Here is a 68,964-nt window from a genome sequence, read left to right as displayed (position 1 = left end):
GAGTGTGATTTGAGTTGGTGATGCATGTATAAATATAACATTTATTCATTGCCAATCCAATGAATTTACAACTCGTGACTTGGGAAATCTTTGACTTCCTTGTTATTATTTTTCGGTGATAAGGAAATCTTTTGGTTTACTGAAAGGATAGCAGCAGCCTTTGATTGCGGTTTGATTTTGTGGAAAACGTTAATCATACATACCAGCAGCATTTGAAGCCAATGTCATACAATTCTAATCACAACCCAAAACTGCCTCTGCAGATGACATGATGGGTTTAGACAGCAGAAAACGGGCCCCTTAAAACAAACCAAACTACACGGACCAGAAAACGGGCCTGAACACAAAACCAACTACTAGGAATGTGTGCAACCTCAGGCCTTACTCCGTGGCCTCAGGCCCAAATTGAAAATGGGCCAAGGCTTAGCTTTGGAAACTTTGTTGTTTGCTTTAATTGATTATTGGGGTCTGCCTTTCCAGTTTGAACGCCGCATGTAAACATTAGAGCCCATCTTCCACTTGCGTCTGGACTAGGCCTAATCCGTATTATCAAGTCCCGCAAATTGTCCACAGAAAAGCTCCTCCGACTACTACTTGTATTTGGTTTTGACTTATGAGAAACATTTATTCCATTTTATTTATTTATTTATTTTAAAAAAAGCAGAGTGTGATAGTATCTTTGAAATGTACACTAAAAATTACAAAAAAGAAATTTAATTCCATATATGATAGTATTATCATATCCCACATTTTGTATATATAATTCCAAGAAACATGCATGCATATAGAGTGTGGGGAGGCCAGTTTTATCACTTTTGCCCAACTTTTGTACCTAATTGTTGGACTATATCTATATCGAACTGTACACGCCCCCACGTTTTCTAATACTAACAAATAATGCCGTGGTGGATGCCATTTTCTAATTAATATCCCCGCATTCAAATAAGTAATCCAAGTCTAATTACAGAATTTACAGCAAGTGCTGTCCAAACATTTATCGGACGACAACAACACCATATCATATCACCAAATATATATTGTGTAATAAATACGTAATGGGAGTCTGGGACTGTACATTTTATACATATGAGAATATTCTTGCCAAGTTGATGATATTTTAGTGGAGAAGTTTTTTTTTTTTTTTGGAATGTATCTTAGTCGAGAAGTTGAATGAATGAAGGCTACATACTCATATATGTTTGCATGAGCTGGAATTGCGTGACACCGTGAAAATGTATACAAAATATTTGCCTTTAAGTATTATAAGGCTGTCTCTCTTAAAATATAAACAAAAATTGGCATCAACTAATAAGTATATGATATGGCTTGAACTTAAAGTAATTTCTCTCCTTTATACTAATACTTTCAACTTATTACAATATATATAACATACGGGAGTTACCTAACAAAAGTGGAATGAAGTAAGTGCTAAATTAATCCATATATAATACGAACACCAATATTTGCATGATTTAATTAATATTCTTCTTTTGGAATTTCTTTAACAGAAAGTGCAGTGTACGTCTCTCAAGTGAAGCTAGCGAGCTAACCCATACCCAAAGCTCAATTTTATGTATAGAATGGGCATCAACTAACAACCCACAAAGCTCCGACCAACAACCAAAACAAAAGACGAAGCTCTCGCCAACTGTGGCACACCAACGGGCCACAACAAGGAGGCACGACGACGGCAACCAAAACACAAGGCGACAAGATTGAGCCCAGCTGCAACCTACCACAAAGAAGGACTACTTAGAGTCAAGAATCTGACGTTAACAAGTATACGATGAAGAAGAGGAATGACGGCGATGAGTGACTTGATTTTGACAACGGTTGGGGTTCAAATGGTAACAAGACGCAATAGAACCTGTGTGATGACCCTGTGGGCGGGTGTGAAACACTAACAGACTACTACACTAGCAAGTTATGGGTGCACAATCCCACATCGCCTAGAAAAGGGAAAGGTGAAGTGCTTATATGTAGGTGTGTCACTCCAATTGGTATGAGACCTTTTGGGATGAAGCCCAAGAGCAAAACCGTGCGGACTCAGGCCCAAAGCGGACAATATCATACCATGCAGTGAAGTGGGTCGTTACAAATGATATCAGATCTTGACTCAGCCGGTGCACAATCCCACATCGCCTGGAAAAGGGAAAGGTGAAGTGCTTATATATAGGTGTGCCACTCCAATTGGTATGAGGCCTTTTGGGGTGAAGTCCAAGAGCAAAACCGTGTGAGTTCAGGCCCAAAATGGACAATATCATACCATATGGTGGAGCGGGCCGTTACAAATGGTATCAGAGCCTGACCTAGCTGGAACTGTGCCGACGGGGACATCGGGCCTCCAAAGGGGGTGGATTGCGATGACCCTATGGGTGGGTGCGAGACACTAATAGGCTACCACATTGGCGAGCTACCGGTATACAATCCCACACCGCCTGGAAAAGAGAAAGGTGAAGTGCTTATACGTAGGTGTGTCACTCTAATTGGTATGAGGCATTTTGGAGTAAAGCCTAAGAAAAAAAGCCCATAGGGTCATCACAATCCACCCCCCTTGCAGGCCCGATGTCTCCGTCGGCACATTTCCAGCTGGGTTAGGCTCTGATACCATTTGTAACGACCCACTCCACCACATGGTATGAAATTGTCCTCTTTGGGTCTGAACCCGCACTATTTTGCTCTTGAGTTTTACCCCAAAAGGCCTCATACCAATTGGAATGACACACCTACATATAAGCACCAGTGTGGTAGCCTATCAATATCTCACACCCGCCCAAGAGCAAAATCGTGAGGGCTCAGGCCCAAAACGGACAATATCATACCATGTGGTGGAGTAGGTCATTGCAAATGGTATCAGAGCCTGACCCAGCCGGAAGTGTGTCGACAGGGCCGTCGGGCCTCCAAGGGGGGTGCATTGTGATGACACTGTGGGAGAGTGCGATACACTGACAGGTTACCACACTAGCGAGTTACGGGTGTACAATCCCATATCACCTGGAAAAGAGAAAGGTGAAGTGTTTATATGTAGGTGTGCTACTCCAAAACCGCGCGGGTTCATGCCCAAAGTGGACAATATCATACCATGTGATGGAGTGGGTCGTTACAACCTGTTCGGCTCCTAAAAACCGTAGTCCTTTTCCAATTGTGGAAAGGATGGTGAATTTCGGACGTGCCAGGAATGCTGTCGTTCCAAAGTGGATATTCGAACAATTATCTAGTAAGAGATTGTAAAGATCAAGTGACTGTATGAAGGACTGGAATTACCACCTTCAGAGGTTCTTTTTGTCTTGAAAAATGACTCCTGGACTACTCTATGGCTAGTGGAAAGATGTGCGGTACTGAAAGTGCAGGACTTCAAAGTAAAGTGCTGGAAAGTAGGAATAATAAGTGCGGGACTTGAATAAAACACATTGAAGGTGTATTACATGAATTTAAAGATACATGAAATGTAATTGAAAGATAAGGTGTTGTTTGTTGTGTGTGTTGAGCATGATTTGTATATTAAGCCTAAGGCCCTTTTTGGATTGGCTTTTGAAACGCGGCTTTTGGCTTTTTGGATCTAGAAGCTATTTTGAGTAGTGTTTGGCTATTTTTTAAAAAGAGCTTTTGGTCTTTGGAAGAGCATTTGGAAGAAGCTGGTACCCCCGAGCTTCTTTAAAACGATCTTCTAAAAAGACACGGGAAGCTAAATTGTTATTTAAGTGAAACTTTTTAAATTTCAAGAGTACCTTTTTTATTATTCAGTAAAAAAATAGAATTCCAAACGTGTCCTAAGTGCTCTATTTATAGAGTTTCTTTGCAGCAGTTGAAAATGTGGTAGTTTCAGCAGCTTACACTTGGCCTTTCCTTAGACTGCTAAGTGTCCCATGATCTTTCAGCCTTTTCTCAATGTTGCCAAGTGTAAAACCATATTCTTCCATGATCTACAATTGATAAATAGTGGTCTTGGCAGTTGTATACATGTTTGTAAGCCTTTTCCCACATTTTGAAACTGCCCAGATGGAAAGACAGTAATTGAGAACTTCCATCTGGAAGGTCCGGATCGTGCCACGTGTCCCATGTCTTCTTTAGTCTTCTTATAATGTTGACACGTGTAAGAACATGTTCTCCCATGATCTACAACTGACAAATAATGGTCTTTGTTGGTTGAATGCATGTTTATAAGCTTTTATCCATGATCTGAAATTGTCCAGATGGAAAGGCAACGGTTTCCAGCAGCAATTGAGAACTTCTACCTAGAAGGTCCAGATTATGCCACGTGTCCCACGTTTTCTTTAACTTTCTTTGGTAAATGCATCATGTTTTCAACCCACTTGCTGATTTTTAGCAACCTCCTTACCTAAATAAGGCAAGTGGTTGCCTTATTCTTGTAGTGACTCCTACAAACTATGAGACATTATAGGAGCGGGGGAGTTGTCATTCTTGATAACTAGGTCAAAGGTAAACATGGCTTTTTTAGATGTTTGCCACGTGTCCACGTGGAAAGTCATGTTTTTCCAACTGCAAGTAACTGCCTTATTCTTTGGCTAACACATATCCTATCAGCAACAACTTTCCAACTGCAAGTAATTGACTCCCTCTTTAGTTGACACTTATCCACTTGGAAAGTCACGTCTTTCCAACTACAAGTAACTACTTTCTTCTTTGGCTGACACGTGTCCCTGTGTAGTTACTTGTACCAAATGGTTTCATTTGATGAAGCTACGTGTTTCTTCATGATTGCACCTTATTTGCATATCACATTTCCAATTGGAAACGTTCACCTTTCCATTGGGATTGGCCACGACAACCTTTCCAGCTAAAAAATATTTATGGTGTAAACAGAATTTATGCAACTTCCGACCAAAAGAACAAACAGTGACGGCGAACAAAACAGAAACCCTCTGTAACTTCTGGCAAAAAGTACGAAGAACCGATGAAGCCTTACATATGTAAACAACGACGGTAAAATCAATTTCTTACGTTAACGACACAACTTGGACAGCCACCGGCGACCCAACAACGAACAACGATGACAATTTGAAATTTCACGACCGAAAAAAAAAAAATCTTGATGATGAAGAAGCCAACACACCAGCAACAACACCGCGACCCTCTTGGTTGATTACCACTGATCAGTCCTTACTTTTGGTTGGCATCGACCTCGCGTGCTCCGGCCATCGTGAAATTAATAGATCATCTAATAGATATAGCTTTGGAAGAGAGATCTGCTGGGTGAAAATGATAGTGAGATTCAATTTTCATTCAACAAATTAGTGAGAGAGATGGTGGGGAAATGACCATACAAAAGTTCTCTTTCCACTATCTTCTTCACCAAATAGGAATGAAAAAAAAAATAATAAAGCCAAAAGATTATGATTTCGTTACCAAACAAGCTGTAATACCCCGATAATTTTAAAAGATTTATTAATTAGGATTAATTATTTTATGTTATTTTTCAATGATTTATTTTATTTTATTGAGTGCTAGATTAATTATCTTATTTTAATTAAGTTATATTTCGTGATTATGTATGATGATTGATTGTTTGTGTGGTTGATTATTGATTGAATTATTGGTGTGTTGATTTTATTGGTATTATATGACTTAGTTGTAAATTCTTGTTTGTTTATGTGCTTCATGTAATTAGTTATTTTAATTTCTGTATTTAATTAATTATCTTATTTATTTAAATTAATTGGATTGGGCTTAAGGAAAGTTGGACCAAAAGATGTGGTCTTGGGCTTGTATGAAACCTTATTGGGTTAATTAATGAAGGTCCGTGGTTATTTAATTATTTAAATGATCACTTTTGTATCAATTATATTTATATATATATATAATTATATATAAATATAATTAATTAATAATTATTATGGAAAGATATATATATAGATATATATTTATTGATATTTATAAGTATATATGATTTAATTAACTAATGAGTTAATTATGGAAGGAATATATATTTATATATAATATATGTTTATAGATATAAATTATTTAAAGGTTATTATTTTAATTCATAATACTAGTTGGAATAGGATTTGGAATTTAAGGTGTATAAAAATACACATAAAACTTTAGGGTTAAAGGTTTTACACGTTAGAAAAATAAAACAGACAGAGAGAGAGGAAGAAGAAGGGCTGACAAGGAGGAGGTCGGATCTGAAAAGGAGGACGTCGGAATTGGAAGAGATAATTAAAGCTTGAAGCGTCGGTTTCGTTTCGAAACCTTCAGGCGAGTTTTCTCTATTTTTCCTCTTAGAACCTATAAGGATTTCATCTTAAGTATTAAGGCTCTAATTAAATTATTAATTTGGATTAATTAAAAGCATCAAGTTAATTTATTTTATTAAATTGTGTTTAGATATGATTATTTAAAAGTATGAATTATTATATATTTTTAATTTTGGATTATTGGATTTTATTTGTATATGTAGATGTTGGATATATATATTAAAATCAATGTATAGGTGGAACTGTGACCTAAGGGGATTAATTTTGGTTTTTATATTTTCTGGAATTTTTCTGTACTTTTCAGAATATTTTTAGAATTTGTTTTGTAATTTTTTATATTCTGGAATTTATTTTAGAATTATTTTTATTAAATTTTAAATTTATTCTATGCACTCTGTGTGAATCGGCGCATAAATCAGGAGATGGGTGATTCGAGGTATGATCTAGTGTGGTAGAATGCATAGTAAAAGGTTACATCACTGATCTAGGCCATTGGAATAGTTTAAATATAAGTGAAATGATTCGGTGCATTACGGTGTACATAAAAGAGTGCGCATGTGAATCTGGACCATGGATTAAGTTTGGTCAACAGAAGATTTATCTGGTGTGGGTGCATACATGTGAGCTCAAGTGAGCTAATCTGGTGTGGGTGCGTTTGTGTGAGCTCAAGTGAGCTAATTAAGTGTGGGCGCGCTCACAGTAGTGTTTGAGCTTAGCCAATTATTTTGTCTGTTTGTGACATAAAATTAAAACGGTCATAACTTAGTCATCTTAAATCGAAATTGGGTCATTCTTGAGCTCAAATTCAAGGATTTTTCGTCCTCTTTCCAATGGTACCAATTTCATTATCAGATTCTTATCCTAATAAGAGATATTTACGTTTTAGTGAGACGGTGTCGGAAAACTATTTAAACCGGTATGGAGTATTTAAAGGAAACTATTTCTGACATATTTAGTTGCACTAATTTGGGTAAATATAATAAATTAATAATTTGTTATAGAAGGAAGTGTATATATATATATATATATATATATATATATATATATAATTATTTATATATATATATATATATATATATGTATGTATGTATGTATATTGATTTTAAATAATCAAGGATTATTAAAGAAGGTGTTAAACACATATATACATTAAATAACATATGTGTAGGTATATATATATATATATATAAATCATTTAAGATGATTAATATTATCATTCTTATTTGGCATATCTTAATAGGCTGGTTGTTAAATTAATGATATGCGTATAATATGCATGTGATGGCTATGTATGATTTAGCGTATTGTTAATTTTAAAGTTAATTCATGGTTAAAGTGTGGGCATGGATGAATTGTCAAATGATTAAATATATTACCTAAATATTTGTATGAATAGAATACATATATGGAAAGCATGGATGAATTGCTAATTAAATGTATGAATAAATATACCTGTGGAGGCATGGTTGAATTGCCAATGTATAAATATACATACACGGAGGCATGGTTGAATTGCCAATGTATAAATAAATATACTTATGGAGGCATGGTTGAATTGCCAATATATAAATAAAAATATTTACAATGGCATGGTTGATTTGCCAAAGCATAATTACGTTGTTATGTGTTAGATGATTAAAATATCATCTATGGTTGTTGTATGTATGGATTGGATTAGGGTTAGATATTCTTAAATGAGTATTTACTGGTTAGTGTATTATTTTCCATTAATAAAATAATATTGGGGAAGACGTGGATGATTTGTCAAAACTTGGATTTTGGATATGTGATTTAAACAATTAAAATCATTATCGGGTTGGGATTAAATAGAGTATTTCTTTTATTATAATTTGTTGTTTAAATGATTAGACAACTGACTAGGATGGGATTAAGGTCAAAGGAGTTTTTATAAAATGAAATGGTAGATTGGTCTAGGTATGAATATTATTTTAATAATTATTTAATAGATATGAAAATTTAATAAACCTATTAATGGATGTGATTAGTATAGTATATATAATTATATATAGACATGTATATCGTGCTTTATTAAAGTTAAAACTTTATTAGGTTTGGTTTTGATCAGAGATGATCTGCTTATTGGTTTTCAGAGGCCTGGTAGAGTGAACTTGCTCGTAGAGTTTAACCCACGATTTATTTTTCAGGTTATTAGAGGTTCCAGTCTCGAGGTTGAGGATCCGCAGCTGGGAGACTGTCATTCGTCTATTCATCTTGTGTACTTTTAAATAGTATTGGATTATTGGATAATGTTTTAAGGGGTCCTTGAGTTATGGGATTTCCGAATTGTAATTGTTGGAGAATCATTAAGTAATATTTATTTATTAGTTTTTTTCAGCGGTTTATTTATTCTTTATTATTCATCTTTGTATTCTGTGCTTGTTAAATACTTAAATTGTTTTGATATCCCTTGATTTTGTGCGCGGACTTGATCAATCCGTGTTCCAAAATTAGGGGGTATCACACAAGCCTATGGTGCTGACACCACAATAATTGATAGAGTTTCGTTGCCGACACTACCATCGATTGATCTTTAAAATCCCTAAACTCAAATCTGGCATTCCAGCCACCGTTGTTCGCACCAACATCACCCAATAATGGCCATCACCTACATTTGTCTGGCCTAATAGGTTAGAGAAAACGGGGAGAGACAGAAGATGATTGGATTGAACGAAAATTCTTTTTATTAGTTGGACTGCCGTCTGCCAAAATAATCGGCCAAATTGATCAATGTAAATATCATTTTTCCTTCGAGAATCAACCAACACCATAAACTTGGTAAATATCAATTAATATATAAATAAAAGGTCTTTGATTTATTTTTGTTGCGTGAATTGTCAACTAAAAATCACTGCATCAGTAGCCTTGAGGAAATTCAGCTAACACAGAAAACAATTTGAGGAAATTAGAAGTAATTGGAAGTTTAGTTGACCTAACAAATTGTTGAACGTGTTTTTTTTTTCGTGTGTACCGTGGAGGTTCAAATTTGACCCTATCATTGTGAACCGTGTATCTCACACTCTTGAGGGTTGGGTGAAAGTACATTCATGTAATAAAAAACAAAGATCATTGTACCGACACGATATTGGTGCAAAAAGTCTCTGATCATTAAGTCTTACTTGCTTGGCTAGTGGTAGTTACCACTTGGAATTTATAAACCAAGTAGTACGACAAAAGTCAAACTACAAGTGCAATAGGAGCTGAAATTTACTCTAGTTTAATTGGGCTTTTTTTAATTTTTATAAAATTTATATTTTTAAACCAAAATAATAAATACGAAAATTTGATTGATGAGATTATCCATGTCATCAGAGTCTGATCAGAAACATCAAGCTATTACTTTCTTAATCAAATTCGGGACTGGGCAACCCATTTTTAAGCTCGTCCCATAAATAATAATCTTTTAATAATAAAATTTATTTATATATTATTATTAAATTAGACAAGGTCAAAATTTTACGAATTTTAAACTCTTTTTTTCCAAACTTCTCAACTTTATTAGGATAATAATTCCAAATCCATTTCAATAAGGACATAACAGCCCAGCCCGAAAGGAGTAAAATTGACATCGCTATCGATTTAAATCATATTAATTCTTCCACCTAACTAGTGAGCCCAACTGTTCTAACTGTTGTGACTGTTTTAACAACTTTTATTGGTTTGAGAATTCAAAATCAAATGCCAGGGTTGTATGCATTACAATTAAAAATGAAAGGGCAGAGACAAATGGGTAGATTTTTCATCACATCCATTAAAAAGGAAAAAAAAAAAATGAAAAAGGAAGACAGACAGAGAAAATGATCAAATCATGTGAATTGATGAAACAACAATGAAAAACATTTTTTAATGAAATCTTACCCAACTTCATACATGAGACATAAATGCAAAATATAAAAAAGAGACATAAATGAAAAATAGATAAAAAGGAGAAATAAAGATCATTTCTGAAGAAAAGGAATATATAATGGGCTGTTTGGTAGCCTAGAAGATTCTTCAATTTACATATCACATGTTCTTTCTTTACTTTTCCATAGATCAATAATATGGAGTATATTGTAATTCATGACATATATATACACTGTAATTGAACATAAATTTACCACAAATAATATAATATCCCAAAATGGACTCCCACCTTGTACCAATTTGTCAAAGAGTTGAACAATGAAAATAGATGACGAGTGCCTGATCGAATTGACCAGGTCATGTAGGAACAAGGTTCAAGTCTACCGGTCTGTTAGGATGCCTCAGCTGCATACATCGCTGCACTTCTACTTGATACTTATCGTAATGATAAACGGCTCGTCTTGCCGTAACTTTCTCTTGAATTCTCAAAACTTCTGTCGCTCCATTCTCGCAGGGGCAGAGAAGCCGTTGCTGTCCCAGCTCTAGTACCGGAGGCTCTGGGGGGTGTAACCCAAACATGGCCAGATGCAATGCGACGCACAATATTGTAGTCCAAATACACACACTGGTCATGTTTGTTTACATCCACCACCACATCTCATCTCAATCTCTTTCACATCCACAATGTTTCCTTCCCTTGTAGTCCAAAAACACACACTTTCTCACCCTAATCTACCACGTTTGTTGTCCCAATAAAAGTCAGAAAGAGCCAGCTAGAGATTGAATTTTACCATTGCCAAACTAACCCCTTAACTTCATTTATTTCGTATAAATTAAATATGAAGTTCACTCTTGATGATGGCATTACTTATTATTCAGAGTGCTCGGTATGAAAATTTTCTTACATGTATTTAATTAGGAAGAAAACTTTATTATTGTTATTGATATTTTTAAGTTATTCATAGTGTTTTAGTGGAACTCATAAACCTAAACCTCCTCATAGTTTAATTCTCTCTCTCTTTTTACATTTTGGGTGTAATGGCTTGTTTCATTCACTTATGTGAAAATAATTTTTATAAATTCTTAAGACATGTGAAAAAATAGTTTTAAAAATATGAAATAGTTTTCAAATTTTAATATATAAAAATGTATTTCTCTAAATCAAAATATTTTGATTCAGTTTCTGGAATACCATTAATGAAACTAATTTTTTAAGTGATTCCCTTTTTCAGATTGAAAAATAGAAATTGTTTTGTGTAAAAACTAAACTAAAAAAAATCCCTTTTACCATTAAAACTCTTAAAAAACTGAAAATTTTCCACTTCATGCATTTTCAGTCTAACCATTTATTTTATTTTATTTTTGGGGTAAGGAAAAGTAACGAGGTTAAGCAAAACTAAGTTACCAAACACGAGGCGAATAAAGTGATGATGATGTATGATGCATCCAAACACCTTCCATGTCCACCTAAGCAACAGCCATTACATACACATTCACATGACCTTCCTAACAAGTCCAAACCCTCTCTCTATAAATACCTTTGACCCCTTTTAAAACTCAATTCCTTTTTCTTTCCTTCCTTCATCAAATCAGAGAGATTGGAGAAGGGGAAAAAACGAAAACCAGACCAAAGCTAAAAAAGAAAACACGAACAAACCCTCTCCGATCCTCTGAAACCAAACCCATCGTAATCTTCCCAACACAACCCCACTTGCAAGTATATTCTCTCACCGATCCCGGAGTTATCTTCCTTTTCCGGTCAGGGAATACCGCCATGGACGCGTACTGCTCGGACTGCAAGCGGAGCACGGAGGTGGTGTTCGATCACTCGGCCGGAGACACTGTCTGCTCCGAGTGTGGTCTCGTCCTCGAGTCGCACTCCATCGACGAGACCTCTGAATGGAGAACCTTCGCCAACGAGTCCGGCGACAACGACCCGGTCCGTGTCGGAGGACCCACAAACCCTCTTCTCACCGACGGTGGCCTATCCACCGTCATATCGAAGCCCAATGGTGTCACCAGCGATTTTCTCTCCTCGTCGTTGGGTCGCTGGCAGAATCGCGGCTCCAATCCGGATCGATCTCTTATTTTGGCATTCAAGACCATCGCCACCATGTCTGATAGGTGTGTATTTATACTCTCTCTATATATGTGTATCTTTCGTCTAGACCCTAGTAATGGGTCTGTTTGTTTGCTGGGAAAGTTGGACACGAAGTAGTAAGTCAATAATTTTGGTCTTGGATTAAATCTTGGAAACCGAAATATAGACGAGATTAGATTGAAATATTTTGTTTTTGTTTTTTTGTTTTATATATATATATATATATATGGTAATCGTGTGCCTCTTTGTTATTATACATCTGTAGGGATTTGAAATTCGTGAATATAAATGGACTTGTAGTCAGTAACAATTTTTTGATGTGAGATATTTAGAGGGAGAAATTGATTGATCGTTATGTAATAGTCAGATAATTAGTCGGAGTATTTATTTATTGTATTGGTAAAATTTATAGTTCAACAACCAAGTTCTTCACATCTGAGTATTCTCTGAGAGTTCTAATCACTTGTCATTAGATAAGTTCAGGTTCTAAACAATGTAAAAACCATAGTCCATGTATTTTTTTATGACTTTTTAAGCAACTCTAAGAGCTCAAGGTAGGTGCCAGCTATCTAATTGAGGTGCCTCTCCCTATAACTACCATGGACTCAGGCATGGATCTCAATTAATAGTAGGTAAATTGGTAAGAGTTTAATTAGTACCAGCTGTTAATAAGTGTTAGACACATTCCATTATAATTGGTTTATTGTGCAGTCCTTTGTAGTATGCTTGAAACTTGTATACATAGGCAGTAGATTTCTGTTAAGAGCAAGTACTTGATGTAATCATGAATATATCTAAAGCCTGAGACTCTGTGTCATTACAAACCCGATAAACAAATACCTTGAATTGTCAATGAATTTGGTATGAAGTAAGATTTGAAGTATGCAGATAGGAGTTTCAGTTTAATGAAAGTTGTTATTCTGTTTGGGCATCTAATCAGAGTACCTTGCGGTCATCATTGGGCCTTTTCTCGTTTTTCGGGATTGCTAAGATATGAGTGCAATGTTGATTGGTCGTGATCCCAAAGGAAGGGTATCATTGTTCAACCTGCATATTAGAAGTTTTTCAAAAAATATTCATAAATTTTTTGTATAATTAATGAATATATTAAGAAAACAAAAGATTTCATTATGTGGTATGGATATAATCTCATAAGTAGCTTTCTAGACATAATCATTATGTTCTGCTCACGTAGGGAGCTGGGAGTGAATGATGCTGGGCATACCTTTATTTTGGAACTCACACAAAGTAGATGCTTTCAGAGTGAAACAGTCAAACTGTAACTAGTTAGATCGAGCTTTTATTATCACAGTAGGCAATTACCCCTACTCAAATAGCTTTATAAACAGAAATTAGATTTTTTTTTTTCTTTTTCTAGGAAGGCTAGGTGTAGGAGTGAAAGATTGAAGGTATACCGTTATTTTGGAACTCTCACACAAAGTAGATGTTTCAGAGTGGAACAGTCAAACTGTAACTTGTTAGATCGAGCATTTATTATCACAGTAGGCAATTACCCCTACTCTAATAGCTTTATAAACAGAAATTAGAAAACATTTTTTTTTTCCTAGGAAGGCTAGGTGTAGGAGGAAGAGTTTTGGCATCCACCCACCCCTGGCATCACACTTCATAATTCATGAGTTCCTTGGCATTTTTTTAAGTCAACATCATAACTCGTCCAAAAAGGACAAAAATTGAGTGAAATTATCACAAATCGCCTTCCCTAAATATTTTTTATTTTTATTGTATTTTATTTTTATCCTACTTGACAAAGTATGTTGAATACTTGCATCTAAAATCAATGTCAATTTGATTAGAAACTTTGTTCAAATATGAATGATGTTGGAGATTAGCTTTTGGGGCTGATTATTCCTTCTTACTCCCTCCGTCCCAAAATACTTGTCCATCTTTCTATTTTGGGATGTCCCAAAATATATGTCTCATTCTGAAAATGGATGTATTATTTTTATAACATTCCTAGACTATCCTTTTAACTAAACAAGTGCACTAATTACGGAACATTATATTGTCTTTTAACAAGGGTATATTTTAAAATTCACTTGTATCAACACAATAAAAACTATTAAAACTCCACTACCATAAAAAAGTTGGATTTCCCGAGTAGATCAAGTATTTTGGGACAGAGGGAGTATCTTTTTTTTTTTTTTTTGCAAGAGGTCAGTGGAGATGTGTTGTTTTAGGGCATGTAGAGAGTAGAAACTTTTGAGGTTTTGCTAATCAGGAAAAGAAAAGAACTTTCTGGAGTTTTAATTTGGCAAGGAACTGTAAAATTTTGAGACTGTTCTGCAGATTTTAAAGGTACCTGTGACCGTGAATAGCAATAAAGTAATGAGAGACAAGAAGATAAATTGAAGTTCCTTTGTTCCGGAGTTGGACAATGGGAGGGGGGAAATATGAGGGCTTGTAAACTAGGATTTGCAATGTTAAAAGTTAAAACGGGGTTAATTAGTGTGGTGGATTTGAAAGATTAGTAGAGGGGAAATGTTCGGGATTTTCAATGTCTAAAACAGGTTAATAAAGTCTGGTTGTGTGTTTAAAGGCTTACAAGCAGTAGAAAATTAAAGAGAGACAAGAAGATAAGTAGAAGATGCTACGAACTGCTCCTAACATCTTCATTTTGTTGCATCAATGATTAGTCTGACTAGTTGGATCATCATCATCCTTGCCTTAGTCCCATATGAATGAGGTCCATGAATTCTCTTTTCCATTCTTTTTCTATTACAGACCATCATGCACTGATCTTGTATTTTTAGTGTTCTGTGATCTGTTTTCTTTGTTACACACACACATATCTGGTACATTATTTTCCTGTTCTTCTTCTTCGTCTTTTCTATATCCCTGTTGAATTCTACATTATCTTGCAATATGAATTTTTATAAAAATATAACTGATGCAACCAATTTTTTGTCCAGGTTGGGCCTTGTTGCGACCATAAAGGTATACTATCTACTCGCTGTTATGATATTTGGTTATCTGGCAATTGAGAATTTTAGCATGTGTAGACCTGTGCAAATGCAAGTTGAAGGCATTAATTTCAGTAATAGTTTTTATGATTGTGAACTGTATAGTTGCCATATATTTCCTTTTTCATATGGACAATGTTGCATAATGAAGATTGGTTTTTTTGAGTGGAGTGATTTTTTCCTGAATGTGGTTTTTGAGTGCAGTGATATTACCAAAACATTATCTTTTATTGTTGGCTCACTTTACTTCACTTACCCTTCAACTATAGAACTGAATAAAGAATAAAGAAATAAATATTGATTTTAATTAATTCTGTCTTTACTTGTTTTTAGGTAAATATAGGATTTGATTTTTGTCCCCTTTCTTTATAATGGGTTGCCAAACAGCTGTTTTAGTTGTTGGCGTGTATGCTAATGTTATAGAGAAAAATGTTTCTAGGCCAGACTTTGTCTCTGGTTTTAGGGACGTGATCTATGTTCACATTTCCATAGCAAGTGTCTTTGTGAATGCTACAATCATTTAGGCTATTGGATTGCAGGTTCAAGGGTACGAACAATGGATTAAGTTTGTAGCGTGATTCCTTTGGTATTTATTACCATTTCAACATGGATTTGTTGTTTATTCGGCTACCTTGCTTTGCCATTGAAGTAGATTTATCATATGGCATGGACCAGATATTGTATCGTAGTATTTATATATGTATTTTTGTTAATACCAAATTATTAATAATATCATATGGAAGATGGATGGAAGAAGTAAATTTTTTTATTTTTTTTCAATTTCTAGAGCACACCTCTGCGCTAAATTGCAATAACAATTAATTTCTCTTTGGAGTTTGGACGAGAGATAAAGTTGTAGCAATGACAATTAATGGTATGACACTTCATACAAAAGTCACATCTCAACATCAGTGGCTCTCGGTTCTCAACATCAGCAGCTCTCAAGTACCTAACATAACCATAGGGGTTTAGGCTACACTTTAGTGATCTGGGTTGAATAATTTTTGATGCATTCGTTCCTCACTGTTTCATATAATAGAATAGAGGTGGGACCTAATGGTGCATAATCTCACTTAGTAAATACATTGAAGTATATCATTTGTGTCACTATAAGCAGCGTGGTTATTTGTGTGCGCAACATCCAGAATCATTGGAATGAAATTGTATGTACAAGGTCATAAGGTTTGTAGTTTTTATTACTTATGACCTGCTGAAAAGGATTTTATTGGGTTAATCATTTTTGAATCACCAGTGTTGTCATGTCATATTAGAACATGAAGTGGGATCCAACAGTGCATAATCCTAGATAGTAGATAGATCAAACCCTAAGTCACATAAAGCGGGAGTGAGAGTGGGAGCATGAGAGCGGCAGAATTAAGTTGCAGTGAGAATTTGAGCTAGAGCACGCGGAGCGGGAGCGCGCTTGGAGCGTGAGAGCGATACCTGTTGAGAAGGATTGTGTGATTTAGTCCTACTTTTATGTATTTAAATCAACTTGTTTAAGTAATTGGATGGAGCATACTTAATTAATTTTACACTCTGAATAAGTTAAATTTAAATTGAATTGCTGTTGTAGTCAATTTTTAATAGATTTTTGTACCTGTGTTCACTTGAACTGTGTAGTGCAAGATGTATCATTATCATGTTGATAGCGGGTGGACTAGAACATAACATTAAGTTGGTTTCAGGAATTTAGTGTGCCGTAGCCACTGGCATTCAATTAAGAAGAATAGTAATTTGTTTTTTGGATTTTAACCTAATTCTATTAGGGAGGAGGTTTTACTTACATTTGCTCTTCCCCCTCCTTATTTTTAAAACTTTTGTTGGTATTAAGAGCAACATGGGCTCTATTAGGTAATTAAGGTGACTATGTTAGTAGGATGTTTTTTTTGAATGGTTTTATCTGTAACGAGGGCTTGTTTATAAAGCCTATAATTTTAGAAAATGGCAGCTATGCGTAGGAAGAGAGAAAGCAGGATGCCTGGGTCATTTAAAAGGTTATGTTAGAGAAGCAACCATGATTGTTTTTTCCTTCTTATTCCTTATCGTTTGAGAGTTTTGACTCTATTTTGGGATTTACGTAATGCTTTTCGCAAATTATAGTTTATACAAGAACTGTTGCCCGCCCCCCCGCCCCCCCGCCCCCCAAAAAAAAAAAAAAAAATCTAAGGCTCCGTTTGTTTGAATGTAAATTTGTATTTTTATTTTCTAGTGTTTGGTTGTCGTAAAATATTTACGAAGAAAAAGATACTAAAACTTAACAAAAATAGCTGATATTTTTGGCAAGTTATTGTAAACGTCCCGCCTGATGGACTTGCCTCGACCTAGACCTTTGGCAAAAACCGGGAAAAAAAAAAAGAAGAAAATATTTCTCTTGAAAAAGAAAAATCTTTTCCGAGGAAAATATTTTACGTCGAAACAAACGTAGCCTAAATAGAATTTGTTCTATTGCCTCGTTTGCAATTCAAAACATGAAGAAAAAAATTCCATGGAAAATTTGTAACCATCAAAAAGGGCTAGCAAGTGCACATGGCTCGGTCATTGAAAGGTCTAGAGAGGGTCAGACGTATGCATCCTTACCTCCTCCGTCATGGAGAGACTATTTCCAGTCTCGAACCCGTAACCCCTAGGTCACAATGGAGCAACCTTACTGTTGCGCCACACCCTCATTAAATGCAGTTCTTCTGGAGGGAACAAAATAGGATATCCTTCGATGGCGAGGAGACTCCTATTGCGGTGCTGTAGGTCTCTATTATTAGTTCTCTTTTTTGTGGGGGGATAGTTGATTTTGTTTTGGACATATTGAGAGTTTAGGGGGTCCTATCTGGTCCTTGTGTTGCTTTTGCAGGATGCGTTCCCCGTTTGAACGCTTTCTAATACAATCCAACTTATCAAAAAACGAAAAAGGTTACATTAAATAAATTAGCCAAAAAGGGAGAGTAGTTGTTACTTGAATTCGATGTGTAATGCATTCATGTAAAAATAGTTGTTCGACACATTTTATTAACGAGCAATTGATGTTTCTTGTTAGTCAAAAGCATATGGAGAAAATTTCACATAAAATCAAGTGTGTGTGTGTCTGAAATAATAATATGTGGAATAAATAGCTATACATTTCATACTACATTATCTTTGAACTTCAAGAAATCCAGATGTTATTACAAATTTTATAGTCCTTAAGAAAACAAGTTAAATTGAAATGCAAATTAACTAAGATGTAAATGAAAACTTAACAGAAAATTGTAAAAATAACCAAACTACGAAAAGGAAAAGGTCTTAAATTTTCCAATTGTAAAACATTCATTTCTAAGCACAGATATTCTCGACACTCGCAAGATAAAAAGTGGGATAGAGAAAGTTAGGAGGCAATATCGGTCCTTAATATAATCCCAAAATTTGAAAATCTCCTTTGTCTTGCTTCAATCTGAAGTTTTGATTTTGAACTACTTTTTGGTACCCAAGTCTAGTGTGCCCTTAGTTATTGATTACATTTTGAAGTCTTCAGTACTGTGATTAACCTCAAAATTGTTACTTCCTTATCGATTTAAGATAGAATTACAAAGAAGTCCTACTTTTCATTTTATAGGAACATCAAGGTTAATCCATGAACAAACCTCCTATATTCTTATTTCAGTGATAGGAAATACTTCTGAGATGTTGTGGCCCGAATTTGGTGTCAAGTCGCGTTGCAACCCATTTACGCCCTGTTTCATATTTTTTTCCCATTTTTGCTTGTTGGTCGTGGACCCTAATTAGTACTCTTTTGTGGCCCAATTTATAAGGGCGTTTGAGGTTTGGAGTGGGTGATAGAGAGACATCGAAAACCGTAGAGAAAGAGGGGGGCTGAAACTTGTAATCTCCTATTTTTTGCACATTGAAAACTTTTACCGGATCTCCACCGTGATGTAGGTTTTTCCGAACCTTTATGTTCTTTGTGTGGTGTGATTACTTTTCTATCGTGTATCTTGATTCATTCTTGGATTCACTGCGTTTGTCGTAACAACTTCTTTGTAATTTTCCCTTGATTTAATCAGTTGAATTGATTTGTTCCTTGTCTACATGTGGTCTTGTGATGTATTTTGCTTTATGCATGCAAGAGAAACGTGTCACGATACGTTGCAAGTTGTAATAACACTTCTTCTCAACTCTTGAGGCAAGAATTTGAAATGTTACTATTATCATATTGCAGTTTAGATGTGATGGCTTATAAATCTTGTTTACTGTCTGGCCTTTAATATTGTTACAAACGCTCAATACTACCCCACTGCACTTGTCCTGCAATTGTGCTTTTGAACTCTAGGATGGTTGCTTCTCTCTTTCCTGTATGTCTGAATCGAATCATGCATTTGTAAATGTTCATTGAAGAATTGACATAGGAATTCTCCATCAGGATGCATGTGCATTGGTTAATAATACATAGGGAAAAATGCCAAAATCCCCTCTGAACTATCTCAGTCGTAAATAACCAGTCTCAATTTATTTATTAGCAAAAAAAACCTATGAATTACCTCGAATTGTTGCAATTAGCCTATTATAATTAGTTTTCATAAAAAATTGAATGGAAATGTTGTTACATGCTATACACATGCCATATTCTGTTTTTTATGACCATTCCGTACTGCACATTTTAACCCCCAGAATTATCATGATTTTGTGAAGACCTCCTATAGTCACATTTCTGTCAAAAGGAAGATGGGAATGTGCACATAGCATATGTATATGATGCATTATTTGACAATTTTACTCTTTTAGAATATAATACCATTATCCTATACCCTTTTTTATTAATTATTTGGCTTACATGCGTTATTTGTCATCTAATTAATGGAAAAATTAGTAATTTGCCCTTGCAAGTAACATCAAACCTGTATCATGGCCTTATTTGCAAATATATGATAGATCAGTAGGTCTTTGTCTTATAAGGGGCTTTTCGCAAAGCGTGATTGTTCAGGGCTTTTGCAGTTTGCCCTTTTCATTTCGTAAGGGGAGTTTTGTAATTCTCTTACTCTTTTAACGGCTCAGTGGCAAATGTTTTATTTTGCATATCTTTTATAGTTAGGGGATCTTTTTGTAGTATGGGGGTTATCGGCAAATGTGTGACAGGTTAGATTTTTTTGCATTTTGCCCTAAGATATATTCATAACATGCTCAGTGGCAAATGTTTTATTTTGCATATCTTTTATAGTTAGGGGATGTTTTTGTAGTGTGGGGGTTATCGGCAAATGTGTGATAGGTTAGAATTTTTTGCATTTTGCGCTAAGATATATTCATAACATGCTAAGACAGTAAATAGATTTTTTCCCACATCAGTTTGTCATTTTCCTTGTTTCACATCTACCTCTTGCTGATGGTGCTTTTGTAATTTGTTCTGAAGGACCGGGCTAATGAGATATACAAGAAGGTTGAAGATCAAAAATCTAGTAGAGGAAGAAACCAGGATGCCTTACTGGCTGCATGCCTGTACATTGCTTGTCGACAAGAAGACAAGCCGCGTACTGTAAAGGGTACAATCTAAGAAATCTTTTTTATAACATCTGGATGCTTCCTGATTTATCTCACTGTGAATAAGTTTTCCCTGAACCTATTTCAATTAGAAATTTGCTCTGTTGCCAATGGAGCGACAAAGAAGGAAATTGGCCGAGCAAAAGAATATATAGTGAAACAGCTAGAGCTTGAGATGGGTCAATCGGTGGAGATGGGAACTATACATGCTGGGGATTTTATGGTGAGGTTTTGTGAAATTGAACATTTTGATTTTGATATGGATCTCTTGGGCAGCATATATATATATATATATATATATGTATGTATGTATGTGTATGTATGTATGTATGTATATGTATGTATGTATTTTTTTTTTTTCTTTACTATATCCGTTGTTTCTTGCTTTACTGCTGCTGATATGAATCTTAACTTGATCTTTAGAGGCGCTTTTGTTCGAATCTTGGTATGACCAACCAGGCAGTTAAAGCTGCCCAGGAAGCGGTCCAGAAGTCAGAAGAGTATGATATAAGGTACTCTTCCAGTTTTCTTTTCTGTCATGTCTTATGCAGATGTCAAGTTTATTATATGAATATTAATACATTCATAGAGAAGGCTCCAAATGCCCTTTGACGGCTTACAATGGTGTTTGTTCATTTTTATTTAACTGAGATCCCTGGTGTTGAATATGAATGTTTGGGTGACTGATAAGATATGAAAGAGTTGGGAAACTTCATGAGTAACTAATAATATATGAAAGAAAAGAGAGCTCACTGAGATCACTTTGTGTTTATAATTACACTTCCAATCAAGGCCTATGACAAGGCACCAATGATAAGAAGCCAGTTTGCATGAGCTGATGGTATTAAAAGGTTAATATCTGGTGTTACTTCTTCCCATGTTGCGTATTGGGAGGGTTAAAAGAGACAAACTTGGCCTTTTGCGTTACTTTTTCAGGATGTGGCTGCTTTGGATTCCAACTTGCGTCCTCATGCCTGTTAACTCATGTTCTCTCGTCATGACATTATTTTTATTTAAAAAAAGAAGAAGAAGAGCTGCAATTTATTGATTTTGTATTAATTTGTACGTAGAGGCTTCTTGAAGCTCGTTTTACATTATGATACTCTTAATTTGCAAGTGCTCAAGTAATCTCTTTATTTGATGTTGTTGGATGGGATATTGTAAAATGGTTGTTGACTGCTGCTTTTGTTGCAGGAGAAGTCCAATATCAATTGCAGCAGCTGTAATTTATATTATAACTCAGCTTTCAGATGAAAAGAAGCCCCTCAAAGGTAAATATACACCTGCTTCAGTCTTGTGATTACTATCACGAACCTCATGTTTTGGTTTGGAAAAAATCATAGCTGAACTCATTTTCCGGCACTGCTTTGATGCCATATCTTTTCATGCTACAATTAATTTGGAGAATTTGGTTTGGGAGCACCACGCATGTTTATATTACTGGTTGAGAACACATGATCGAAAATCAATTGATCATTGTAGTTCTCTACTAAAAGTAAACACCAGTTACTATAGCACTCATTCTAGGTGTTCAGTTGTTATCCTCCATGTCTATGCAATTTAATAAAATGGAGTGGATGCAGATGTTTCACTTGCAACTGGAGTTGCAGAAGGAACAATCAGAAATTCTTACAAGGATCTTTATCCCCATATTTCAAAGATAATTCCAAGCTGGTATGCGAAGGAGGAGGACCTCAAGAACCTCTGCAGCCCTTGAATTATTGAGCAAACAAAAGCGGAAAATTTCATTTTTAAATTGGTTTGGGAGCGTTTTGTTTTGGGTGTGGCAATGAAGGACATACAAACAAGTCACAGTTCTTTCCCCATACGGCTAAGTATAAATTGAATCATGGATTCTGCTTGCACTGGCAGCAAAGTTTTAACATCAATTTTTAATTTAAGAGCTGAAGTTGTAAAAATCTTCATGGCAATGTTGCATGTTATGCTTCTCTCTCTCTCCCTCTTAAGCTGACTAATTATCTTAATGGTTAGGGTGTCATATAATTGCAATCAAAATATTCTATTTTGTGGTAAATATTGAAAACTAACACGCGACAAGGATCTGAGGGGTAAGAGTTGGTGGTATTTCAACAGTTTATGTGAAGTACAAGATTTTTCTCTCTAAGTATGATTATGGTACCAAGATCTTGGAAGTTATCTTCAATAGTAGTTGAAATTAAGGCTTTTTAGGTCGAATTGAAAAGAGGATGGTTCAAGTGTAAGTCTCATCCTACTATTTTTGGGCTAAATCTTTGGTGGAATTTTATCCATTTTTATTTAGTGTCATCCTGTATTCTACAAAAGGGGAGGCAACTCTACCAAAGGTGTTTGCTGAAAATCGCTTATTCTAAATAGTCAAAACTAGGGCTTATTTGGTTTATAGCGAAAACTATAATAAATGCTCGCAATTTATCTCAGGCTTGAAGCACTTTCAATGATATACTTACGAATTGCAAAAATAATAAATGGTTAAAAGCTTTTGAGATCCAATTGTAAATTGCTCTAGATCGGGGCAAAAAGATTTTTTAAAAAAAAATTAGCCTATTTTCCGTTGCACATCTTTCTTGTGCAAGAATCATGTTAATCTTTTTGTACGTAAGCAGCTTGATCACGTGAATGATCTGCAACACACACGTGGAGAGTAAGATTTATATATAGTTGTCAAGTTTAATTTTCTCATTTGTCCAATTGCGGGAAGATAAGATAGGTAGGTCCAACCCTATCAACATATGTCCATTCGGACCTAATTTCACTTTACTTTATTGATGTAATATATATCTCATCAATACTACGTAGCATTTATAAACTATTTTTCATCTAATAATCTACAGTTTTAATACTAATTACTCGAATAGAATCGACTCTAATTCATACGTGAATCAGATTTGCACCCAAATTGAATTAAAATATAGTAAATTCCAGTGGGACATAGCGACATGTGATGATTGCCAAAGTTACAAAAACTGAAAGAGATATGGGTGTTAATTGATGCACGCCCCGCCCGCCAACATGTGCCTCAGAGTCCACGCGTCTATTCCCTGTAAAGACACGTGTCCACTAACATTTTCTTGACCCATGCTGTGATGTACATAGGTCATGTGCATGCACCAATAATTGAGGCATTTTGTTGACTGTTCATCCAAATGCTGACTGTTCGTCCACCCAATATTATATATATATAAATAAAGAGAGTGCTGTATATTATTTGTATGTTCTTAAAATACATATTACCATTAGTCCTCCCAGAATAAATGATGCATCAAATTATTGGTTTTTATTTATTTATTATTATTATTTTTAAGGTTTAGCATTTCTAAATTATTTTAGATTTAGGACTATCGAAGTTGTAGGGTTGGATTTATGCAATAGATGATTCGTGAATCTTGAAGGGTATTCTTGTAAAATACTAATATGGGTAAGTTACCGTATTAAATTAGCTTAATTAGAATCCCATGTGAAGAGCCAGCCTAGAGTCTGCCTGAATAATTTTTTAAAAAATCATTATAAAAGACAGTATAGGTGCATATATATATATATTTTTACAAAGATAGATTAAAAAAATATAAGCTCCTTCTCATAAATTAAAAATTCCCTCTGTTTTATTTTAAATATCAATTTCGGAAGGTGTGACTAACAATAAAATTGACATTGAAAATGAGAGGAAGGTCTGTTTGAAAAATCGTGTGACTCAGGATGACAGGAATGAGTAAACAAATTCATGTTCCATTTGGAATCTTCAGTCAATTATAAGTTCAATTATATGTTGCATTAAAGTGACAATTAATTGTCATTGAAATGCTGCATTTTTTTGGGTTGCGTTTCTTTGCAGTAATGAAGCAGTAAAAGTGATTTTTCCGTTACATAGAAAAAGAGGCTTTGTCTTTTTCGGATAAAAGGAAAAAGTGACTTCCTTTTTTTTGTGCAATTGTGAAAGTTAAGGACAAATCTTGCCGAAAAAAAAGAAAGTGAAGGACAACTTGGCATAGAGATAAGCACAACACTCATCTCCCACAAAACCCTAGTTTTTAAGTTTATAAAGCAACAAGCCCAAACCTCATAGAGCAATCCTCTAAATGGCCACCCACAACCACCACCACCACCACCACCACCACCACCAACAAAACCATGGCCTAGAAAACTCCCAAGTGGTTGTGGTCATGGTGCCCTTCCCGGCACAAGGCCATCTCAACCAACTACTCCACCTCTCCCGCCTCATTGCATCCTACAACATACCCGTCCATTATGTCAGCTCCGCCACTCACATCCTCCAAGCCAAGCTCCGCATCCACTCTGGGAACCACCTTTCTGACATCCCCAGTGTCCATTTCCATGACTTCCCAACCCCTTCATTTCTCTCTCCTCCTCCAAACCCTAATGCCTCCATCAAATTCCCCTCACACCTCCAACCATCATTCGAAGCATCATCACAACTTCGCGAGCCTGTGAGGAACCTTTTAAGAGAATTATCACCCAAAACTCGAAGAATTATCGTAATCCATGACTCTCTAATGGCTTCAGTGGTCCAAGATGTGGCTTCCATACCAAACGCGGAGTCCTACAATTTTCACAGTGTCTCCGCGTTTGCCCTCTTCTTCCACCGTTGGGAAACCATGGGAAGACCTTTCGAGATTGAAGCTAATATACTAAAAGACCTTCCCTCCAATGAAGGATGTTTCACTTCAGAGTTTATCAAATTCATCAGCACTCAATTTGATCACATCAAGATCAGCTCAGGCTGTCTTTACAACACATGCAGAGTGATAGAAAGTCCATATTTAGACTTGCTCGCGAATGAAGTAACCAACAAGAACAACAAGCAATGGGCACTTGGACCCTTCAATCCAGTCACTGCTGTATCTCATAACAAGAAATCATGCCATCCATGTTTGGACTGGCTCGACAAGCAACCTCAAAACTCTGTCATCTATGTTTCGTTTGGGACGACGACTTCATTGTCTGATGAACAAATCAAAGAGCTGGCGACGGGGTTGGAAAGAAGTGAACAAAAGTTCATTTGGGTGTTGAGAGAAGCCGACAGAGGAGATGTGTTTGAAGGAGCTGGAGAGAGAAAATTAGTTGAAGTACTGCCGAAAGGGTTTGAAGAGAGAGTGGAAGGGAAAGGAATTGTAGTGAGAGAATGGGCTCCACAATTGGAGATGTTGGGGCACACATCAACAGGTGGGTTCATGAGTCACTGTGGATGGAATTCGTGCATGGAGAGCATAACAATGGGAGTGGCAATAGGTGCCTGGCCTATGCATTCAGACCAGCCCAAGAACACAGTATTGATAACTAAGGTGTTAAAGGTTGGTGTAGTGGTTAAGGATTGGGCACGTAGAGATGAGTTGGTGGATTCATTGACCATAGAAACAGCTGTGAAGAGATTGATGGGGTCCAAAGAAGGAGATGAAATAAGAAACAGGGCGGTGGAGTTGGGCCAGGAGGTCCGTCAGGCGGTGGAGGAGGGTGGGGTTTCACGATTGGAGTTGGATTCTTTCATTTCCCATATCACCAGATAATAAGAATCACAAGATGATCATATATATCTTTTGAGAATTTTCCTTTCAATTAATGAGGTCTTGTGCAGACATATCTACCAATTAAAATGCAAGTCAATCTGTTGAGTTTTGTATAAGTTCTCCTAGCTTGATCCCCCGTGAGGTTGTTGAGTATTTGAGTCTTTTTAGTGTGTGTTTACTTAATCTTTCAAGAAAAAATTAATATATATATATATATATATATGTTGAGTTTTATTCATTATTATTGTTGTATTTTTGTAGCGAGATTACACAAGACAAATCACAGTTCTTTCCCCATACAGCTAAGTAAAAATTGAATCATGGATTCTGCTTGCACAAGTAGCAAAAGTTTTGAGATCAAATTATAATTTTAAGAGCTGAAATTGTACAAATGTTTCATGTTATGCTTCTCTCTCCCTCTTAAGCTGATTTTTTTGTTTTTCTTTCCCCAGTAAATAAACCATGTATTAAAAGAAACCCCGCTCAAGTTGGTATATCATCCTCGTGAAGCATAGGTATAAGTTTCACTCCAAACAATTTCTTAAAGAGGGTGTGTGAGAATTAATTAGAAAATAAAAATAAAAATAAAAAAGAAGTAAACAGAGTGAACAAACATAAAACAAACCAAGCCCTAATTAGAGGCCGAACAAGACTATCAAAGCCCCCATAGAGCGAGCAAACAAGTAACGGCCCAAAATAAGGATCCAATTAAGCTGGTACCACCACCAACAGCAGAAATAATAGCGGGAGATGAAAAAATGATGGCAAAGTTGCAGCTAGAGCAATCAAAATTGAAGACCCGACCATTGCTTTCCCTTCCGACGTGATACACAAAAGTGGCTAAGGTAAGAGCCGAGCATGAGTTATTAGACCAAAACTCGAAAATAGCTTATCCTTGAGTGGCATGCATGTAATTAATATGGGCAAATAATGGATCAACGTGGAGGACAATGTGAAGCATTGAAACAATAATAAAAGCCAAACACTACTGTCAAGTCATGTGCTTGGAGAATCTATGACTGGTATGCGTCTTTGTGGGATTAACAACCACCTCGTTCAAGTCTATCCAACCCAATCTGCCTCTGTTCGATTTAATAATTTGGATATATTATTTAGGATAGCACTCTCTTTGATTTGATTTGTTGTACTGATACCCAATACTAATTTATTTAATTTTTTATAAAAATTATTACGTATAAATGATACTAATGATCTATACTTATCATTTAATAGAATTAAAGTCTCATAATTTAAAAAAAATTAAAGTTGACCAAAATGCTGACGTGTATATAGAAAAACACAGTTTACCCTCACCGAGGTATCACTTTTTTTTTTTGAAAGTTGAGGTACCATTTTCGACACATAGTTACCACTTTTTGTGCAAGAAGGTACCACTTTTTGTGCATCAGCTTACAGGTACCACTTTTGTTTTAGGCATAGAGGTACTACTTTTATTACATAGGTATTACTTTTTGTGCATCAGGTACCATTTTTTTGTGCAACACAAAAAATGTTACTAATAACAAAAAGTGGTACCTGCATGTACAAAAACTGATACCGATGTGTCTAAAAATTGTACTTCAATGAGGATAAATTGTATTTTTTGATATATATTTTTTTTTAAATTATGAGACTTTGACTCCATCAAATGGTAAATACGAGTCATTAGTACCATTGATATGTTATAATCCCTATTTTTTAACCATTCATGATACCCCCTTTATACTAATTGGATCTAAACAGAAAAAAATCGTCTCCATTGCCCTTTCACTAGAAACTGTCCAATGATGGGTAAATTGCTGAGTTAACAAATGGGTTAAAACTTTGTCTCATACATGTAATTTATACATACTTCTGTATTTGAGTTTCAATTTTCAATTTTCCCCCAAAAGGAAAGTTGGCCTTCCCCCTAAAACTCTGCAATATATACTGAATCTGAAATATCAAATAGGAAATTCCTCTCTAAAATTTGAAATATCAAAACACAACCTCATCCAGGCAAAGCAACCAAGAGAGTTTTCTTACACATAAACATAAAGATTTTCAAGAAGAAGTAGAGCAAGATTATCCAGCGAAGAAGCAGAACAAGTCATATTATCGGGTGAAGAAGCAGAGCAAGTGAGATTATCCGGCGAAGAAGCTGAACTGAGGACGTACAAGTAAGCAAAAGGATTTCCTTGTTCAAAGAAGGTTCGTTCTGAAACAAACAAAATAAGATCTAGTCGGAAAAATCACCATACATTCTGGTGAGAAGTTAAAATTTTTGAGAAGGAGAGATTCCCCCCAAAAAAATTCCGACAGTTCGCGAGAAGCTGAAACTCCGATCATTATAAGCATTAGGTTGTTATTTTGAATTTCTTGTAACTTTATTCATAATGATATATCAAATTTATCTTATATGACAGCAATCCAGTGATGATTATTAGTAATCAAAAAATTTGAAAGCTGGATTTATGTGATACCCCATAATTTCGGAACACGGGTTGATTAAATCCGCGCACAAAATCAGGGAATATCAAAACAATTAAAGTATTTAAACAAGCATAGATTACAAAAATAATTAAAAAGAATAAATGACTCGCTAAAGAAAACTAATAAATAATAATTCCATTAAATAATAATTCTCCAAATGTTACAACTCGGGAATTCCATAATTGAAGGACCCCTTAACCAATATCCACTATCCAGAAATCCATAAATAAAATTTAAGTCAAAATAATAATATCCTACTTTGACATAAATAAGAGTAGATGGTAAATAAGCCTCTAAAGTTGCGGATCTTCAATCTTGAGACTTGAACCTCTAATACCTGAAAGATAAAAAATAAGTGGGTCAAACCCACGAGCAAGTTCTCTCTACCAGGCCTCTGAAAACCAATAAAAATATCATTTCTGACCAAAGTCAATCCTAATAAAGTCTTTTATCCTTAATATACAATCACACACACGCGCACACACACACACACACACACACAAATAATAATATATAATACAACAGTCACATCTATTACTAAGTTCATTAATTCCAAAACCATTAACAATGATTAAATAATAATCATTCCTAGACCAATCTACTGTTTCTTTTAAAGAAAAGTTCTTTAGCCTTAATACCGTCCTAGATAGTTAATTAAACATTTAAACAATATAATTAAAGAATATTATATTTAATTCAAAACCCAATAATGATTTAATTATTTAAATCACACAGCCAATTTCTAGGTTTTGACAAATCGTCCATGTGTCTACCAACATTATTTTATTAATATATATAAAATAATACACTTACTTAAATTATTCTAATTTAAGAATATTTAATCATAATCCAATCTACACCTACAATAACCATAGATGAAATTTTAATCATCTAACACATAACAATTTAATTATGCATTGGCAATTCTACTATACTATTATAAATATATTTATTTATATACTGGCAACTCAAACATACCTCCTTAAATATATTTGTTTGTATATTGACAATTCAACCATGCCTCCTCAAGTATAAATATTTATACTTTTAAACTAGCAATTCATCCATGCTTCCTATGTATGTATTTTATTCATACAAATAATAAGGCTGTATATTTAAGCCTTCGGCAACTCATCCATGTCTACGATTCAACCATGTACCAACCTTAAACTTAATCAATAAGTCAAATCATACATAGACATCTTATATATATAATAAGCATATCATTAATTAATAACCAGCCTAATCCAGATATACCAAATAAGAATAATGATTTAATTATCTTAAATAAATATACATATACACACATATTATTTAATATATATATATATATGTGTGTGTGTGTGTGTGTGTGTTTAACACATTCCTTAATAATCCTTAATTATTTAAAATCATATATACATATATATATATATACATCATTCTATACAACTCATAAATGAATTAAACTATATATATACATAAATAAATAATTATATATATATATATATATACACTTCCTTCCATAAAAATTATTAATTTATTATATTTACACAAATTAAATGATGCTAAATATGTCAGAAATAGTTTTCCCTAAATAATCCATCTCGCTTTAAATAGTTTTCCGACACCATCTCATTAAAACATAAATATCTCATAGTAGGATGGGAATCTGATAATGAAATTGGTACCATCGGAAAGAGGACGAAAAATCCTTGAATTTGAGCAAAAGATGACCCAATTTTGATTTAAAATGACTTAGTTGTGATCGTTTCAATTTCATGTCACAAAATAGGCAAACATGGATCAACACGCGCGCCCATGCGCTTTCCACGCACTTGCACGCACCGGATCCAAGTCTCCATATGTATTGCGCGTTTTGATTGGCTGGAGCCTTTCAGTTGCTGTGAGCTCGCCCACACCAAATTATTTCTATGTTGATTAGACCACATCTACGGTCCAGATGCACATGCGTACCCTTTTCCATACGCCGCAATGCACCGAATCATTCTACTTATATTAAATTAATCCAATAGCCTATATTAGCGTGTGTAACATCTTATCATGTGCCGCAATGCATCGGATTATTCCACTTAAGATCAAATAATCTACTGGTCCAGATCAGCATGTGTACCATCATTCCATGTGCCGCAATGCATCGTATCAATCCACATAAGTTCAACTAATCCAATGGCCCTGATTGGCGGGTACACCATCTTCCCATGTACACGCCCACACCGAATAAATTCCGAAAAATACCAGAAGAATATGAGAAATTCCGAAAATCATAAATCAACCTATAAATTGATTTAAAATATACACAACACCTATATATTACAATTAAACCTTAAAACTCATAAATATTAAATAATAATAATTCATGCTTTTAACTATTCCAATTAAATCCTGATTTAATCAAGGTGAAACACTTATGGGTTCTAAGAGGAAAAATAGAGAAAACTCGCCTAAAGGTTTCGAAACAAAACCAATTATTCAAGCATTGATCGTTTCTTCCAAATCCGATGTCCTCTTTCTCTGATCTGGCCTCTTCTTTGTCAGCCTTCTCATTTTCTCTCTCTGCCTCTTTTATTTTTCTAACGGATAAACTTTTAATAATAAAACCTTATGTGTATATTTATACACATTACCTTAATCCTATTCCTAGTATGACTACCAATTAAAAAAAATAAATAATAATCTTTAAATAATATATATATATATATATATATATATAAATATATATCCATATATATCTCTTTCCATAACAATTATTAATTAATTATATTTATATATATTTATAATTAATACAAAAATGATCATTTAAATAATTAAATAACCATGTGCCTTTATTAATTAACCCAATAATGCTTCATACAAGCCCAATACCACATCTTTTAGTCCAATTTCTCTTAAGCCCAAATCTAATTAATTTAAATAAACTAAATAATTAAATAAACACTTAAATTAAAATAACTAATTACATAAAGAACATAAACAAAACAAGAAATTACAATCAAGTTATACCATATCAATAAAATCAACACATCAATAATTCAATCAATAATCAAACACACACACAACAATCATTATATCAATCACGAAGTATAATTTAATTAAAATAAGATAATTAATTTAAGCACTCAATTTAAATAAAATAAAAACAATTAATCCCAATTAAATCAAACAATTCATTTCAAAATAAAATAAAATAAATTAATCCCAATATGATACCCCTTTTCCTCTTTGTTTGATTTTTGGATAGATATCTTTGAGATTGTAATTTCGATTCATATGAGCAATTTCGTTTGTATAAAAAATTGAATAGTTGTTTGACATGTTGTATCTTTAGCTTTATTAAATTTTTTGTTTCTTAACAATATGGTAGTTGATTGCTATCAAATTCATGGTGTATGGGTTGAATCTGCATCATTTAACATTCAATTATTTTAAGTGTAGAGTGCAAAAAAAACCTTGATCTTTACTCTCTCCCAAAAAAAAACTTCCTAAACTTTTATTGTTACAATAATCCTCCTGAACTTCTTCTTTTTCTTTTTCTTTTTTTCTTTTTTTTTTTTTCAAAAAATAGCCAGGTGTCACTGTTCCGTTTCTTTTTTCGATAAACTAAGATTTGTAATTTTAATAAGACAATTGCCCTAATTACTTTAGTGTGAAATCATAAATAAAAACCTAATTAAAACCCCAAATTGACCCACCAAATTTGCCATCGATATCGCCATTGCCATCGCCATCTCCATCTCTATCTTAATTCTCTGTAACCAGGTCTTTGCGACCCTTTCAACAATGACAGACGCAGTCTTTAATTCTGTAGCTTTGTCTGATTATGGATCATAAATATGTAGCAGTTAATCCGCCGTCGACAATATCAGTTGCTCTTGATTTCTGATTCCGCCACACCGATGAGGAGCTCGTGTAATACTCTCTTAAGCATAATCGATGTCCACAAATCTGTTTTGAACCATTTGAAAAATTAATGTCCGCAAATCCAAGGCCTGGGATCTCTCTCTCTCTCTTTGCCTGTGCGTGTGTGTATATAAATATATATCTATATGTGTATATATATATTTTTATTTTTCTTATATTTTGTCTTGAGACTTTTGAGTGGATAAATTATTTGTGTATTATGTGTTTGAGGTGTTGCAAATATGAAGACGCAAGTCTCGCAAGAGCTAGCAAAGTTTCAAAAGCAAAGGCATCTTAAAGAATTTTTTTTTTTTTAAGAATTGATCCCTCAGGAGAAATCAATGTTTACAAATTTGGGCCTTGAGATTTTTCTCTCTTGAATTTTGTTTTGGGTGGATGAATTATTTGTTCTTTATGTGTTTGAGGTGCTTTGAATATAAATTTTTCATATTATTTGTCTCACACTTTCTCACAAAGGGATTGCAGAGATGGAATTGCAGTGTGTTGGAGATGATGAGAATAGATGACAAAGATGGGATAAATTAGCAAAATCTAATTGGCAGAGAAGATTATTTGTTTTTATACCCATAACTCCATAAGCATGATACAAAGTCATTTTGTATAGGGGCAAAATAGTCAATTTGTATGTCTGGTCAATGCTATTTGATGTGCTATATGCGTTGTCATTTTCAAAATATAGTAGGTGAGCTTAAAATGGGCTCTCCAATGGTGTGCTATATGGACTGTCAATTTTTAACTTTGCTAAATCTAGTGCCAAATGTGTAAAATAGGCTCTTCAATGGTGTGCTATATGGGCTATCAATTTTTAACATTGCTAAATCTAATGCCAAATATGACACAACAAATAGCTACTGCTATTTTAGAAATAAAAGAGAACGACAGAGAGAGAGGGGGAGGGGGGGTTTCAGATATATATATATACAAACTTTATATTGTAAATATATATATAAGATCATAAAAATTTTCACCAAATAAGATTTAGTTTGCAAAACAAGAATTACAGACCTTGATTAGTTGATTTAGAAAAAAAATTAAAACAAAACCCATATGTACAAGTTAGCAGTTGCAGAGAAAGAGGGGAGCAAGCTTGAGAGTTGAGAGACAGTAGCTGAAGCTTGCGAACGACGCACCCGAATTGGAATAGCGGGCGATGGAAACTGAAAGATATGGGTTTTGATTTTTTGAACAATCTTAAATGATATGCTGATGTGGGTTTGAAATTCTGATTTTTGTAGATTTTGTAGTAATGACTCACTCCATCACATAATATGATATTGTCCGCTTTGGGTCTGAGCCCGCACGGTTTTGCTCTTGAGCTTTACCCTAAAAGGCCTCATACCAATTGGAGATGACACACTAATATATAAGCACTTCACCTTTCCTCTACCTAGATGATGTGGGATTGTGCACCCATAGCTCGCCAGTGTGGTAGCCTAACAGTGTCTCTCACACCCACCCACGGCATACCCGCCCACAGGGTCATCACAATCCACCCCCTTTGGAGGCCCGACTTCCCCGTCGGCATACTTCTGGCTGGGTTAGGCTCTGATACCATTTGTAATGACCCACTCCACCACATGGTATGATATTATCCGCTTTGGGCCTGAGCTCGCACAATTTTGCTCTTGGGTTTCACCCCAAAAGGCCTCGTATCAATTGGAGATGACACACTTACATATAAACACTTCACCTTTCCTCTACCCAGGCGATGTGGGACTGTGCACCCGTAGCTCGCCAGTGTGGTAACCTAACAGTGTCTCTCGCACCCGCCCATGGCACACCCGCCCACAGGGTCATCACATATACACTTTATATTGTAAATATATCTATATAAAAGATCATAAAAATTTTCACCAAATAGGATTTAGTTTGCAAAATAAGAATTATAGACCTTGATTAGTTGATTTAGAAAAAAAATTAAAACAAAACCCATACACATAAGTTAGCAGTTGCAGAAAGAGTTTCTGATTCTTGCAGATTTTGTAGTTTGCAGTTGGAAAGAGAGAAAGATGGGGCAAGTTTAGGGTCAAGAATGAGAATGGAGATTGAGGCGATTGGGGAGGCTGAAATGATTTTTGATAGGGTTTGCCTGTTATGTAAATGACGAGTTTACATTTATTTTTATATAATTTACATTCTTATCTTTTACATTGAATTTGATAATTAAATTTTTTTTTTTATTTTTAAACAGGCAAATAAGTTAAATAAAATACAAACACTCATAATAAAAAAAAAAAAAATGGTTATTGAAAATTGGTAGTTGAAAATGGTAGTTGGAGTAGTAGTTGGAAAAAAATGGTGGTTGTGTTAAAAAATAGCATTTTGGATAAAATGTACCATTGGAGCAGAGTTACTAAAATATACCGTTTTGACATTACCTCCTCTCAAAATATAGATTTGGTATGCAAAAATGACATTTTGCATTGGAGATGGTCTTAAATGCACATTTTTGATAGTTCAAGGGGGCGGTATTTAATTCAGGGGGGGTTTTGTGCAATTCATTGATAGTTTAGGCGGGTTAAATGCACTTTATCCCTATTTTAATGCGTAACAAGCCTACGTTATTAGGCTCAATTAACTTTCTTATTTTTACTTTCATTTTTTTTTTTTTAAAGTTTAAAAAGATAATTGCATAATTCAAATAGATAATAATATCAATTCATGGTATATATGTGATGGTTGGAAGTTTGGAGTGTGTTTGTTAATTTTATCAAACCTAAGGGTGTTATTGACCAACTTATATATGGTTGTCAATTATTATATTATTGGGTGAAGTGCATAAAACTCCTAAAAGTGTGCAAATAACATCCTTCGTGTCAGTATGTAAAGTGAGCAAAGAAAGACTTTTTGTCAGGTAAATAAATTGGGAGGGGCAAAAATATATAAATGCCCCCTAAGATTTTCTTTACAATAAATTTGAAATTACTTTAAAGGACAGTCACTATTTTCATAAACCCAAAACGTACATTGTTTTTATTGGCTGTTTGGCTGAGCTCTTACCCCCATAAATAGTGGGCAATTCTTCGGTGAACAATAAACCATTGAAGATGGAGTACGTCGGAACTCAAAGACTCAAATGATGGCCTTACCAAAGAAAACCCATCATCTCTTCAACCCCGACCCCAATTCGAGTTCGATCTCATAACCACTCTCTTCCGAGAACTTGGAGGAGCTCGAGGAGAAATTTTTCGCCTTCGCCACAACGTGTACGAATTGATAGGATAGCGATACGCAGTGGCCGGAGAAATTCCTGCTAGGAGCCGTGCTTGCCGATCAAACAAATCCAAAACATTTCCTTCTCCTGGATCTTCTAATGTTTCTCTAATAGATCTGCCAAAAGAATTCTCCTTATCAAACTTGGCAAATATTGTCTTGAACAATTCGCAGGTTTATTTATATTCACTTTATTAGAGTGGTGGTCGGCAATTATGATACCTCTCTGATCCGAGACACAGGTTGATCAGGCCCAGGCCCAAACCCGATGGATATCAAACAATTAAAGTATTGTATAACGAACACAGAATACAAAATTGAAGTAAGAAATAAAATTTAAAAGCTGGAAGAAATCTAAAACATAATCCTTTATAATTAAATACTTAAAATTCAAAACCTTGAATCTCTTAACAACTCAGGAATCCAACTCTAGTGGACCCCTAATAATAATCCAAACAGTAATAAAAATGACTGATAAGACATCCAGCAGTAAGCTATGAAGAGAAGTCCTACATCGTCGGTAGAGTGAATAAAAACCTCTGCTCAGCACGGATACGTCTAAGTCTGGAACTGTCGTGTACCTGAAAAATAGAAGTGGGTCAGGCCCACGAGCAAGTTCTATACTACTACAACCCAAACAGAGGCCCGATACGCATGTACATCCTAACCAATCCAATAATAACTAAATAGTTCGTAGATATATATATATATATATATATATATATATATATATATATATATATATATATATATATATAATCACATTAAAGGGCTCTCACTGGCCTACAGGCCGATCTCAACCTGAGTAGAGGTAACATGCTAAAACATACACAAAGTGAGCATGTGTACCTAACCTAAATAGGGTACACCTCCAACCATCGTAGCCAGCTATGCATCCCAATGCATATACGCTCCCTAACCAACGACTCTGAGACTCAGGCTCATATCGTGGCACCATAAAAATATATTTAAAATCCGTTCCAACCAAAAGTGTCACTCAACCATTTAGTGATCTGACACCAAAATACAGGTAGGACTTAACTTTTGTAGTTAATCCATCCTTTAATCCATTGTAGGTAGGACTTAGCATTTTTGAGCTAATCCCCCTAGTATGACACTGTCCCATACCGGTGCATACAATCCATCCATCCAGTGTTGTCAATATAAACGACAGTAAATACCAGCATATCCAGTCTAAGTACAACAAGAACGTTTAAATAACATGCTTGTTAAATACATCCAGTATATGATTCTCTAACAAATTTTAAGGTGCAGAGAATAAATATAATCATCCAGCAACCCACAATAAGTATAATAACATTAATAATAACATTAGAATTAAATGCTTACTGTAACTACCACTATATCCGTAAGTTGATATAAACACTAATTTGTAATCATTAACTAACTTCTTATTAAGCACAACAGAAATTATTATTGGACATGCTTAATCTTGCCACTGTTATATGATATAAATATAAAAATTCCAAGTTAAAATTACTAATTCAAATCTAAGCAATTTTGATCATCCCCATCAAAGTAAACCTCTAAGAGTTTCAGATGTGACCCTGTTTCAGCCTCTTATGATATATTATGAGTTACCATGGCTTCTTAGAATTTATCAAGGGTTTATTCATTACAAAATACCCCTAGAACCATTCCTAAAACATTCTGGAACCTCAAAATTCCAAATACAGTAGCCTAAGTTCGCAAGAAAATCACATAAAAAAAATAAAAACTGAAATTCCTTGGAGGAGCCGGCTCCACACAAAGTGGAGCCGCCTCCAATGATGGTGGAGCCGCCTCCACCTATGGTGGAGCCCCCTCCACTTAATCTTAGAGCCGGGTCCACCCATGGTGGAGCCTGCTCTGCGTTTTGGTGATTCAGTTCCTCCTCTGTTCGTCGTCTCCTTCCACTCCGGCAGTATTAGACTACTTTGTTCCTCCAAACCAACTTTTCTTTTGGTTAAAACTATGTCCGAAGGTGCTCTAAAGTTATTTAAATTCATTAGTTGTTAATCAAAATTCATCCAAAACAAGAACAAGCAAAAACAGTTTACACACGAATGAAAAACACAGACATGAAAACAGGCTGTTTTGAAACAACTAATTGTGCAACCATATTAATTTAACGTTATTACTTCCTGGAACTAAATTAGTGATGCAAAGAATACGAAGCCTAAGGGATTGAGTTAGATATGAAACTTGCCTTACACCGACGGTTCTTCCGAAGTTTTCTGATGAACCTCTCTGTTTGCTCTTTCTTTCTTTGTTTCCTTTATCTTACTATGTCGTAATATAATTTTAAAAACCCTAGGTGTAATACCCCGTAATTTTAAAGAGTGTATTTAAATTAATTTTGTGTTAGGTTAATTAATTTTATTTATTTGTGCATGTAATATTGATTTATGTTCTATATAGTATAATGATTAGTTTTGAAATTTTTATTGGTTATGTTTTAGATTAATTATTATAATTTAATTAAAGTATTTAATTTGTATATAATAATAATAATAATATAATAATAATAATTATAAAAGTTTATTAATAATAATAATAGTTATAATAATAATAATAGTATTAAACCAATGTCATGATGAAATTAGAGATTAGGATAGGATTTCATCAATGTTTATGAGTAGAATTGAAGCCATATGGTTGGGAAGGTGGTTAGTAAATGTAAAAATTAGATATTTGTAATATTTATATTATATAATTTGTATATAAATTAGCTAGCCTACCTTAGAAGGAAGGAAAGGGAGTTAAACACAAATTATAAATTCTAGTGAGCCATTGTAAGAGTGTGGAAAGGAAGAGAGAGAAAGAAAGGAGCTTGGACCGGTGTAGGGAATTTACCCGACTACGCGCAACCGGCGGATTTATTTTAAATCCAAAAAGGCAAGTTATTATCTATTTTTCCCCTTTGAATCCATAAATTAATTGTTTAAATTATTTAGATTATGATGGGGCATTGAGAGCATGCTTAAATTTTATTAAATGATTTTTTTTTTAGTTTATTAAATTAATGAATTTTTAATTATTTAGGATGGTATATAATTAGTTATTATCCTATGATGTTCAAAATATCTAAAAATATTTCCTTAAGGCATTAGGGATTTTTTTAGAATTTTTAGGAATTTTTCGGGCATTTTCTGTAATTTCCGGCGAGACTCCGGCGAGTTTTCCGGCCACCGGCAGTGAGGAAGGTGACCGGAGTTATCTGGTGTGTTGCGGTGTATTGTAACAAGCATGCGCATGGATCAGCAGCCGTTAGATGGGTTGTGAATCCTTAGATTGATTTGGTGTAGCGCGGGACACCATATGATGGTGCGCGCTAATCATCAGCCGTAGGATGAAAGGAGCATAGGTGGATTGATCCGGTGTGGCGCGCATGTAGGAAAGGTGATGCAGCCAACCAACCGGAGGACGCCACGTCAGCAGGAAGCCATCAACGCGCGCGTGGGAGCGCGTGCGCGCGCGTGGAACTCTCCAGACGCGCGTGGGAGCGCGTGCGCGCTCGTGGCTGATGCCAGACGTGCGTGGAGGCGCGTGTGAGCGCGTGAGAGAGTGGAAAACATAGGGCTGCGCGTGGGGAAGCTTAGGGCGGCGCGTGAAGGGCCGGTCAGCTGCTGGAAATTACCAGAATACCCCTAGGGCCTGTTTTGTAATTTCCAGAACCTTAAACTTGCACTTTTAGGCCTATGGTTGGTACTTACGGGTTTAACGGGACATTAAATTATTATTTTATTAACCGTTAGTTATTATTATGACCGATTAATATTTTTAAATATTAATTGTATCGTTTTCAATACAGATCACCGTTAAACGGATGTAGTTAATTTAATGACATTGTTAATCATTAATTGTGTTATTATTTTATTAAACAGTATTAAATCATTAATGTTAAAATTAAATGATTACATGGTTTTAATTCAAATAAATTGTCCGTTATACATTGCAGGATTATTTATGTTGTTAATGATATACAAACCATGATTATTATGCTGTGTGCATTTCAGGAAATAAATGGACTGTTTAATTATGTCACATTTATATTATATGGATGAGTTGCCATATAGAACCATGTGAGCTGGCTAATAAGTTTAGACTCATTTATACCCTATGCATTCGTTGCGATAGACAGATGTGTGGCTGTCGGGGTATGTGGTTTAATATTATTGGCATGTGTTGCCTAATCGACATACTCGGTATATTTATTAATATTGTTGGCATGTGTTGCCTAATTGATATACTCAGTATATTCATCAGTACTTTGAGAGGTGTTATCACTGTGTAGTTCGTTATAGTCTGTGTTGTCAGTACCGTGCACCATGTATAATAGCTGATTTCCCGGGTAGGGAAAGGCGACACTTAACCACCTAGTGTGAGTCTAAGTGATCACCGTCTATTCTGGTTGAGGTCATGTTATACATGGGATAGTTCCCTTAGGATGTATATAGATATAGTACTCAACCGATTTATAATGATTAATTTATTTGATTCTCTGATTTGGGTCATAGTAGAGAGGACTTGCTCGTGGGGTTGACCCACCATTGTTGTTATTTCAGGATACGGTCAGTACCCGTTCCAAGGTTGAGGTTAGCAGTGTGGTACCACCATCCGAACTCATCTACTCTTACAATCCAGTTCAGGGTAGAAGTTTTATGTATTACTTCAGTTTCAGTTTTTATTTACTTTTGACGTTGAACTCTCAGGGTTATATTTAGGGATCCTTGACATAGGATTTCCAAGTTGTAATGAAGTACTGTATTAAATAAAGGATGGATGGATGTTGTATTATTTAGTGTTCCTTTCTTGTCTAAATTCTTTTATTATCATCATTTTGTATTCCATGCTTGTATATTGCCAATTGTTTTTGATATCCCTCGTTTTTCGTGTATAAGCCTGATCAACTTATGCGTGGAAAATGTGGGGGTGTTACAGTTGGTATCAGAGCATTCCAGGTTCGAGTGTCTTAGGGATCTGTGATTACTATACTTCCGCGTTGTGTATTCTGATAATTAGAGCCTAAGTATTAGGGTTCTTTGTATTCTTTTAGTCGGTCCATTATAATGTACTGACGTTAGATTTTTCTGAATTCAAAAGAAGGATGTCTCGGCGTGGGACAAGGAATGCGAACCAGCATCGCAGTATTTCCCCAACTCAAAATGAGAATCAGGAATTTTCCCCTCAAGTTGCTGATATCATTGCACGAGCTGTGGCAGCAGGAGTAGCATCTGCTCTACGAAACCAGCAACCTCCTCCGATAGTACCTGTTCCTGAACCAGTGGCACAGCCAATGTTATGGGACAAAACTCGTCACTCGTTTATCAGAGGGAATCCACCGACATTTGCGGGGTCCACAGATGTCTTGTTAGCATATCAGTGGAAACAGGAGAGCGAGCGTCATCTTCGGATGGTAATCTGTACCGAAGTGCAGAAACAGATGCTAGCTACGTTTATGCTGATAAGCAATGCATTGCAGTGGTGGGAGTCTATTACTACTGTCAAAGAGAGGACCAGATTAACTTATGCTGAATTTCAGACGCGCTTTGACGACAAGTATTTTCCTATGTCAGTGAGATCAGCGATGAAGACTGAATTTCTGGATCTGCAACTGGAGGATATGACTGTGGCTGAGTATGAACAGAAGTTCATTAATTTGTCATTATTTGCACCAGAGGAGGTCAATACGGAAGAAAAGAAGCGAGACCGCTTTGTGAAGGGGTTGATATGGCCGATTAAAGTGGTGATCATAGGTAGTCCTGCATATACTACTTATATCCAGGTGGTTAATGCCGCCTTACAGCACTGCCAGATGAGGAGTGATTACCGGAAGTCCAAGGGAGATAAGCGGACTAACCGAGACTACCAGACAGTGGAGAAAGGAAGCAGCAGTGGTACCAAGTCCAATGATCGGGGCAGATTTCAAGGACATCAACCTTGGAAGAAAAACAAAGGAAACCTAGATGTGCAGAGGGATGGAGTCCCTAATCAGGGTAGACAAGGTAGGATACCTCAGACCGGACAGGAACAGTGGTCGGGAAATCAACAGAGAAGGCAGGCAGGTCCTTTTACGGGACGTTGTTATCACTGTAGAGAGATTGGGCATCCGGCCAAGATGTGTCCCAAAGCTAAGCAGGGACAGTATGGGCAGCCGAGACCTAATCAGCCGTTACCTCTACCGGCCCCACCGATGCCACGTGGGCAAGTTCAAAATGTTCCGGCACTTCCAGCACCACTATTCCCTCCGGGACAACCTCCACAGCAGTTGCATCATGGCAGAGTTTATAACTTCATGCCACATAATGCGCAGGCTCCTCAGGCTATTGAGGGTATGTTTTCTATACATGGTAGAACTGCTCGTATACTGTTTGACACTGGTGCATCACATTCTTTTGTGTCTAGAACTTTTGTTATCTTATCTGGTATGACGACTCAGTTATGTGACCAACCTCTTAATATTTATACACCATTGGGAGTTGGCGCAATTTTACGAGAGTGTAGCGGTGATATCCTTATAGATATGGGCCGGCCTCGATTTCTTGCAAATTCGTTAGTGTTAAATATGCATTCGTATGATGTTATACTTGGGATGGACTGGTTATCTCAGTACCATGCTCAGGTTAACTGTTACGAAAAGTCTATTATATTTGCTATACCAGGACAGGAGATGTATCTTCTTGTTGTACCACAACCTGATAGAGGGCCTAACACTTATTTATTCGTTCTTGAGGAGGACTCACAGGAAGCGACTGCGGTATCTCTTGACAGCATCCCGGTAGTACAGGAATTCCAGGATGTATTCCAGGAAATTCCAGGCTTGCCACCGAGTCGAGAGATAGACTTCGTTATTGATTTAGCTCCAGGCACGACGCCTATTGCTAAGGCGCCGTACAGAATGGCACCAGTGGAGATGCGAGAGTTGAAAGATCAAATTCAGCAGTTGCTCAGCCAGGGATTTATTCGCAGGAGTACTTCACCATGGGGAGCACCAGTATTGTTTGTAAAGAAGAAGGATGGATCTCTTCGTCTTTGTATTGATTACAGAGAACTGAACAAGGTCACGGTTCGCAACAAGTACCCGTTGCCCAGAATTGATGACCTGTTTGATCAGTTGAAGGGAGCTACTTACTTCTCAAAGATCGATTTGAGGTCTGGTTATCATCAGCTACGAGTCAGAGAACAAGATGTTCCAAAGACAGCATTTCTCACAAGGTACGGATCTTATGAGTTTCGTGTTATGCCCTTCGGTTTAACGAACGCTCCAGCTGTCTTTATGGACTTGATGAATAGAGTATTCAGAGAATACTTAGATCAGTTTGTCTTTGTTTTCATTGATGATATTCTGGTTTACTCTAAGTCGGAGAAGGACCATGCCAGACATTTACGCACAGTATTGCAGACACTTCGAGAACATCAGTTGTTTGCGAAGTTTGAGAAGTGTGAATTTTGGCAGAAAGAGGTCAAATTTCTGGGACATGTAGTGTCAGAAGAAGGGTTAGCAGTAGATCCAGCCAAGGTTGCGGCCGTTATGGAGTGGGGACAGCCTACCTCACCGATAGAGATTCGCAGTTTTCTGGGATTGGCGGGGTATTATCGCAGGTTCATCCAGGGATTTTCCAAAATTGCGGGTCCACTTACTCATCTGACTAAGAAGAATGTACCATTTGTATGGGATGATTCTTGTCAGACTGCTTTTGCTGAATTGAAGAGTCAGTTAACTTCTGCACCTGTCATAGCCACACCTCACAGTGGAATCGAGTATTTAGTATTTACCGACGCTTCTCTGAAGGGTTTGGGTTGTGTGTTGATGCAAGAAGAGCGACCAGTTTCTTATGGGTCTAGGAAGCTTAAGCCTCATGAGCTTAATTACCCGACTCACGATCTAGAGCTCGCAGCAGTGGTTTTTGCCTTGCGTATTTGGAGACATTATCTTTTGGGGGAGACTTTTCGATTGTTTAGCGATCATAAAAGTCTACAGTATTTGTTCACACAGAGGGAACTGAATATGAGACAGCGCAGATGGTTGGAGTTCGTGAAAGACTATCATTTCTCTATTCAGTATCATCCAGGGAAAGCGAATGTTGTAGCAGACGCACTCAGCAGCCGACCCTATGTCAGCCTTTCAGCTTTGTTTGCAACAGAGTGGGATGCTTTGAAGACTGTTGATGAGTTAACAGACGCTTTTATAGCATGTGTGGTAGTAACTCCTTCTATCATTCATCAGGTCATTCAAGCGCAACTCTCAGATCAACAGTGTATTGATCGGGTTTCGGAGTTAGCCTCCGGAGATGTTCCTTTTTATTCTATAGGGACTGATGGAGGATTGAGGTACAAGGGACGTTTAATTGTGCCTTCAGCTAACAATTTGAGAAATGTTGTGGTGAGAGAGACACACACTTCTCAGTTCTCTGTACATCCAGGGGGAGACAAGATGTATCAGGACATGAAACGCCAGTTTTGGTGGGCCGGCATGAAGAGAGACATAACTATCTTTGTCTCTAAATGTAGCACCTATCAGATGATTAAGATTGATCATCAGAGACTGCCAGGATTGTTACAGCCACTTCCCATACCAGAGTGGAAATGGGAGAGTATTTCCATGGACTTCATAGAGGGATTACCTACTTCACAGCATAATCACAACTCTATTTGGGTCATTGTTGATAGATTGACCAAGTCCGTTCACTTTCTGCCTGTTCGGTCAAACTTTACGTCAGAACAGTATGCTAAGCTGTATATTGCAGAAATGGTGAAACTTCATGGCGTACCATTGTCCATCGTATCAGATAGAGATCCGAAGTTTGTATCAGGATTTTGGAGGAGCTTTCAGCAGGTTTTGGGTACAGAACTTTATCTTAGCACTGCTTACCATCCTCAAACAGATGGATAGACTGAGCGAGTTAATCAGATTTTAGAAGATATGTTGCGGGCATGTGTTCTTGATTTTAAGGGCAATTGGGAGGAATATTTGCCGCTTTCAGAGTTTGCTTATAACAATAGTTATCAGAAAACTATTGGTATGGCACCATTTGAGGCTTTGTACGGTAGACCGTGTAGGTCTCCTATCTGTTGGCTTGGAGTTGGTGAGAACAGCTTTTTGGGTCCTAAATTTATTAAGGACACGTCAGAAAAGATCGCTATCATTAGGGATCGGATGCGTACAGCTCAAAGCAGACAGAAAAGTTATGCTGACCGTCGAACTCGTGCTTTGGAGTTTAAGGTTGGTGATCAGGTTTTGCTTAAGGTTTCTCCTATGAAGGGAGTAATGCGGTTTGGGTCAAAGGGTAAGTTATCGCCTCGTTTTGTGGGTCCTTTTATGATTACAGATCGGATTGGGACAGTAGCTTATCGTCTGACTCTACCAGATAATCTTCATAGGGTACATAATGTTTTTTATGTATCTATGCTGCGAAAATTTCTACGGGAAGAAGATCGATATCAACACATTGATGTGGGTGAGATTGAGTTGCAACCCGATGCAATCTATTTGGAACAACCTTACTGTATTCTCGATCGTAGGAATCAGATACTGCGCACGAAGACTATTCCATTAGTACGTGTACAGTGGAGTCATCATAGTGCTACAGAGTCTACTTGGGAACGGGAAGATATTATCCGTGCCAAGTATCCAGAGTTTTTTAATACAGATATGTAGTGAATTTCGGGGACGAAATTCCTTTATTAGGGGGGGAGAATGTAATACCCCGTAATTTTAAAGAGTATATTTAAATTAATTTTGTGTTAGGTTAATTAATTTTATTTATTTGTGCATGTAATATTGATTTATGTTCTATATAGTATAATGATTAGTTTTGAAATTTTTATTGGTTATGTTTTAGATTAATTATTATTATTTAATTAAAGTATTTAATTTGTATATAATAATAATAATATAATAATAATAATTATTATAAAATTTTATTAATAATAATAATAGTTATAATAATAATAATAGTATTAAACCAATGTCATGATGAAATTAGAGATTAGGATAGGATTTCATCAATGTTTATGGGTGGAATTGAAGCCATATGGTTGGGAAGGTGGTTAGTAAATGTAAAAATTAGATATTTGTAATATTTATATTATATAATTTGTATATAAATTAGCTAGCCTACCTTAGAAGGAAGGAAAGGGAGTTAAACACAAATTATAAATTCTAGTGAGCCATTGTAAGAGTGTGGAAAGGAAGAAAGAGAAAGAAAGGAGCTTGGACCGGTGTAGGGAATTTACCCGACTACGCGCAACCGGCAGATTTATTTTAAATCCAAAAAGGCAAATTATTATCTATTTTTCCCCTTCGAATCCATAAATTAATTGTTTAAATTATTTAGATTATGATGGGGCATTGAGAGCATGCTTAAATTTTATTAAATGATTTTTTTTAGTTTATTAAATTAATGAATTTTTAATTATTTAGGATGGTATATAATTAGTTATTATCCTATGATGTTCAAAATATCTAAAAATATTTCCTTAAGGCATTAGGGATTTTTTTAGAATTTTTAGGAATTTTCCGGGCATTTTCTGTAATTTCTGGCGAGACTCCGGCGAGTTTTCTGGCCACCGGCAGTGAGGAAGGTGACCGGAGTTATCTGGTGTGTTGCGGTGTATTGTAACAAGCATGCGCATGGATCAGCAGCCGTTAGATGGGTTGTGAATCCTTAGATTGATTTGGTGTAGCGTGGGACACCATATGATGGTGCGCGCTAATCATCAGCCGTAGGATGAAAGGAGCATAGGTGGATTGATCCGGTGTGGCGCGTATGTAGGAAAGGTGATGCAGCCAACCAACCGGAGGATGCCATGTCAGCAGGAAGCCATCAACGCGCGCGTGGGAGCGCGTGCGCGCGCGTGGAACTCTCCAGACGCGCATGGGAGCGCGTGCGCGCTCGTGGCTGATGCCAGACGCGCGTGGAGGCGCGTGTGAGCGCGTGAGAGAGTGGAAAACATAGGGCTGCGCGTGGGGAAGCTTAGGGCGGCGCGTAGGGGCACGTGAAGGGCCGGTCAGCTGCTGGAAATTACCAGAATACCCCTAGGGCCTGTTTTGTAATTTCCAAAACCTTAAACTTGCACTTTTAGGCCTATGGTTGGTACTTACGGGTTTAACGGGACATTAAATTATTATTTTATTAACCGTTAGTTATTATTATGACCGATTAATATTTTTAAATATTAATTGTATCGTTTTCAATACAGATCACCATTAAACGGATGTAGTTAATTTAATGACATTGTTAATCATTAATTGTGTTATTATTTTATTAAACAGTATTAAATCATTAATGTTAAAATTAAATGATTACATGGTTTTAATTCAAATAAATTGTCCGTTATACATTGCAGGATTATTTATGTTGTTAATGATATACAAACCATGATTATTATGCTGTGTGCATTTCAGGAAATAAATGGACTGTTTAATTATGTCACATTTATATTATATGGATGAGTTGCCATATAGAACCATGTGAGCTGGTTAATAAGTTTAGACTCATTTATACCCTATGCATTCGTTGCGATAGACAGATGTGTGGCTGTCGGGGTATGTGGTTTAATATTATTGGCATGTGTTGCCTAATCGACATACTCGGTATATTTATTAATATTGTTGGCATGTGTTGCCTAATTGATATACTCAGTATATTCATCAGTACTTTGAGAGGTGTTATCACTGTGTAGTTCGTTATAGTCTGTGTTGTCAGTACCGTGCACCATGTATAATAGCTGATTTCCCGGGTAGGGAAAGGCGACACTTAACCACCTAGTGTGAGTCTAAGTGATCACCGTCTATTCTGGTTGAGGTCATGTTATACATGGGATAGTTCCCTTAGGATGTATACAGATATAGTACTCAATCGATTTATAATGATTAATTTATTTGATTCTCTGATTTGGGTCATAGTAGAGAGGACTTGCTCGTGGGGTTGACCCACCATTGTTGTTATTTCAGGATACGGTCAGTACCCGTTCCAAGGTTGAGGTTAGCAGTGTGGTACCACCATCCGAACTCATCTGCTCTTACGATCCAGTTCAGGGTAGAAGTTTTATGTATTACTTCAGTTTCAGTTTTTATTTACTTTTGACGTTGAACTCTCAGGGTTATATTTAGGGATCCTTGACATAGGATTTCCAAGTTGTAATGAAGTACTGTATTAAATAAAGGATGGATGGATGTTGTATTATTTAGTGTTCCTTTCTTGTCTAAATTCTTTTATTATCATCATTTTGTATTCCATGCTTGTATATTGCCAATTGTTTTTGATATCCCTCGTTTTTCGTGTATAAGCCTGATCAACTTATGCGTGGAAAATGTGGGGGTGTTACACTAGGCAGACCTCTTAGATAAGTATTTATAGAACACACTAACCCTAAACTTAGTTAAACCCTAATCAGATTACTCGGCCCATAACACAATCTAGGTGAAAAACATGACGGCTACTTATGTGTATACCATATATGCAACCAACCCTACTGTAACGTGAAGTTAGAAAACAATTACTTTTAATTAAATAATTTCATACCATTAAATCAATAATTAACACAATTACATAAAAAAAAAAATTAAATAAATAAACAAATAAAAATAATTGAATGAATAAACAATTAAAGCAAAACAAAAAGCCAATTAATAAATTGAAGCAAAACAAAAAGCCAATTAATAAACAATTAAACAATTAAAAATTCAATTAAAACATTAAATTAAATACCAGGACTATCCTTTTGAAATTAGGGGTATTACAGCAATCATTATATTGGTGATGCATTGCTTGATTTGATTTGATTTGTTGTGTTTGTACTCTATTTTATGCTCTGAATCGAGTAGAGGGACATGAGGACTATGGGCACATGGTGCGAAAATAGAGTTACGCGGGGTGCGAAAACAGTTAGTTGATTTTAATTGTGATTAACTCCTTTAATGACCTAGATCTGATTATTGGGTCAACTTGCTCAATTTATGATTGGTTAAATTATATAATCAATTTAAACATTCACAATCACAAATATAAATACTGAAAAGTAAAGCAAGTAAAAGTTTAGAGAGATTGCACCAGGATTTTTAGCGAGGAAATCCCAGTTGGTAAAATACGTCAACTGTTTGCATGGGAAAAATCTCATGGATTATTCAGTCCAAAGTAAACCGATCTACTATATTTGAAACAAAGTACACCAAATTTTGATTCTGGCTCACACCCTATCGTTCTACCAAACACCAATTGTTGACAATCCTCTGGTTTTGCGACTCCCCGTCCAACAACAACTTGACCTCAGGCTTATGCTTGATATTTGTAGAAGAGTAGCAGGTAGATCAGACAACATTCCTCGAATGCTCCAACCCTTTCAAAGTGTGATCGCTTTTACTCCTGTTTTTCAAGATCTGAATTTGATGTAGAATAATTAATCATGCTCTTCATTCGGAATCTCTGAATCTTTAATATAGCTCCAATTCCAATGAGATAGAGAACAACACCACTAAATTACTCATGAATATATGTGTGTGCTCTCATAAATAAATTCAGAATAATCAAATTTGATTTTCTGAATTTTCTCTCTCTAAAAGGCTTTCTTAAAATATGGAATTGATTTTCTTTAAAGCCATGAATTAAACTTATAAGAATGACAAGGTTTATATAGAGTTTATAAAGTCCTAATCCCTCTAAAAATATGATTTTTTTTTTTTTTTTTTTTTTTGTATAGGACTTGGAAAGAAGTTGGGATAAAAAAGGAAACATTTAGAAAAAGGAAACTGAAAATTAGAATATTACCAGGAGACCTTGAATCGGTTCAGAGGGGCTGAACTAGTTTAAGAAGACCAGTAAAGAATCCCTCAGATTCTTGAACCGGTTTAGCCCGTTTGAACCAGTTCAAGATTATCAGTTTTGAAACATTGGCAGTTCTACTGATATTGAACCTGTTCGATAAATCTTGAACCAGTTCAAGATGGACAGAATGTAAAAACTTGTTCCAAACCTTTCAAAACCCTTCCTAAATGTACTCACTACCTCTCAAAACTTCTTAGAATATTGTTCTCATCATCTCGGAGTGTAGTATATCATAAACACTTGAACTTCTTCAACTCTGCATCCGATCTTCAATCTTGAAAATTTTGAACGAAAAATTACAACTCGATCGGACTTATTTTGATAATGAAATTAGCCAATTACAAAATATATATCTCACAATCTCCCTCTTTGGCAATTTCATGACAAAACCCTAAAAACAATTCAGCAATCTATCCAAGTAGGAAAGTAAATTATAATGATTGTTAAAGGAAATAAAACGCGGAAATTTTCTTGAACCTCATGAAGCTTCAACACATGTAGTAACCTGTAATTTGCACATTAGCTCAAACACAACTACTCGTGAAGCTTAATAAAAAAAAATAAAGACAAGCATAAAAATAACAATCAACGTGCATTGCATTACATTTACATTGCGTTGATTAAATTTTCTACCCCTTAATGCAAAAGTATCTTTCCCCCTAAATGATAAGATTCTAAACTCTCTCCCTCTGTTTGTCACAAATTAACAAGGGTCTCAAGGAAGAAAAATCTTAGAAGTGGGAAGCAATCAACCATATAAATCTAGTAAATTGAAACCAATGAGAATGTAAACTTCATAAGATTATATATATTAACAGAAATAACCAAGATCAATTCTTTTAAGTTCCATAAACTTAGTAAGTGTAGTAAAATCACCACCAAGTTCCAAAAACATATGATCTGTTAATTGTTCAGATTTCAGATAATAAATTAATGATATCACATACCATTAGAAATCAAACAATCAACATGTGCAAAAGACCCTTTTTTTTTTTTTTTTTTTTTTGGCACATTGGCGGCTTTCACACTTATGGGCAGCCAGTTCTTTCCTTTATTCCCATTTGTTTCGATTCAAGGTAACTTTCAGACAAATCCCAAAGGTAGCATTTTCCATCTCACCTTTATTTTATTTTTATTTTTTAAAAATAACAAATATTTTTCTTTCTTTTTCAAAAAAAAAAACTTTTTATTCCAAGCTGTTTTTCAATTTTCTTTTCTTTTCATTCTTTTGGTCTAAAATATATAAATCAAGTTTAAATTCCAAGACAATTATCAATCACATCAACATTATCTTTGACCAAAACAATGATATCTCAAGTAAATGTACTATCAATGATTCATTTACTATACAAAATAAGTAAGCAAAACCAATTTCATTAATTCTTAGCCATTGTATGCTTTCCACATGTAATCCATGTGTCATTAAACTCCTTGTGTTCAACATACTCAATCAATATGGTTTGCTTAACTTCCCAAAAACATAATCTAGACTCTCAAGATATGCATTAAAATCCTTTCTAGACTATGTCTTTGCAATGCATCTAATCAAGACAACGGATACCAATAGATTTCCTAATATGAGAAAACTTAGGAGCATCTAATAGTTTAATGAGAATATCAGCCAAATTCTGATCAGTATGCACTTTTTCCAAAGACACGAAATTTTGTTCAACAAGTTCCATAAGAAAATGATGTCGAATGTCAATGTGCTTAGTCCTAGAATGTAGAACTGGATTCTTTGAAATATTAATTGTACTAGTATTATCACAAAAGATAGCAATAGTACCTTGATCAACTCTATAATCCAGAAGCATCTGTTTCATCCAAAACAATTGTGTGCAACAGTTTTTAGCAGCAATGTATTCAGCTTCACAAGATGATAAAGATATGCAATTTTGCTTTTTGCTGTACCATGAAACAAGGTTAGTACCAACATGGAAACAACCACCTGAAGTACTCTTTTTTATCATCCTTGTTGCCAGCCCAATCAACATTAGTATAGCCTGCAATCTCAGAGTTAGACTCAGAAGAATAACACAATCCATAATTCAATGTACTATTGACATAACGAATAATGCGCTTGACTGCAAGAATATGTTGTTCTCTAAGATCAGCTTGATACCTAACACAAACACCTACACTAAATGAAATATCTGGCCTAGTTACTGCCAAATATAACAAGCTACCAATCATACTCTTATACAAGAAATGATCAATCTTGTTAGGATCAAAGTCTCTATCCAATTTGGATGAAGTACTCATAGGAGTTTGAACATACTTTAAATCTTTCATACCAAACTTCTTAACTAGTTCATTTGCATATTTTGATTGAGATATGAAAATCCTATCATCAAGTTATTTCACTTGGAGACCTAGAAAGAAAGTTAGTTCACTAACCATGCTCATTTCAAAAGTATTACTCATATATTAAGAAAAAGTATGAACAAGGTTATCATATGTAGCACCAAAAACAATATCATCCACAGATATTTGAGTAACAAAAAAACTTTTCCTTTCCTGAAAATAAACAATGTTTTATCTACTCATCCTCTTCTGAAGCCTTTGTGCATTAGATAAGAATTTAACTTCTCATACCATGCTCTAGGTGTTTGCTTTAAACCATAAAGAGCCTTTTTAGGATGAAACACAAAATCAGGATTATGTAGATCAATAAAATCTTTTGATTGTGTTACATAAACTTCTTCCTGCAAAATACCATTTAGAAAAGCACTATTAACATTCATTTGAAACAATTTGAATTTAAAGTGACATACAAGAGTGAAAAGAAATCGAATAGACTCAAGTCTAGTAATAGGTGCAAAAGTTTCATCAAAATCAATTCCTTCAACTTGAGTATATCCTTGTGCAATTAACCTAACTTTATTTATCATCATAAAACCATGTTCATCAAGTTTACTTTTAAAGATCAATTTGGTCCTTATGATATTAACATCATTAGGTTGAGACACTAATTCCCAAACATCATTCTTCACAAATTGAATCAATTCTTCTTGCATAGCCGTAAGCCAATCAGAATTTTGAAGAGCCTCATCAACATTCTGTAATACCCCCAATTTTTTAAAAGGATAGGCTCAGCATTTTAGTTATTCTTTTATTGCATTTTTATTTGATTATTTGCTTATTTGCCTAATTGTTTTACCTTATTGTTATTTAATTGAGTTAATTATTTTATTTAATTGAATTAATTATTTTAATTGTTTAAATGGTGTAATTGAATTATATGTTTTATTTAAATGTATTCATTGGTTTATTTGATTCAATTAGTTTTATTAATTACTAAAATATAATTTGGGTTTTACATGTCTAGGTAATTATGTATTTGGTATAGCCGACTTAGTTATAAATTTAATTGTTTTTCTTTTCCTTCTCTGAGCATAATTAGGATTAGGGTTTATGGCTTTCTTAAGCCTATAAATTTATAAGTACATCTGTTTAGGGTTGGGAATACCCTATTCACGTACAAAGAGAGTTGAAAGGAAAACAGAGGGAAGCTTAAGAGGAAAACAGAGAGGGACTTAAGAGATAACTAGGGAGGCTAAAGGAAGAAGGAAGGGATTGCTTCTAGATTGAACCAAGAGCGACGGAGGTGTTAAACGGCAGTCTAGAATCTGTCGGAAAACTTAGAGACGGTGGTTTAAGGTTTCAAAACTGAAACCGAAGGCAAGTTCCTATTCTAACTCCTTCCCTTAGGCCTATGTTTGGTGCATGCCTAGGTAGTATCTAGGATTTAAATTGACGTTAAAATATATCTTTTAAGCATGTTTGAACTGTATTTAATTGCGTTGAATTAAACTGGTTTGTGGTTGATTGAAGTTTCTAATTAAACCTTGTTGTCGTTGGTTTTAAACTTGTGTTTAATTTATGTTGTTGATGCATAATAATGTCTTATAATTAATCTGGGACAGAGATTGAACACTAAGAATATAAATTTAAGTAGTATAGAGGGTTTGCACATTGTTGGAGGCGAAGAAGATGAACAGAATGGGAAAGACGGTTCTTAGGGAAAGAGAACTGGCTCTCTAAAGGAGGGAGCCAGCTCCCTCAAAGATAGAGCCGGCTCCCTTGAGTATAGAGCCGGCTCCTAGGTCTCTAAAGTCGGCTCCCATGAAGTTAAAAGAAAAGCTTACATGTTGAATATCGATTTGTTGATTTATTTGCTTACTGAAATTTCGCAAATCTTCTGTATATGATTTAATAGTGTTTAATTATAATTCAAAAGTGTTATAAGTGTAGTGGATTATCTAAAAATAACTATGCTTGGATTGGATTAAATTGATGTTTTAATTTGTTATAAGTTGCATTAATTTATGGACTGTTTGAAGGATTTAAATGCTTAGCCTTATATTAGCAATTTAAAGGATTGGAACATGATTTTTAAGTCTTGTAATGAATGCATAAAATGGTCATATATGTATTAGACTTTATTTATGCTTATCTTGGAGTATGGTTGATGAGTTACTTATTACTGTTTTATCAATTATACTTTTTGGAGGATTGTATGCACCGGTATGGGACGGTGTGTAATACTCCTAATTTTAAAAGGACAATTCTGGAATTTAATTATTATATTTAATTGGATTTTTATTTGTTTAATTGATTTCTTGAATTATTTGATTTAATTGTATTATTTGTTTTAATTGAAGAATTTAATTAGTGTATTTAATTGTATTTTTATTTGTTTAATTGATTACTTGAATTACTTGATTTAATTATATTATTTGTTTTTAATTGAATTATGTGATTTAATTAGTAAATTAAGTTATGGTTTTAACTAAATTAAAATTCACGTCTTAGTCGACATAGGTTATAATTTAGGTTTTCTTGGGCCGATTAAGAGTTGCACTAGGGCTCTAATTATACAAGGATTATGGTTGGAGTATTAAGCCTATAAATATAATCTTATGTGGGTTTAGAGTTTTATAAAATACATAAAAATCTATTCACGTTACAGAGAGTTATGAGAGACAGAGACAGATAAAGAGAGAGTGAGCTTGAGTAATATACAGGGAGGTTCAAGGAAGGTTGGACGGGGTCTTTCTGTGTTGAACCAAGAGCGCCGGAGGAGTAGAATAGTAGTCGACGATGTTGACGGACAAATTCGAGACGGAGGTTTAGAATTTCAAGTCTAAAACTCAAGACAAGTCTCTGTTATTCTCTTTCCCTTTAATTTGTGTTCTGTGCATGTCTAGTTAGACTCCAGGGTTTTATTAAAGGCTAAAACGGATTGAAACAAACATAATTACATGTCTTCCATGCATATATGAATTTATTTGATCTCATTGTATTAACTGTTTTTCATAATCATTGAAATTCTGTAATCTGTTCCTTCTATGTTTACAATTAAGTATTGTTCTAATTGAGCTTAGTATTATAATTGGATGCCTCATAATTAATCTAGGACTAAGTTTGAACTCTAAAACAAGTCCATAGAACAGTATTTAATTGCACAAAATTAATTGGAATTAAATCTGTAAAAACTTGCTTAAAAATTTCTAGCAGAGGTTCTGTGTTCGTGGCTTTAAAAATTAGATCCTATACATGTTGGGTTGGATCTAAGAGATTTAAGATGAACCTAGGACTGAGTTAGAGCTTAGAACAAGGATTAAAAACATCACAGAGAGTTTTATAAATCACCGGAATTGAAGCAATTGAAGCTAAAACGGACGAGGGTTGCTAAGAGGAAGGAGAGAAGGCTCCAAACCTCTTAGAGCCGGCTCCCAAAGGGGAGAGCCGGCTCTAGGTGTCATGGAGCCGGCTTTAAGATCTTAGAGCTGGCTTTAGGTTGAAAATAGAGCAGGCTCACATTTTAAGAGCCTGCTCTATCTTGAAATACACTGTAACGTGGGCTTTTTTTTAAAACTGTTTGGTTTCTGCAATTAATTTAAATTGTTTAAATGATGTATGGGACTGTATAAGGCTGGAATTGTGATGGAAAAATATAAATTCACAATTGGATTGAGGAATAGAGCATGCAAAACCCAAGAGGAAATTTGTAACTTGCTCACTATTATGCTAATTTTATTTACTAGAATTTGGCAAGAGTTTTATATATAATCTAATTATATATAATCATATATTTTTCTTACAGTGTTCTAAGTATGGTGACTTAATTAAACTCAACTATACTTAGATTGTGTTTATTGGTACTTAAACTGTTATGAAATTTTATCAATTCGTGGACAATGTCGGAGGATCTGCTAGGTTTATATTCTGAAGCTTAGCAAGATTGTTATATATGGTTTAACTATAAATATAAATCATATTTCCATAGTATTATAAGTATAGGGAATTAACTAAAATTTCCTATGCTTAGCTTGGATGTAATTGATACTTAAAATCCTATTAGCGGTATCAATTTTTGGACTGTGTTGGTGAATGTGATCGCTTAAATTTATTGTAGCAGTTTACATTATTGGATTTGGATTTTGGGCTCTATAATGAATGTCTAACATTGATGTACATGCATTAAATTTATCTTGTGCATATTCTGGAGTGTGGTTGATGACTATTTAATATTGTTTTGTCAACTGTGTTCACTGGAGGATTATATGTACCGGTATGGGATGGTGACATACTAGGCATGGACTAGTTCAAACACTAAGTTCTACCTAGCTTGGATTAAGGTATGGATTAATCATAAAGGTTAAGTCCATCACCTATATGTGTCATATCAATTGTGAATTGAATGACCTACTATGGTTTCAGGATGGATTTGTTATACATATATTAGACCACTACACAGATGGATGGTATTTTGTATTAGGAGGAGTACGGACTTTATATATATATTATATGGTGCCGTGGTATGAGCTTGAGTCTCATGACCACGGTTAGGGCGTGTATATCGCCTAGAATGGATAACTAGACATAGGTGTTGTTCCCTAATAGGTCTAGGTACTCATGCCCACCCTCGGGTGCGTATTTGCATGCTGCCTTCTATTCAAGCTGAGACAGACCTACTGGACTAGCGAGCATCCTATAGTGTGTATTATATATATATATCTATGGACTACTCTAGATATTGTTGAGTTTTCCTAGGATGTATCAGTGTATCAGATTACTGTTTGGATCATAGTAGAATAGGACTTGCATGTGGGCCTGACCCACTCCTTTATTTTTCAGGTGTTCATCAGTTCCAGGATTAAAGCTTGGACAAGCAGAGCAGATATAGATTTCCACTCTACCAATGACGTAGGATTTCTTTCCAAATGTTCGATTTGGATTTTATCTTCAGTTTTTACTTTCATTTCAGTTTGGAGTTTCAGTAGGGGTCCACTAGAGTGGATTCCCGAGTTGTATGGATTGGAGGAGTTTGAATAAGTTGGTTTTTAATTAGTTTAAGTTGAGGATTTCTTTTTAATTTAGTATTATTTCAGTTTTTAACTTTTATTTCTTATTCACTTTGTATTCCGTGTTCGATTTAAAATACTTTAATTGTTTGATATCCCTCGGGTTTGGGCTCGGACCTGATCAACTCGCGTCTAGGATCTGAGGGGTATCACACGGTGGCATACTAGAAATGGATTAGTTTAAACACTAAGTCCTACCTATTCTGGATTGAGGGATGGATTAACTATAAATGTTAAGTCCTCCTTATATTGGTGTCAGGTCAATAAATAATTGAATAACATATTTTTGTTTCTGGATGGATTTTTATACATATGTCAGGCCACTATATTAGATGGATGATATTTTTGTATTTGGCTTACGGACTTTATATATTTATGATTATGGTGCCGTGATATGAGCTTGAGCCTCAAGATCATGGTTATGGTGCGTATATCACTTAGGATGGATAACTGGACATAGTTGCTGTTCCCTGGTATGTCTAGGTATACATGCCCACGTTATGTGCAATTTGCATGGTATCTCTACTCAGGCTGAGATTGACCTATGGGCTAGTAAGCATCCTATAGTGTGTACTGATACATATATGGACTACTTTAGTTATTGCTGAGATATTTAGGGTGTATCTGCGTATCAGGTCTTTTATGGATTGTAGTAGAGTAGAACTTGCTAGTGAGCCTGACGCACTCTTTGTTTTTCAAGTGTTCGTCAGTTCCAGGTTTAGGGTTTAATCGTACTGAGTAGAGACAGTTACTCACTCCTCCGACTACGTAGGATTTCCTTTCATGTTTAGTTTTGGATTTTGTTCCCGTACTTTACTTTTTATTGGGATTATTAGGGGTCCACTATATGGATTCCCGAGTTGTACGTATTGGAAGTTTTTGGGAAGTTTGGATTATATTAATTTATAACTTTTGAGGATTTAATAATTAGAATTCTTTTAGCTTATTATCTATTCATTTTATTCTTTTGTATTTTGTGTTCATTTAAGTATTAATTGTTTGGTATGTCATCGAGTTTGGGCTTGGGCCCGATCAACCCATGTCTCGAAATCGAGGGGTATCACACATTGTTAGGTTCAAACTGAGCCATATGACATGAGTGTCCTATGTCATCTATAAGGCATGAATGTCCTGTATGATCTCGGACTGTACTTCTAGTACCATGTTGATCCTATGGGCCTGTCAACTGGATGACTCGATCGAACTCCAGAACTGTTTAATGTGGGAATATCTAGAAGGTGCTGGAATTCCTATAGGTTCATTAATGGTGACCTCTAACTCCTCATCCTCGTCTTTTTCAACCTCTTCACCTTCTCCCCCTAAATCTTCAACTCTTTCTTCCTCATGAATTGTACGTTCTTTTATTTTTCCTGCAATTTCAAAATCATTTTCTTCTTCATCAAGTTGAGAAGTGGTTATCTTAAATTTTGTATCATCAAATACAACATTTATAGACTACATGACCACTTTGGTTCTAAGATTAAAAACCTTATAAGCCCGACTTGTTTGTGATAACCTAAAAACACACCTTCATCACTTCTAGGCAGCAAGTTCGCCCGTGGTGTAAGCAAATGGAGGAAGAGTGGTAAATGCCTGGGTTTTAGGATGATGATGGTCAGTTTTAGGAAGAGCAGGAAGAAGTTCAGCAGGTTCAGGATCAAGGAGGAGATCCAGAGTATCGTCCTCATATCAATAACCTCATTGCTCGGGCTATAGAAGTAGGGGTAACAGCTGCACTTCAGAATCAACGATAGGTTCAGCAGGCACCTATACCAGCACCGGTTATTCCTACTGATCCTTGGGAAAAGGCCAGGAGTTCTTTTACAAAGGGGAGCCCACCTGAGTTCATAGGCTCCACCAATACGAAAGTAACTCATCAGTGGAAGAAGGATATCGAGCGATATCTTCGAATGGTTCAGTACACGGAGGTTCAAAAGCAGATGCTTGCTACATTCATGCTGGTTAGAGATGCACTACAGTGGTGGGAGTCAGTTACTACCACAGAGGAGAGGACTTCATTAATATATGATCAGTTCAGTGTTCGCTTTAATAAGAAGTACTTTCCTTATGCAGTTAGGACAGTTATAAAGACTGAGTTCCTTAATCTGCAGCAAAAGGACATGATAGTGGTAGAGTATAAGCAACAATTCACGCGCTTATCTCTTTTTGCTCCAAAAGAGGTGGATACAGAGGAAAAGAAATGTAGTAGTTTCGATAAGGGACTGATGTGGTTTATTAAACAAGCTATTACAGGTAGTCCGGCCTACAATACTTATGCTCAGGTGGTAGAAGCTGCTTTACAGCAGTATCAGTTGACCGTGGACTTTTGTGATACCCCTGAATTTCTGAATGCGGGTTGGCCAGGCCCACGCCCGAATACCCGATGATATCAAAACAAATTGATAATAAACGAACACAGAGTACAAAAGAATAAAGAAGAATAAATAAAATACTGACAATAAACTAAAATGATAATCTAATAATAAACCTCATAATATATTTTCATTAATTAATAAACTCTTCTGATACAACTGATCCTCCAAAATACAACTCGGGAATCCATACTGTGTGGGCCCCTAGAAAATTCAAACTAAACAAATGACAGTAATCTAAAACAGGAAACTGAATCATAAAGAAACTCTTATGTAGCATCGGAAGAATGAAGTAGACTGATCCCCGCTCAGCACAAACAACCTCTGCTCGTGACGAACACCTGAAAAATAATGGTGGGTCAGGCCCACAAACAAGTTCTACTCTACTACAGTCCAAGCAGAGATCCGATACACGTATACATCCTAGTCAATCCAATAGTAACTAGTAGTCCGTATATATATATACACACACTAAAGGAACCTCACTAGACTATAGGGTTGTCTCAACCTGAATAGTAGGCAACATGCAAAACGCACATATAGTGGGTATGAGTACCTAAACCTACCAGGGTACATAACTACACTATATCTAGCTGCACATCCCTGGCGATATACGCGCCCTAACCATTGATCCTGAGACTCAAGCTCATATCATGGCACCATACTTATATATATATAATCTAATAACCATCCTATCCAGTATAAATTAATCCTCCATAAGTCATTCAACTTGTTCAGCTGACATGACTTGAATATAAGTAGGACTTAATATTTTAGTTAATCCATTCCCTTATATAATAAATTAATCCTCCATAAGTCATTCAACTTGTTCAACTGACCTGACTTAAATATAAGTAGGACTTAACATTTTAGTTAATCCATTCCCTTATATAAAATAGGTAGGACTTAACTGATAAGTTAATCCATCCCTAGAATGCCACCGTCCCATACCGGTGCATTAAACCACACAATCCAACAATTGATGTAACAATTAAGGAAATACATCAAACATTTCATAAATAACTATGATAAATATGATATCAAGTTATCACATAATAGGAATGACTTATTATTTCTTTAAACTTCCTATATCATATGTCCTACACAAACTGAATCTTATACATGATGATATTTTATTATACCGTTAAATAAGGATTCTCTATATCCAATTCATCCTACACATTTAATATCAATTACTAAAATATTTTAAAAGATTAAATCCATTCGTTTGTTTAAAACATTTAATTAGCAAGCATCATTATGATTAAGTCTATTTAAATTTATTTAAACCCAAACCTAGTTCCTATTTAATGTTCAGGAATCCTAGATATGTTTTTACGTTCCATCATTCCACAGATATGAAAAATACATAATTTAAACATGTAAAAATTCACACCGAAAATCAAATCAAAATCATGCTTTTATCAATTCATAACACAAGAACAGATATGAACAAAATTCATAAAACTTATGTTTTAATCCAATTAAACATGCATAATTATTTAATTTTATGTGTTTGATAAATCCTGAAATTTCCTAGGCATGTACAGAAACACGAATCAAAGGGAAAGAGATAGAAGAAGAACTTGCCTTAAACTTTCGGATCGAAAGTTAAACTTCTTCTTCCTTGATCTTCTCTCTACAGGGTTTTTCTCCTCCTTCCTTCTCTAACTCTCTCTAGCATATATCACGTGAATATTTCTAACCCCATTTTACAACCTATAGCTATATATTTATAGGCTAAATAAAATAACCCTAACCCTTTTCCCAATCCAAGTCAACTTAAAAAAAATAAGAAATAAAATATTAAAAAGGTAAGTAAAATATGTTACGTATATAATTTATGTATATCTTTATTAAATAAATAAATTATACACATTCCATTATTTATTAATGGATTATCCAATAATACTTAAGTTAGCATAACATTATAAAGTAACTTAAAACATAATATGTATCAAATCTATGTATATTTTTATTATTTAAATATAAAACATATATATCAGATAAAATATTACTACCCAGGTTATTATAAAAGTAATTAATAAATTACTTTCCCTTTTATATATATTAAAAAGGTAAGTCAAATATGTTACGTATATAATTTATGTATATTTTTATTAAATAAATAAATTATACACATCCCATTATTTATTAATGGATTATCCAATAATAGTTAAGTTACCATAATATTATAAAGTAACTTAAAACATAATACGTATCAAATCTATGTATATTTTTATTATTTAAATATAAAACATGTACATCAGATAAAATATTACTACCCAGGTTACTATAAAAGTAATTAATAAATTACTTTCCCTTTTATATATATTAAAAAGGTAAGTAAAGTATGTTACGTATATAATTCATGTATATTTTTATTAAATAAATAAATTATACACATCCCATTATTTATTAATGGATTATCCAATAATAGTTAAGTTACCATAATATTATAAAGTAACTTAAAACATAACACGTATCAAATCTATGTATATTTTTATTATTTAAATATAAAACATATACATCATATTAAATATTACTACCCAAGTTACCATAAAAGTAATTAATATATTACTTTCCCTTTTGTATATGTATATAATATATATCTATATATATACATGCAAAACTATCCATGGGCAATAATCCATACACATCCAACCTCCTATCCAAGTAGTCCATGGGACCCAATTAGTTGGCCCATTACTACTAACCATAACCATAAAAAAAAATGATAAAAGAAAAGAAAGCATTTAATTTACAATTAATTAAAACACCATTTAAGCACATAATCTAATTAAACAATTAACACATAGACAAATACAAATAATACATCGACACATAATCAAGTAATACCTAATTCAATTAAACACATAAGCAATTGGTCAAATAATAAATTAAATAATTAAAAATACAATTAAAACAAATAAATAAATACCGAGACTATCCTTTTAAAATTAGGGGTATTACATTCTTTCCCCCTAACAAAAGGAATTCCGTCCTCAGAATTCGCCCTTACTTTCTTCCATTATGCTTGAAAATTGTGAGCGAAAAACATCCTCCTATTTCCAAGTAGACGTAATCACACTATAAGGGTTCCACTTAACTCCAATATACCAAGTGGTATACAGGGTTCCTATATTGTAAGAAACACAATAATTATACAATGCATAGGTTGTATTAAACAACAACGTAATCCTCTTATTTCGACAAGGGAATGATATACATACCTCCAAGTGCCATAGAATATACGCACAAACTCCTATGCACCCAGCGCTAATAATTTGGTAATGCTAATCTAGAGGCGACTGCCTCAATTACGAAACACAATCCTCTAAAAGTCAATGTAATAAGTAAAATTGACCTTTTTTTTCCTAAAATCGCCTTTCATCCTACATGGAAGACATAACGAGCAAACTACTCCCTGATAGAAAATCTAGTATACGAGGTCGATTATTTACAACATCCCACTGCTGCCTTCAAATTTTGCGTAGTCCATTATAAAGGGGAGTATTTCTCTCCGACGTATTTTTAAATGAAGTCAAGGTCTGATTGTACAACCCTTACTTCCATTTCAAACCAACAAATGAGAGGTATGCATTGTGAAAGATACAAAACCTACAAAGTTGTCACACTAACCTCCTTGTGCCAACAATATCACAGATAAAATTCTGATAAGTGAAGTAAACACTTGCAACTGTCCATAAAAATCTACGATATACGCCTCAAACATATCCTTTATGGTCTAATTTAATCTCTCGATTAATTCCTTTGTCTATAGATATGAAGTAGAGCTGCTGCTCCAAAATCTTCATAAAGCTCCTTCGAAATAGCACTTTGCATCCACTAAAATGAACATCCACATGTTATAATACCACTATCACTGAACTATAGAACTACTATGAAGTTCTAAAATAAGCATCACTTAAATTTATGTCCTCAAGCGATATTTCTCAATCTACTACTCGGATTCCATATGGAAAATTGAAATTCCAAATCAATGTCGATCCTTCCCATCAACCGTCACTTCTATTTAATTCAACTTCCATATTTGTGATAGGAAGTGGCTAAAGATTCCTATGATATCCGATGATCAACTTTCCACCTTTGTAGCAGGGTTTACACTTAGGGCAATTATATATGCATCCTTATCCGTATCTATTCACCAAAACTGACATTTGATGTCATGATGTACCTTCTAACCGTTTAATCACACCGAGAAAAATTATAAAATTTTCAGCTCATTCACCCGACCGTTATATCACTATTTACAGAAACTACTAAATCCTCCTCAAGTACCTTAAACTCCATCTGAGTAAGGTAACACCGTTTCCAAGGTCAGCTCCAATATTCAAAGTTGACCTTCTCAACTACCGTAATAATAACAAGTGTTAGTATTACACCTGCTATAAATGCATCTAATAACTCAACAACTAACCGAAAGATTTAAATATTCTATCGTTTGTTGAGAGCATCCATTTACATCATTACTTCCACCAGACGGAACTTGATATAAAGTGTGAATCACCACTATAATCCATCTAAACTATCTCGTGATCCATTCTATTCGTATGAACTGAAGTCCTAACAGTTCAAAATAGACAAGAATCAAGCTGACCTAATGTATTAGTCAACCAATTTCCCATCCAGAAATCAGAAATCCCGCAACTAAATCTGTAAAATGCTCTCTCATTTCCACTTTAGTATAGGAAATGGCTGCAAAGGATCTAGTGATCTTTGATGGTCCATCTCTACTATCTAATCAATATTAGACTTGGAGATAAATCATTATGTCCCTTCTCCTGCCTATCATGAAGCATCATGTTTCCACCAGGATGAAGAACTAAAAGTTGTGAAACTCAGTCCGTGCATCCTCCATCCAATTTGTCTATAGAAAGTACCGTTAGTCTGGTACCACCAGCTTTCGTCTGTACCCAACGTTTAAATTGAAGCATCTTCAAAAGCGAATTCTGTAACTAAATCTATCCACCACTGATCCGTGATAAACTTAACGATATTGAAAATCAATCGGTAATTCTATTTATCTATAGTCAACTATGACTTAACTCAACAAAAGTCAACAAACTACAACATTTCCATATATACCATGCACCTCATCTTTATATAAGTATTTGGTCTCACCATCTTGTCTTTGACACACCCTGCTTCTTTAAGACAAGCTAATGACAATTCGACTTCTTTGTCTAATTTCAAAAGAATATGAAATCTTTCCATCCTCTACATAAGTCATCAATTTCCTTGCAACAGCTAATTGTTGCAAATTGTGACTAAAAAAAAAAATTTCCATATTATTTATGGAAATGAAGAGACTTAGTTTCCTCCTCCATGTGCAACGCCGGCAAATTCCTCTAATGACACACCCTCTTGAATAAATTATTGATTAAGAATTTACTGATGAATATTTATTCAGTCTCCTATCCTCATTCGGTGTCATTCCAATAAGTACTTAATCCCATACTAAATCCTCCTTCTGACTTGGTAACAACTTCTGAAATTTTCAATAAAATGTTCAGCAAATCCAGCACCTCTGATATATCATCATAGCGTTACAGTGATCTTTATTTACCACTACCTCACGTATACCGAAACATTAACAACCACCAATATCATGGCGTTGTAATATGATACGAATCCATACCTAACGTAAAGTATATCAAACTAATCGTTCTAGATTGTTTGACTCGTAGTGATGGTTTAATTATCCCATCCCAAAACACACCATAATGACACATGTCCAGGTCCAATAGATTGACTAGATTTATGTGTATCTACCAAATCCTACGACCGTACGCTCACAAATCTAGCATAAATAGCGCTATTACTCCATGTTATTAAAACAATAGTTGGCTGATCACACACTTGTGTCCCCAACTAAACCACATACAATCAACCAGAAAAATCAATGAAAATTAAAACACGTATGACAAACACAAAAGCATAAAATATACTCCTACTTAAAACTCCGTTCTTTTTAGAAAAGAAAGTCTCATCTGAAATCAACTTGTAAAAATTGTTTCACAAAATTTCCTTTTATAGTTTTATAGGTACTCATCCAACCTTGAAACATATCATTGAAACATAGCTTAAAAGCAACATTTGTTTGTCTAAGCAAATACTAAGGGCTTAACCCTCATCCTCCTTATACATAGAATGTAAACTATCTAACTTGGCTTTATAAAGTGAATTAGAACGTCACAACATAATCCACATACTCTTCTAAACATGATACAAAATCATATGTTTCGTTCTGATAAGAACTCCAGCAAATTCCCAAGCTCCCGAAGAGTACTTCTTATATATCTCTTTTAGAGATGATAAGAAAGTTTAATTATTGTTAGATTGATCAACACCAATTCTACTAATATCATCCGCTATATTACCAGTAAATAAAATCACCCTCGTGCGATCATCCATCTTCAAGATTTAGTACCCTCTCTCTTTGGATACTCTGAACTCTCCTCCATGGATCCTCTTCGGACTCATACTCCTCGTTTGTCTTCTTTTTAAGATCAACTGAAGTCGTGTTGGCCCCGATATGCGGTGACCTATCACATACACCTAAATCCTTCACTGGCTTATACTTTTAAAGTAACACTAACCCGGAACTAAACCTTCGATCTCAAATTCTGGCTTCTGGCAAAGAAATCGATAACTTACTCCTTTACTTCTTTGGGTTTTTATTGCTTTCGCCTTGAACCCAATCCTCCTCCTAATGCCAACCATTCTATAACTACAGAATCTAATTGACATCAGCTCTTCCTAACGAACCGTAAATAGAGTACAACGAATCCTAATATGAGCTCTAAGTTTTAAGAGACGCAACGCGGAAGTCACATAACGAAAGACACTCCTAAGGACACTTGAACCTGGAGTGCTCTGATACCAACTATGATACCCCTGAATTTCTGAATGCGGGTTGGCCAGGCCCACGCCCGAATACCCGAGGATATCAAAACAAATTGATAATAAACGAACACAGAGTACAAAAGAATAAAGAAGAATAAATAAAATGCTGATAAGAAACTAAAATGATAATCTAATAATAAACCTCATAATATATTTCCATTAATTAATAAACTCTTCTGATACAACTGATCCTCCAAAATATAACTCGGGAATCCATACTGTGTGGACCTCTAGAAAATCCAAACTAAACAAATGACAGTAATCTAAAACAGGAAACTGAATCGTAAAGGAACTCTTATGTAGCATTGGAAGAATGAAGTAGACTGATCCCCGCTCAGCACGAACAACCTCTACTCGTGACGAACACCTGAAAAATAATGGTGGGTCAGGCCCACAAACAAGTTCTACTCTACTACAGTCCAAGCAGAGATTCGATACACGTATACATCCTAGTCAATCTAACAGTAACTAGTAGTCCGTATATATATATATATAAACACTAAAGGAACCTCACTAGACTATAGGGTTGTCTCAACCTGAATAGTAGGCAACATGCAAAACGCACATATAGTGGGCATGAGTACCTAGACCTACCAGGGTACACAACTACAATATATCTAGGTACACATCCCTGGCGATATACGCGCCCTAACCATTGATCCTGAGACTCAAGCTCATATCATGGCACTATACTTATATATATAAAATCTAGTAACCATCCTATCCAGTATAAATTAATCCTCCATAAGTTATTCAACTTGTTCAGCTGAAATGACTTGAATATAAGTAGGACTTAATATTTTAGTTAATCCATTCCCTTATATAATAAATTAATCCTCCATAAGTCATTCAACTTGTTCAGCTGACCTGACTTAAATATAAGTAGGACTTAACATTTTAGTTAATCCATTCCCTTATATAAATAGGTAGGACTTAACTGATAAGTTAATCCATCCCTAGAATGCCACCGTCCCATACCGGTGCATTAAACCACACAATCCAACAATTGATGTAACAATTAAGGAAATACATCAAACATTTCATAAATAACTATGATAAATATGATATCAAGTTATCACATAATAGGAATGACTTATTATTTCTTTAAACTTCCTATATCATATGTCCTACACAAACTGAATCTTATACATGATGATATTTTATTATACCGTTAAATAAGGATTCTCTATATCCAATTCATCCTACATATTTAATATCAATTACTAAAATATTTTAAAAGATTAAATCCATTCGTTTGTTTAAAACATTTAATTAGCAAGCATCATTATGATTAAGTCTATTTAAATTTATTTAAACCCAAACCTAGTTCCTATTTAATGTTCAGGAATCCTAGATATGTTTTTACGTTCCATCATTCCACAGATATGAAAAATACATAATTTAAACATGTAAAAATTGACACCGGAAATCAAATCAAAATCATGCTTTTATCAATTCATAACACAAGAACAGATATGAACAAAATTCATAAAACTTATGTTTTAATCCAATTAAACATGCATAATTATTTAATTTTATGTGTTTAATAAATCCTGGAATTTCCTAGGCATGTACAGAAACACGAATCAAAGGGAAAGAGATAGAAGAAGAACTTGCCTTAAACTTTCGGATCGAAAGTTAAACTTCTTCTTCCTTGATCTTCTCTCTACATGGTTTTTCTCCTCCTTTCTTCTCTAACTCTCTCTAGCATATATCACGTGAATATTTCTAACCCCATTTTACAACCTATAGCTATATATTTATAGGCTAAATAAAATAACCCTAACCTTTTTCCCAATCCAAGTCAACTTAAAAAAAATAAGAAATAAAATATTAAAAAGGTAAGTAAAATATGTTACGTATATAATTTATGTATATCTTTATTAAATAAATAAATTATACACATTCCATTATTTATTAATGGATTATCCAATAATACTTAAGTTACCATAACATTATAAAGTAACTTAAAACATAATACGTATCAAATCTATGTATATTTTTATTATTTAAATATAAAACATATATATCAGATAAAATATTACTACCCAGGTTATTATAAAAGTAATTAATAAATTACTTTCCCTTTTATATATATTAAAAAGGTAAGTCAAATATGTTACGTATATAATTTATGTATATTTTTATTAAATAAATAAATTATACACATCCCATTATTTATTAATGGATTATCCAATAATAGTTAAGTTACCATAATATTATAAAATAACTTAAAACATAATACGTATCAAATCTATGTATATTTTTATTATTTAAATATAGAACATGTACATCAAATAAAATATTACTACCCAGGTTACTATAAAAGTAATTAATAAATTACTTTCCCTTTTATATATATTAAAAAGGTAAGTAAAGTATGTTACGTATATAATTTATGTATATTTTTATTAAATAAATAAATTATACACATCCCATTATTTATTAATGGATTATCCAATAATAGTTAAGTTACCATAATATTATAAAGTAACTTAAAACATAACACGTATCAAATCTATGTATATTTTTATTATTTAAATATAAAACATATACATCATATTAAATATTACTACCCAAGTTACCATAAAAGTAATTAATATATTACTTTCCCTATTGTATATGTATATAATATATATCTATATATATACATGCAAAACTATCCATGGGCA

At 34.7% G+C, this 68,964-nt stretch overlaps 2 protein-coding genes across 2 annotated transcripts; both read left to right on the top strand.

Annotated features, from left to right (window-relative positions):
• The first annotated feature begins 11,633 nt into the window (after window positions 1-11,633).
• Window positions 11,634-22,585, top strand: LOC132313581 (transcription initiation factor IIB-2). The gene is made up of 7 exons (XM_059812413.1): window positions 11,634-12,206; window positions 15,114-15,138; window positions 20,539-20,668; window positions 20,759-20,889; window positions 21,090-21,178; window positions 21,861-21,937; window positions 22,250-22,585. The coding sequence occupies exons 1-7, from the start codon at window positions 11,857-11,859 to the stop codon at window positions 22,381-22,383; spliced, it is 936 nt and encodes a 311-aa protein (XP_059668396.1). The 5' UTR covers window positions 11,634-11,856; the 3' UTR covers window positions 22,384-22,585.
• Window positions 22,586-24,455: 1,870 nt separating this feature from the next.
• LOC132315094 (zeatin O-glucosyltransferase-like) lies at window positions 24,456-26,328 on the top strand. The gene has a single exon (XM_059813851.1). The coding sequence runs from the start codon at window positions 24,740-24,742 to the stop codon at window positions 26,183-26,185; it is 1,446 nt and encodes a 481-aa protein (XP_059669834.1). The 5' UTR covers window positions 24,456-24,739; the 3' UTR covers window positions 26,186-26,328.
• Window positions 26,329-68,964: the final 42,636 nt, after the last annotated feature.

This window comes from Cornus florida, unplaced genomic scaffold, assembly GCF_030987335.1.
Source record: "Cornus florida cultivar Cherokee Brave unplaced genomic scaffold, ASM3098733v1 CherokeeBrave_3.0.0_Hap2_Chr06, whole genome shotgun sequence".
Lineage (NCBI taxonomy): Eukaryota > Viridiplantae > Streptophyta > Magnoliopsida > Cornales > Cornaceae > Cornus > Cornus florida.
This window is presented reverse-complemented; position numbering and strand designations above follow the sequence as displayed.

What these genes read in the sequence shown, in the direction of transcription:
- LOC132313581 (XM_059812413.1), top strand. Translation starts at nt 11,857, where the DNA reads ATGGACGCGTACTGCTCGGACTGCAAGCGGAGCACGGAGGTGGTGTTC. An exon ending in TACATGCTGGGGATTTTATG is followed by an intron (nt 20,890 to 21,089) that starts GTGAGGTTTTGT and finishes CTTGATCTTTAG; the next exon opens with AGGCGCTTTTGTTCGAATCT. An exon ending in TGAAAAGAAGCCCCTCAAAG is followed by an intron (nt 21,938 to 22,249) that starts GTAAATATACAC and finishes GAGTGGATGCAG; the next exon opens with ATGTTTCACTTGCAACTGGA.
- LOC132315094 (XM_059813851.1), top strand. Translation starts at nt 24,740, where the DNA reads ATGGCCACCCACAACCACCACCACCACCACCACCACCACCACCAACAA.